Below are 72,089 nucleotides of genomic sequence, written 5' to 3'. Positions count from 1 at the left end.
TACAGAGAACTTGAATGAAGCAAACACTCTCATAGATGTCAGAAAAGGCAGAACAGGGACACTTTCAAGTTCTCTCCGAACAACTTTAGTATAATTTGTGAGACATGGGTAATATTGGCATAGGAAATTCCTAGCAAGGCATGCCTACATCAAATAAGGTAATGTGTTTCATGAACAAAGTTGAATTGCAATAACTCAAAAGAAATGTCAGATGTACAATTCCAGGACCATCTCCTTCCCAAATATTCAAGTAGACTATTTGGGTTTCATCTATAGTAGAATCTTATGAGTTGGATGCAACTGATCAGTCACAGTTGAATACATTATACTTTGGTCTCAATATCATGATATCATTGCTCCTTTTTAAGTACAAAGAATGAACATAACAATGCTAACTGGAAAAGGAACCTATACTTTTTTGGGTCTCAGTTCCCTCATTTGTAAAATGAGATAGATGATAGAATAAGTAAGATATCTACTGTGCCTAAAATTATTCAATCTGAAATTTTATGCAATTTACATGATGGTAACTGTTTTATAAAGGACATAGGTTCCCCTCTCAATATTAACCTAATGCCCCTATATTTCATTAGAGAAAACCACAGAAAAAGCATATAGCCAAGTATAGAAAACTTAAAATTTCATTACTTGTCCAATGTTTTGCTTTGGTCATTTCAGGATTTCCAGTACGAATAAGAATTATTGCAGACATTATGAGAAAGGGACAATGAATATATTAAGAATAAAAGTATTGTTCCATAAGAAACCATAAAATGTCAGACTCTAGAGAAGAATAACATATGGGATCTGATGCTGGGTGAAGGGAATAGAATCAAGAGAACAGTACACATCAACAACAACATTGTACAATGAACAACCTTGATGGAAGCAGCTCCTCTCAGCAGTCCGGAGAGCTAGGACAATTGTATTAGACCTGCTATGGACTATGTTATCCCCAACCAGAGGAAGAAAAATAAAACAAAACACACAGAAAAAACAACCATTCAGAATCTGATGAACACTGTATAAAAATGATCTCATATATCTCTTTCCCTTAATCCTAATGCTTGATACAGAAAATAACTAATCTGTTAACATGTAGATCAAATTATATATGTGCAATGCTAACCTAAGTGTTCACTTCTTAGGGGAGGGGGGTGGGAAGGGAAGGTGGAAGGAAATTTTGTAGCTTAAAAACATGCTGGTGAATATGAATGAAAATTAAAAAAAATAAAATTTTTAAAAGAATAAAAGTATTAATGATCCCCAAAATTTCAGATATTCATCAATCAGTTGAAACAAATTGGGATTAATTTTCTAATATTTAGTAAAATTAAAAGTATTTTAGCCAAAAACAAAATAAAAAATATGAAAAGACTAACAATTTCTAATTAGAAAAAAAAGAAAACTGATTTATCAATTAAAGTAGAAATTTTAATGAAAGATGAGACATGGTACTGTTTTTCTAGAGAATTTCAGTTCTATACATTGTGAAGAAATATAAACATTGCTTCAATATTTTCAGCATTTATGGGGAATACCATTCTTGACTCAAGATATTATTACTTATTATTACTTAATGAACATAAATTTTTCTTCCATAACATTCAAATGTTAAGTGATTATAATGAATCAAGTATAAAAGTAAATCCTCAGGGAGTTGCAAAAATTTACAAGAGTCCTTTTTTTCAAGAAATTTTCTGCCTGATGGGGGATTTGTCACTCTAACATTTAAGTAGAATGCAAAATAGAATATTATAAGAGCATAAAGTTCAAAATAACATAGAAAGTTAAAGGAATAAAAAAAATCACTTTCATTGTACAAATAGAGAAGTTGGGATTAAATGATGGATACAATTTCATTTGGTAGAAATGAACTAAAGACATTCCCTACATCTGGAACTACATGAAAAAAGATGTAGTCAGGAAAGAATGGGACATGTAGGGAATATGGAATTTATTTATGTAACTGCATCCAGTAAAGTTCTTTTTTTTTAAATGTAATTCTACCTGAACTTTAATTTTCAAGTTTCCATTCTCTAGGTGTATACCTATGCTTTATCTTAACTAGATTGTTAGCTCCCTATGGAAGAGGATGTACTTTATGATTCTCTGATACCTCTGACAGCATATCATATGGTAAAGAACAACATATGGAACAGCAGGGAGGTCCTAAGGGAAAACCACTGGACTCAGTGTCAAAAGACTACTTTCTTGTTAGTTATGAACTTTATGATCTTATGCAAGTTCATGAGTCCTTGATCCTTTTTTCAGTAAATCAGAATCTCTAATCCTTGTATGGTCTACTCTCCTAGAGCTGTTGGGAATAAGATGCCAATAATGAGCTATCTACATAGAGAAGTATCTTAATAAATAATTTAATCAGTCCATGCAGTCCATTAATTAGAGAATGTGTCTGTCATAGTGCTATATTGTTTTAGTTTCCTTTAGTGTGGAAGATAGGTGAGATGAAAGAGAATAGATTTAGAGAACCAGAGTATCTGAGACCCTAATTCAAGTTCCATTACTTGCCTACATAACCTTGGTCAAGCCACTTAACTTTTCAAGGCTTCAATTTCATCATCTATAAGTGAAGAGATCGAATCAGATAATCTCCAAGATGACTTCCAGCTCTAAATCTGTGATTCGAAGAATGATGAGCAAATAAAATCTAGACTCAAGATTTAAGTAACAATGTGTTTTTATCTTAATTATATTAACACATAAACAAAGTTATTTGCCAAATCTTTACTTGTATTATAAATCAATATCCAAATCAGGTAAACCTTGTGTCTTTAAAAAAATGTGTTTTACCCATTAACCTCTTTATTTTGAAGAGAACAAGAAATAGGAACAACAAAAATGGAGTGCTTAAATGATCTGATCAGTTACTCTTCATACTCAACTAGCAATTACCAAATATTTATTTTAAGGAATTAAATGAATCTCGGTCTAAAGTATATGCACTGCCATCAGTAATTGTAATATTTTTAAAATTAATATAACGAACAGATTCTCTCATCAATAATCCATGTTTTCTAACATTAGATAAGCAGATAACATTAGCTTGAGCACCTGTGCACACTGTAGCCAAGTCTTAATCTGAAGCAGCTGTTTCTGATGAGAAAGTGAGCTGAGTATTTCAGTCCTTGCTCCACCTGTTTTTAACAGACTTAGAAGCTGCAGGTGCTCCCTCTCATAAATTTCAGGAATCATATTTTGGCTCACAGACTTCCTGAAAAGGAGTTTATAATGAAGTTATAAAACGTTGGGGTCTGACAAAAGCTTTGTCTTCCACAGCTGCAAATCTTAAGCAATCGTCTCTCCCAGTCTAATGCTAGCCTTATGAGCCCCAGGAGTCCACTTTCCATGGCCACAAAAACCCGGCCCATAATCATCATCTAGTTATTTGTTTATGATAGCGATTTTAAAAACTCTAAATGTAAACACGTCAGCCCTTCCCTACTGAAAGAGACCACATTTCTTTTCCCCTAAATGCAAGAGGAAAAACAAGCCAAAATGGTTCAGCTCTATAATGTTTCATTTGATGATCCCTTGTGAATAACTGATTTTAGTTAGTTAAGGCTGGTATCTTGTTCATGCATTCCTATGAGGTCAAAACATTTTCAATTAGCTTACTTAGATTACAGTTTGCCTATGTGGCTTGTAAAAGAGCTCTTTTTTCTGTCTTTTTTTTTTGACCAGACAGCCAGAATTGATTCTCATTTCAACATATTGAAAAGAATTACAGTTAAGACATTTTTTCTAGAAACCTAGAAAGTTTTCAAAAAGACATTTTTTCTTTATCTTGATAAATACATTTAAAATATTTTATTTTAAAGGGGGGAGATGAAATGATTTTTTATAGCAAAAAGCAGGGGACTGTTTTTATCTATGTACAATTTTTTGCGCTTCTAAACATCACAGACTTTGATTTCATAGACTGATAGAATCCTTCAGTTGAAAGGGGCTGTAGGATTTTTTCTTTTAGTACAGTCTCTTATCCAAGATAGGATTTCCCCCTCTTCAAATGATTCCAGATAGAGTTTACTACTTTGAAGAAAAAAATTTTCAACTTAGATATAGAAAGGACTAAAAGATCAATTAGAAAACAAAACTGAAGTTGAAAGGTTGTTGCTATTTTTTCAGTTGTATCGTTCGTGTTTGACTTTTCATAATCCCATATGAGGTTTTCTTGGCAAAGATAATGGAGTGGTTTGCCATTTCCTTCTTCAGGCCATTTTACAGTTGAGGAAAGTGAGGCCAACAGGGTAAAATAACTTGCCCAGGGTCACACAGCTAGTAATTGTCTGAGGCCGAATTTGAACTCCGGTCTTCCTGAGTCAAGGCCTGGCACTCTATCCACTGCCCCACCTGGTATGACTTGACTACTTTCACAAATGAAGTAAGTGGAAGAATTGAGATTCAAACCTAGATTCTTTGACTCAATCCTCTTTCTACTCCCCCCCACATTCCACCGGAATCCTTCTGTTTATGAACTTATTCAACTGTTATAAAGTTCTTATTTATACTCAGTCTCCAACAGAATCCACCAAATATTTCTTCTCCTTCTACCCTCCTACATGAAGTAAGTCCAATGTGTCTTCCACCTGACACAACTTTAAATATTTGAAGTCACAATGATAACTTGTGTACAAAGAATGTCTTAAAAGATTTTATCTATGTCAGGAAATATATTATTATGCAAAAAATGTGGCTGATCATGTGGCTAAAGTTAAATGATAACCAATGGAGCATTGTTGTAGTACTTCATCAATACAAATTGTATGTTAAAAGACCTACATGGAGTTCTCCAACATATAAACTGGAGGACTTAAAGGAAGTTCTTCTGATTTCAACCTACCTTTGCAGATTCATTCCATTCATTCTTTCTTATACACTTTATGTTTCAATAAAACTGATCTATGCTCCATCCTCCCCTCTCATTCTGTCCATGCCTTTGCCCTCAAAGGTTGAAGAGGACCTTCCTCCAAGTTATAACTCAGGTGCCACTTTTTCTCATTCTAGCCTCCAGTTGAAAGTACTTTCCTTCCACTTCATCCACCCTGCCTTAAATTTCTTGTAACTTTTCTTTACACTTATCTCCCTAAACCTCATACCAAAGTTTTTATATTTATATATGCTTTCCCCTTACAAGGCTGAAAGATCCCTGAGGGCAGGGTTTGTGTTCTATGAATCTTTATATCTCCAGAGTCTTAGCTCAGACTCACAATGATATTGATTATTAAAGTGATAACTGTTTACTGAATAAATGAAAGCATAAAGGATTCTGTTAAGCATTATACCTGAATAGTTCGTCATCCATAAGGCAGATATCATCATTTTTTGGTCATCTATTCAGCTTGTGCGCATTTGGAAGCCACTTAGGGTTTAACTTGAAAATCTCCTTTACACAATTTGCTACAGCCCAGCCCTTTTTAATTGGTGAAATCTGATGAGTCCATAGCCTAAGGTGCCATGACTGCTTATAGTATGAGGAGTTACATAAGAAGCCTTCTGTATATGTTTCTGTTTCCTTGGTGCTAATTATTTGCCAGACAATATCAAGAACATCTGTTATGCTATTGGACATTTTCATATCTTCATTATCTCATCTTTCATATCGTGCAGCCGCAGAGAAAAAGGCAGGTGGACATTTTACTAAAATGGGCAGATCATAAGAAGTTGATGCACATTTACTTCAAGAACAGCTGCAAGGACATAGAAAGCAGTCAGTTTATAGCAGTTAGATTAAAAAAAGAGGCCAAACTTCCAAACAGAGATTAATCTTTCAGAGACTAAGGACAAGGAGGGGTAGGGAGGGTGGTAGTAACATTTTTGTGGGGAATGCCTATTTTTAATAGAAGAAATGTTAAAATCTTCCCGGAGGAAAAAATGGGAATATTGATTAGGTCAACATATGCTTCAGTTTTACATGACAAAAGGCATTGTTGTAGATCTTTGACACCAAGGACTGATTGAACTTGGCAAATTTCCATAACTTGAGAACTATTTGCTAGTATGAAGATATAGAGTGAAAATGGTTTCTTTTAAGAAGAGAAAACAAACTAAAAGAATGAAGGATGACATATGAATATATAAATGTCTTTATGTTTATACATGTCTTTACATGTAATGTAGAAGCACATATGACATGTGTATGCATATATGTGTATTGTGTGCTAGCAAACAATTCTCAAGTTATGTAGGTGATGTGTGTATATAGTCATATTAATAACACTTTTTTTTCTTGGACCTCACTTCAGCAATAGTATTAGTGGAAAAAATGAGTGGTCAAGTATAGCAATTCAAAAGAAAGAGAATTTCTTTATTTTTAGGTTTTTTGAAAGGCAAATGGGGTTAAGTGGCTTGCCCAAGGCCACACAGCTAGGTAATAAGTGTATGAGATCAGATTCATAATTGAGTTCACGTAGTTTCTGAGTTCATCTTGACAGGTAGAGTGTCAAGCATTTTTTTATTGCCTGTAATTATTTTAGATAGAATTTCTCTATTTCTTCCTTTTGAGTCTTGTTGGTAATAGATAGAAATGCTGATAATTTATGTGGTCCAACTCAATATCCTTTAACTTTGTCAAAATTGTTAATTTTTTCAGCTAGATTGTCAGTTCATTCGCTAGGGTTCCCTAAATATATCCATATCTTGAGATATCATAAAAAATATTCAGCAAAGTATCTTGCACATAGTAGGTCCTATAGAAATGTTTATTCAGCTTCCTTCTAAAATTATTTTTGAAGGAACTATTTACCTTGAACTTTCATGTGTGTGTGTATATAAATAAAGTTTTCATATATTTGGTAGAGGATTTAAATGCCAATTGACTTCTTTTACTGATGTTTGTACAAAAAGTTCTTTAAAAACTCACAGCTCTGATACATAGCATATTATTAACAAGTGAATTAGAGTAACAGTAAAAAGGCTAATTTGATGTTCATTGGTAAAGCTTGAGAAGAGATATTTCAGTTACCTATAGCAGGAAAATTACAAGTTTGGTTAAAAATTGCTTCGCAGATTTAAATTTATAAGCACTCTAGGACTTCTAATCAATGACTGTCATATGTATGAATGGAAAAAAAAATCTAGGGATATTTCTGGAAAAATTCCATTTGTGAAATACTATGAAACTATAATACAGAATTAAATGCTTTAGCACTTTGTCTATTATCAAACTGTCAGTAATTATATAGGTTCCAAAAAGTTCTCAATTTTTTTCTTAAATTTTTTTGTGTCCTTCCAAAGAACTTTTGTTTATGTCAGTTATATTTTAAAATAGGTATCATTTTTGAAATTCAAATATCTTAGTATTTATTATGAAAATAGAAAGCCAAGTAAAATAGTGGATTTATCTGGAATAATAGTTTCAGATATTTATTAGCTTTGTTATCTTGGTTATGTTACTAAACCTTTACCTGCCTTTCCTCAGTTATCCCTTTCATAAAATTGAGATAATCATTGTACCTGCCTCCATGTAATATTGTGAGGATCAAATGAAATATTTGTAAATAATTTAGCACTATGTCTGACACATAATAGGTACTATATAAACATTAGCTATTATTATTATTACTATTATTACTGTTATTATTTATTATTTTGATCTCATGGAACCTCTGAAAGGCTCTTAAGACCTCCCAGGATACCCAGACGATACTTTGAGAATCATTACTGTGAAGTATGATTTACCTTATGGTAAACTAAAAAATATTCTAACACAACTATTTATGTACCCATGCATGTTTGTGTGTATTCATATGTATGTGTTCATGCATGTGTGTTGTACAGATGCACACAATCCATATATATACCAGCATTTATGAATATGTATGTGTACATGCTTGAAATTTACCTTAAATGATTCACTTTATTTTGACATGATATCTGAAATTTCACTAATTAGATATTTATGGGGTAGAAAAATTCTTTCAAAGGCAAACAGCTTTTAGAAAGCTATCATCCATTCACAATTTTGTTAGATTTCTATTCTTAAAATCAAGTGCAGTTCCTTAGCTCTAAAGTCATTTTAATTCAAGGGAAGGAGTAGTGGCTCAGAGTTAGAAACACTTTTGGTCACCTGAAACTCAGGGAATATCAAGAGAGAACAATTTTAGCTTAGTGTAATAGGTGAATGCAAAGGAAAAGACAAAGGGAAGCCAAGACTTAAGAAAGGTAAAAGGAAATGAGAGAGGAATCTCCCCTTACCTTCATCAAACTTCCCTTTACTTCAAACTGTATTACCAAACATATCTTTTGTCTATTTCTACTTGATGAACCTACTATACACTGACATGTTTGAAGTCATTTTTTTTTATTAAAAAGAGAGAAACATGAAACAATGAAATTGAATTATACTTTGTAGTTTTATGTTGAAACAAGATTTTTCCATTACAGAAGAGGTCCTCTGGCAGATGATGATAAGCTTGACTTACTGATGGAAAGTAAGTCTTATCATTCACAAAAGCATTTAGGCAATTGAAATCAACATATTTATGAAAAAGATGAGAGCAAGAAAGAAGCATGATAGATATTACATCAGACATAATTACGTGTATGTGCGTCTTGATTTTAATAATAGCACTTTCCATAGCACTTTGAAGATTTACAAAGTACTTTTGCATAACAACTCTATGAGTCATAGAGTACAAATATTAATGCTTCTATTTTGCTGATTAAGAAACTGAGGTTCAGTAAGATTAAATGATTTGCATTCAACTCAAGTTTTTGGACTCCATGTCTTGATCTTTTTTATTATATCATGCTGTCTCCATTGAATATATATATATATATATATATATGTATATATATACATATATATATATTTGTGTATTCATGTTTATCATAGCAAATGTGACTAATATGAATCTAGATGGAAATTATATATATATATATATATATATATATATATACATATTGCTATTTATCAGTGTACTTTAATTAGCAATCTTTATATGAGAATTCTCCATCTAAAGTAGATGTATATGACTTAGAATTAAGAAGATGAATGGAGCTCATATCTTCTCTCTGATGTTTACTAGTTGTGTGAGTATGGTCAAGTCACTTGAATCATTCTACATTTCTGTTTCCTCATTTGGAAAATAACAATGGCAATAATAACCCTTACTAAACAGGGTTTTTATCAAAATGAAATGAGATAATGTATATAAAGATTAAAATTGTATCTGTTCAGGAATTAATTGAATACTGAATATTGAATATACTAACCTGTTTTACTGTATATTGTGTGATGGAGGGACCTCCAACCCTAAGGTATTTATTGGAGATTCCTAGAAGAAGAAGAAAAAATTTAACTGTGTAGAACTTTTTTCATCCACTTGGGGGGAAGTTAAATTAAGCCTGTCATATTCATATATTATTAACCTGAATATTTTCATGGAAATTGAAAGTCATTATACCTGTGGTGAAGACTTTGATATGAAATATATTTTTATGTTTATTGGGAAAACACTGATTAGTGGCATAATACAAAAAATTACTTTCTGAAAAACTCCAGAGGTTGAACTATATGTGAAAACCCAAAATTTGAGTTCTGGGACTTAGATTGTAATTTATACAAAACAGCTATTAAATGTATATTTATTCCACAACATGAATAAAATGATGGAAATGTTAAGTCAAAATAAGTATTTTTATGATTTTAAAGTAATAACATTTCCTAGAGTGGATTCTGATATGTTTCTTTTTTGATATCTATAGTTGGAGATACATATAAATATTATGATTTTTTTTGTCCCAAAAAATAATGTAATAGAAAAACTCTGAATTCCTATTCCATTTTTCTCTCTATGGAGTAGTAGTCGTTCTAGAATTCTTGAAGGCTATTCAAGTGAAAAGCAAGTAGGAAATAACAGGCAATATATATTTCATCCTTACAGGTTTTCAAAGTTCTTTACATACATACTTTGGTTGTCACTACAACAATTCACTATAACTATAGCTTGTTTTATCTGCATTTGACTGATAAAGAAGCTTAGCTATGGAAATTAAAGGACTTAATAGCTTCATATGGAACCAACGATAAACTATGTGGCTGTTTATAAAGTACTGTCTAATGAAGGTTAATCAGATTAAGGAATGAGTTTACTTCATTTATTCATTCATTCATGGTTTGGGGACAATAGAAATACATGGAAACATTCTCCTAAGACTTGAAATAATCATCATCTGAATTAGAGCTAAATTTTTCTCAGAAAAGAAGTGATGAATTTTTTAAGGTATAAAGATAAGTATTGGGGATTTTATCAACTTGTATTTGGGAAGAAAACTATCTATGACCTTAAATTCCAAAATTGGTTTCCACTTGCCAAATGACAAATCTCTTTGAAATCTAAATTTCCACAGTTCTAAGGTGATGTTTAATTCTTATATCCAGGGAAACTTTTAATTCAGTTATGTTCAGGAAGGTACTCATACTATAGGAAATATTGTACATACTGAAGATATTATGATGAAAAATGAAATATTCTCTGATCTCAAAGGGAGAGACCATGTTGAACATGGACACAAATCAATCTGATAAAAAAAGTAGGCTATGCCATTGAAAACTTTAGGATGGAGAAAGAATTTTCCATGAGAAAAGTTCTTATGACTTATGTGTGAATAATAATCAGTGGGTATTGTGGGATTCATTTTAGGTGAGGTGACTCCAGAAGCCATCGGTAATCACAGTGGTCCTAATAATATAGAGGTGCAAAAAATAATGATGATGGTTAAGATGAAACAACATTCTTTGACAGGTCTAAGACATGAATAGAACTGATTTCATCCATATTTTTTGTAATGATTTTGTTTTTATTTTGCAAAGCAATGGGGTTAAATGACTTGCCTAAGATCATACCACTGGGTAATTATTAAATGTCTGAGGCTGGATTTTGAACTCAGGTTCTTCTGACTCCAGGGTCAGTGCTCTATCCACTGCACCACTTAGCTGCCCCCTAAAGCTCAAATTCTTAATGTGGTTTGCTCTGGCAGGTCTTGGAGGAACTATTTGAACTTATTTGGAAAATATATCTTTATTCTCACTAACTTCTAACAGAAATTTAGAATTCTCTCCAATTATTTAAAAACATTACATTAAGAAAATGCTAAGACTTCACCAGAATGCCAGAGAAGTCTACAACATAAATTAAAAAGGTTAAGAAGCCCTATGTGAAAAGAAAATCAGAGGCCAAATCCAATACTAGAAAGTTTCTAATTAAAAAGATTAGAAGAGGAATTGGATGGTATTTAAGAGAAATAAAAGAAATCCAAGATCTGTGACTTTTTAGATGAAAAAATGTAGCTTGGACCAGCTGTACTACAAAAAAGAGAACAGGATGGTCAGTTTCCTTCTAGATTCCAAGGATAGCCATGGGACAAGGGGACATAGGATATCCTGAAGAATTCAAGGGAACTTCCACTTATTGTAACTTATGTGGGAACCAGCAAAATCATGACAAGGGCTTTGGCTGAAATCAAGGAATATGGAGAAAGCAGATTCTGCAAAGGCAATGAGAATGACCTATAAAATGACTAATGTGATCATTTTCCATTCACAAAGTCAATTCAAGAAAAGCTTTGTATAATAATCTTAATTATCTAACTGCATACAGTGCACTGAGCTATGGATTCAATTTCTTTGTTAAAATTAATTTATTTATTTTCATTCATATGCACATGTATATTTTTAAGTTACAAAATTTCCTTCTACCTCCCTTCCCACCCCACTCCCCTCAGCAGCAGCAAACAGATTAGCATTGTACATAGATATTTTGGATAAATGTGTTTCCATATTAGTCATTTTCAGTATGAGGAATTAGTATTAAGGGAAAGAGATATATGAGAAAGTTTATAAAGTGTTCATCAGAATCTGAAGGACTGGTTCTTTTTTTTTGTTTGTTTGCTTGTTTTATTTTGTTTTTCTTCCTCTGGATGGGGATACCTTTGTCTATAAACAATCAAGGTTGTCCTAGTTCTCTGAATTGCTGAGAGCTGCTGCTTCTTCAAGGTTGATCAACTCACAACATTGTTGTTAATATGTACATTGTTCTCTTGGTTCTCTGCTCCCTTTGTTCAGCATCAGATCCTATAAGTCATTCCATGGTTCTCTAGAGTACAACTATTTATGGTTTCTCATAGAACAATGGTATTCCATACTATACATGTATCATAACTTGTTTAGCCAATTCCCTAATTGGTGGCATCCCCTCAATTTCCATTTCTTTACCACTACAAAAAGAGCAGCTATGACTATTTTGGAAAATGAAGGACTTTTTCTATTTTTAATATTTTTCTGGATATAGACCTAGAATTAGAATTACTGGTCAAAGGGCATAAACAGTTTTACTGCTCTTTGGGCATAGTTCCATATTGCTGTCCATGGAATTCAGTTTCAAAATAGTCTTCTGCTCTCCAAAAGTATGTTTCTGAAGTATACCTATTACAGTAATATTAAGAGACTCAGTTCTACCCAGATTATCATTCAGTATTTAAACATTTATTAGTTGCCTCCTATATCCCACACATAGGTGCTGATGATTCAAAGAAAAACAAAGCAATATTTCCATCCAAGGGACTCATAATATACTGGGGCAAGACAGCATGAGAAAAACAATGTACCAATTCTATATTCATGAGAAGTTGGAGAAAATCAACAGAGGCAAACCACTAGAATTAGTAGGAATGAGAAATGGCTTCCCACAGAAGAAGAAGAAGATAGAACTTTGTCTGGAACTTGAAGCAGGCAGGAATAGAAAAACAGGAGATGGAAATAAGGGGGAAGAGAATTTCAGGTCAATGAAAATGCTAAGAGTCCAGAGATAGATTTCTGGATTTTAGGAGTAGTACAGAGGCCAGTATAAACAAATCACTACCCAAATTACAAGTATAAGAAGACTGAAAAAGTGGGAGGGGGATAGGTTAATGAGAGCTTTGAATGCAAGAGAGGATTTTATATTTGATCCTATAGGTAATAAGGAACCTGTGGGATTTATTGACAATGAGGATGGCATTCTCAGACTTGACTTTTAGGAAGATTAGTTTGACACTGAGTGAATGTACTCCAATGGAGAAAGACTTATATCAAACAGACCAATCAGAAAACTTTTGCAACAGTTCAGGCACAAGGTGATGAGAATCTGCTTCAGGGTGATGGCTGTATCAAAATAGAGAAGGTACATATACAAAATGACTTGAGTTGGCAGAAGCTGGAATATAGAAGGAAGGTGAGAAAAAGAGTGAAGAGTCAAGGGTGATCTTTCAGTTGTTATCCTAAGTGATTGAGAGGATAGTGCCATTTATCACAACTATCCATGAACTTATCTACTGAACATGTAACTATATTCCTTGGGAAAAGTCTTCCTTAAGACTAGGAAAGAGAAAGCAAATACAGGAGGGAAATGGAATCCTTGCCAAATTGGAATATGATTACAACTGGAAATCTTTATGTTTCCTGTGTTTATCTGCCAGATTCAGGGGGGGAAACAGGAAAAATATTATAAGAATTTAACACAATTAAAAGGTACTAATCAGAAGATGGGTTGTGTATTAAGTTCTTCAAGAAATTATGAAAAGCCTGGGACTGTGAGAAAAAGGAAATTAACTATGTATACAAAGTCTTAGGAGCCAGGATTGCAGAGAAAATCCAAGGCCTCATTTGAGATTATTCAAAACCTCTCCAAAGACATTTATATAATGCCCTAAAACAAGTTCTGGAGTCACACAACCCATAAAAGGATGGGATGAAACAATTTTTCAGCCCAAGACAGTTTAGAAGTTCAATAGGAAAGAAGTGCTGCAATGGGGTGACAATAATGTGCAGTGCAGCGCAGGTCAGCATCAGCAAATGTGGTGCAGAACTTAGGAATGACTGAAACAGGAGTGGAAGGCTACTTCCAAAATTTTCTGCCTATGCATAAATTAAGGAGGGGGTGTTTGAACAACTGGTCAGAAGAAAATTATAGGAATCTCTTTGCTGGCACTTGGGGCAGGGACTCTGTCATCTTGCCTGTACTTGGACCTGTATCAAAGTCCTGAGTGACAGTCCTAGGGAAAGGAAAGCACTAGCACAGCAGAGCTTGTGGGCACAAGGGAGTGGCATCCCTCTCACAGTTCCATGTCAGAAAAGAGTGCTTCTGGTTACTCACAGATCAGAATATTTGCTAGAAGAACAGTAAACACATATCTCCTTAGATATTACCTTAGAAGAACTGAAAACTTCTAGGCCCCTAACAGTATCTCTAAAAGCAGATTCACAAAACCCCTAAAGCTCAGGACAGTGCACCGTCCACTAAAAGTTGAAAAATAGGTGAGAAAAATGAGCAAGCAACAGAAAAAGTTCTGATTATAGAGAGTTACTTTGGTGACAAAGAAGATCAAAACACACAATCAGAAGAAAACAGCAAAGTCAAAGCTTCTGCATCCAAAACCTGAAAGGAAAAAAAAAAGAATTGATTTTAGGTTATGGAAGAGCTCAAAAAAGGATTTAAAAAAAAATGAAGCGAGGTAGGAAAAAAACTGAGGAGAGAAATGAAAATGATGATTAAATAAATCATGAAAAAGAGTCAACAGATGGATAAAAGTAAGCACAAAAAGTATTGAAGGAAATAACACCATAAGAAACATACAAGTTTAAATGATAAAGGGACAAAAAATCCAATGAGTAGAAAAATGGCTTGAAAAGCAGAAGTGGTCAAAGACGAAAAAGGGTACAAAAAATTAATTGAAAGGAAGAAATCCTTAAAAAGCAGCATTGGTCAACTAGCATAAGAGGCACAAAAAATCATTGAAAAAAAGAACTCATTAAAAATAGAGTTGACCAGGGCTGCTAGATGGTGCAGTGGATAGAGCATCAGCCCTGGAATCAGGAGGACCTGAGTCCAAATCCGACCTCAGACACTTAATAATTACCTAATAATAATTACCTAACTGTGTGGCCTTGGGCAAACCACTTAATCCCATTGCCTTGAAAAAACCTAAAAACAAAAAAACAAAACAGATAGAGTTGACCAAATTGAAAAGGAAACATAAAACCTCACTGAAGAAATTAATTCCTTCAAAATTAGAATTGAGCTAGTGGAAGCCAATGATTTTATGAGACATCAAGAAACAATAAAACAAAACTAAGAGAAAGGAAAAATAGAAAACAATGTGAACAATTTCATTGGCAAAATACCTGCTCTAGAAATAGCTCCAGGAGAGACATTTTTTTTTCAAGAAAGATTTTATTTATTTTGCATTTTACAATTTTCCCCCCTATTCTTGCTCCCCATCACAACCCCCACAGAAGACAGTCTGTTAGTCTTTACATTGTTTCCATTGTATACATTGATCTAAGTTGAATGTGATGAGAGAGAAATCATATCCTAAAGGAAGAAAAATAACATATAAGACATAGCAAAATTACATTATAAAATAATGTGTTTTATTTTCCTAAATTGAAGGTAATAGTCTTTGGTCTTTGTTCAAACTCCACAATTCTTTCTCTGGAAACAGATGGTATTCTCCAATGCAGAAAGTCCAAAATGTCCCTAATTGTTGCAAGGATGGAATGAGTAAGTTCATCAGGATTGATCATCATCCCCATGTTGCTTTTAGGGTGTACGTTTTTCTGGTTCTGTTTATCTTGTTCAGCAAGAGTTCATGCAAATCTTTCCATGCTTCTCTGAATTCCCATCCCCAGAAGAGATCATTTAAAAATTATTAGACACCCTGAAAACCATAATTTTTAAAAAAAAGAACCTAAGCTATCTTTCTAGAGCTAAAAAGAAAATCTTACTTTCAAATATAAAACTCAAAAGAACCATAAAAAGATAAACAGGAATGAGAAATCATAAGATTAATTTACATTCTTGCATAGGAAAATAGTACTTGAAACTCACAAGAACTTTCTCATTATTAGGACATCTAGGAGGACAAGGGATGAAAGGAAAATGATGGAATGATATTTTAAAAAAATAAAATTAAGGGATAAGAAAGATAGACAAAGAAGAGATAGAACAGGGTAAATTTTCTGACATAAAAGAGGCAGCAATGGAGGGGAAGATGGGAAAGATGGCAGAAAATGTTTGAATTTTACTCTCATTGGAATTCTCTCTTATCCTACAAGAAAATAGGAAGGAAAAGAAGCAAGAGAAAGGGTACTGTTGATAAAAGAGAAGGTATATTGGGGTGGAGGTAGTCAGATACAAAACATTTTTGAAGGACAGGGTAAAAAGAGAATACAATAAATAGAGAAAATAGGATGGAGAGAAATACAGTTAGTAATCATGTGAAAAATCACTGAAAAAAGTGTTCAAAAAAGTCTCTCACAAAGACCTCATCCCTCAGATATATAGAAAAATAAGTCAGATTTATGGCAATAAGAGGCATTCCACAATTGCTAAAATATCAATTTTCAGGTGAAGGCATCAAAGATGTCTATAGCCATATGAGAAAATACTCTATATCACTATTGATTGGAGAAATGCAAGTTGAAACAATCTGAAGTGCTATCTCACATGTATTGATGTAAAAGGAAAATAATAAAAGTTGAAAAGATAGGGGGGAAATTGAATACTGATGCACTGGTGGAGTTATGAGCTAATTCAACCATTGTGCAGGGCTGTTCAAAATGGGTTGCCATGTGATTTTATGCAGCCCCCTGTAGATTTACTCAATACTTTAATAAAGCTGAGTTACCACAGAACTCTCATTAAAATGGCAAATCAAAATGTGTTTTCTATTCTTTCAATAAATTCTTTTTTTTAGCTTTTTTTTTTTGCAAGGCAATGGGGTTAAGTGGTTTGCCTAAGGCCACACAGCTAGGTAATTATTAAGTGTCTGAGGTCGGATTTGAACTCAGTTACTCCTGATTCCAGGGCCAGTGCTCTATCCACTGTGTCACCTATCTGCCCTCAATAAAATCTTCTAAAAGTAAGGTTACACAGTCCTAATCAATTGGGAATTATATCAAAACATCTATAAAATCATGCAAATTAAACCAGCAATAATACTACTACTGGGTTTATGTGTCAAAAGAACTCTGTGTCTCAAAAAATAAGGAAAATGGCATATATATATATATATATATATATATATATATATATTATAGAAGCTTTTTTCTGATGGAAAATTGAAAATTGAAATGTCCATCAGTTGGGGAATACCTAAATAATTTGTGGTATAAGATCATGACAGAATACTGTTAGTTATAAGAAATGATGATGTAGATGCTCTCAGAAAAATGTGAAAAATTATAAGAACTGATGTAAAGTGAAATAAATGAGGTGAACCTGGAGATAATTGTACACAATAATGACAATATTTTAAAATGATCACTTAGGAGTGACTTAGTGGGTCTTTGCAATACAGTGATCCAGTATGCCTCTGAAGGACTAATGAAAAATGCTAACCATTCCCAGAGAAAGAAATAATAAAGTTCAAATAGAGATCAAAACATAGTTTTTGTTTTTGATTTTTTGCTTCATATTTCTTGATTTTTATTAAATTTTGGTCTGTGTTTTCTTTTAGAACCTTATTAATATACAAATATGTTTGCATGACTGAACATTTATAACCTATATCAAATCACTTCTCTTCTAAATGAAGGGGGATAGAAGAAGGAAGACTATTTAGAACTCAATTTTAAAAAGCAAAGGTTGAAAATTTTTTGCATGTAATTAAGGAAAAATGAAATATTATATCAAAAAAGAAAGTTGCAATCCCAATTTTAAAAATTTATAGGCTATTTTAAGCAAAATTTTAAGTTCAAACATGTTTCTATTATAAGCATTCAAGACAAAGGATAAAAAAATTTCTTTAATAGTTACCAAAAGTGGAAATTTTAAATAAATACCTACCATAAAATGTATATATGAAAATAGATAAACAGATCATCAAGCTATCCATTTATATAAACTTAAATCTAAAATTGAAGCAATTATAAAATATCAAATAGTTTTTGTGAACCAATTAATTAGATATTTCATGAAGATAATATTATACTGATTAGGACAGCAAGGTGTCAGGAGACCCAGACTTGGAGTCAGGAGGACAAGAGTTCAAATCCAGCCTCAATGTTTGCTACCTACTAGTTGTGTGATCTTGGGAAAGTCATCTAACCCTGATTGCTTCACATTCAAGACCTTCTTCAATTGTCCTGATTCATATCTGGCCACTCAATACAAATGGCTCTGGAGGAGAAAGTGAGGCTAGTGACTTAGCACAGTCCCCCTCACTAAAATCCAATTCATGTACTTGCCATGATATCACTTCCCTGATGTCATGTTCTTCTTCAAGAATGAAAACATGAACCAATAATGCTGATTATTATCTTAATTCCTGCATTTCCCTAAAGAATTATCTTACTACATTAACTTTTAAGTGTTGACTAGATTATGAATTTATAATAAAATGAATTTACAAAACCTTATTTATTTCATTAAGATAGCCAAGGTGTGTTGATCTACATGATGTTTTCTAATAATATCTTTCACATTCCTATCTTTGGGACTTTGTACAGTACCTCTCTCAGGTTAAAATTAACAATAATTCAAATGTCCGTTAATTCAAAATTACTACTACATCAAGCTTTGATTTATTTCATATCTTATGTAGAAAGTTTTCTTTGCTCTCAGCTAGGTGAAACAATGTATAAGGTGCTGGAACTAGAATTTAGCCTCAGACACTTACTAGCTGTTTAACCCTAGTCGAGCCATTTAACCTCTATCTTAACTTCCTCTACTCTAAAATTAAGATCTGTCTCTGAAAATTGTAACGATCAAATGGGATGTTTATTTTAAGGTTAAGTTTTTTATTATTATTAATTAATTATTTTTAATTTACATTTTTATTTATTTTCACATTACTGAAATAGTCTTGTAAGAGTAAAAAAATACCCATTCCCCCACAAAAATTATAAATCTCATGAGAAATAAAATGAAACAAAGAGAAAAAAAAATGTGTTTTGGTCTGTGTTCACATACCATCATCTCTGTCTCTGTAGTGGATCATATTCTTTATCATAAGTCCATAAGAGAAGTTAGTACCATATTTTTTCACAGTTGCTTTTTCTGGCTGTAATTCCCTCCATCCATTCCTCCTTTCTCCTATTTATTATATTTTCTCTCTCCTTTCACTCTGTCCCTCTTCAAAGATGTGCTGTGGGGTAGCCAAGTGGTGTGGTGGACAGAGCACCAGCTCTGGGGCCAGGAGGCCCCAAGCCCACATCCCACCCTAGTGACCAAGCAACCACCCAACCCTGTGGTCCCGGATAGGCCACCCAATCCCACTACCTTGCAAAAAGTGAAAAAATATGTATTGTATCTGACTTCACTCTTCCATGATATACCCTCTCCTCTATCACCTACAACCCCCCTTCCCTTCCCTTGTCCCCTTCCTCTCCCTTTTCCATTAGATTTTGGTTATTTTTTTTTTTAGGTTTTTTAGTTGTTTTTTTTGTTTTTGCAATGCAAATGGGGTTAAGTGGCTTGCCCAAGGCCACACAACTAGGTAATTATTATTAAGTGTCTGAGACTGGATTTGAATCCAGGTACTCCTGACTCCAAGGCCGGTGCTTTATCCACTACGCCACCTAGCCACCCCTCCATTAGATTTCTATACCCTATTAAGTGTGTATGTTGTTTCCTCAAGCCATTTCCAATGAGAATGAAGTCTCCCTCATTCCCGCTCACTGTACCCCCTTCCACTCCATTGCAAACGCTTTTTCTTGACACTTTTCTGTAAAATATCTTAGCCCATTCTATCTTTTCATTCCCTTTCTCCCAGTAAATTCCCCTTTTTTGGCATTGACTCCATCTTTACAATATATTATACTTTCAAATTCAGCTCCCTCCTGTGCCTTCTCTAAATATGCTCCTTCTAATTGTTCTATTAAATGAGAAAGTCAGTATGAGTATTATCAGTATCATCTTCCCATGCAGGGATACATGCAGTTCAACATCATTAAATTCCTCATAATTTACCCTTCTTGTCCACCCTTGCTGTGCTTCACTCAAGTCCTGTACTTTAAGATCAAACTTTCTCTTCAGCTCTGGCTGTTTAAACAGGAACATCTGAAATTCCCCTATTTCATTGAATGCCCATCTTTTCCCCTGAAAGAGGATGTTCAGTTTCACTGGGTAGTTGATTCTCAGTTGCATTCCAAGCACTTTTGCCATCCAGAATATTATATTCCAAGCCCTACAAGCCCTTAATATAGATGCTGCTAAATCCTGTGTAATCCTGACTATAACTTCACAATAAAGGAATTATTTCATTCTTGCTGCTTGTAATATTTTCTCTTTGACTTAAGAGATCTGGAATTTGGGCATAATATTCTTATAATATTATTTTTATATCTCTTTCTGGAGGAGATCAGTGGATTCTTTCAATTTCTATCTTACCTTCTGTTTCTAGGATATCAGGGCAATTTACCTGTAGGAAATTCTTTAAAAATAATGTCAAAGCTCTTTTCCTGATCATGACTTTCAGGTAGCCCAAATATTTTTAAATTGTCTCTTCTGGATCAGGTGAATTGTTTTCCAAAGAGATATTTTGCATTTTCTTCTAATTTTTCATTTTTTTGGTATTTTTTTGTTTGTATTTTTGATTCCTCACAAAGTCATCAGCTTCCTTTGGCTACATTTTATATCTGAAGGATTTGTTTTCTTCAGAGAACTTTCTAATCTCCTTTTCCATCTAGCCAATTCTTTTTTAAGGTATTATCTTCATTACCTTTTTTGGACTTCTTTTTCCATTTGACCTAAACTGCTTTTTACCATCATTTTCTTCAGTATTTTTTGGAGGGGCAATCTCCTTAACTAAGCTGCTGACCTGGTTTTCATGCTTTCCATATATATAATTTCGCTTCCCAATTTTTTCTCTACCTTCCTTACTTGATTTTTGAAATCTTTTTTGAGCTCTATCATAGCCTGAGCCCAACTCCTATTTTTCTTGGAGGCTTTCGATACAGAAGCTTGGACTTTGTCATCTTCTGAGTGTGTGTTTTGATATTTCAAGGGACTGAAGTAATTATCTATGGTCAGGTTCCTTTTTCTCTGTCTTCTCATTTCCCCATTCTGTGCCCTGGTTTTGGTGTGCTTCTCAAGTTTTTGAGTTGTTATTGCGGCACCCCAGTAAGGACTTCAGTTCCTTCAAGGTCTGATGAGAGGCTCTGACTGCTCTTCTGCCCTGTTTTGGCCTGTGGATGACCAAAAATGCACCCTTGTGGTCTGGAGCTGTGAGGAGGGTCCCTGCTCTGCTATGGTAGTATGGGAGACCCTAGAATGTGACCAGGGTCTGAATATGGACAAAGCACAAGAGTCCTGTCCCAGGGATAGAGGAGAGAACTCGATGGTCTCCTCCCCCCCACTTGATTACATTCCCTAGGCTGAGTGCTCTGGGAGCATCCACTGGGCAACTCCCTACTGGGCAACTCTGTGGGCCTGTTTCCATTTCTAGAATCTGAGCTGCACCAAGGGCCATGGCTGTGCTGAGTGCCATGCTGGCCTAGACTCCATTCTCATTCTGGCAGAGGTTTCCCTGATGACCTTCCAAGTTGTGTTTGGTGTTCCCTCAGTTGGCAAGTCAGGAAAGTGCTTCTGCTGACATGAGCCAGCACTCCCATGGATCCAGGTGCCCCTCAGGATGTTCCCAGAAAACTGGAGCTCCTTTGTTCCCACCTGATGATCCTGGCTGCTCTTCTTCCCCCTACAACTCTGTGAAACAGAGCCTTTCCATGATCTTCCAGGGTACCTTGGGCTGGAGAATTGCCTCATTGGATTTTTCTGCAGATTTTCTCTCTCAAAATTTTTTGTTTATAGTCATAATTTTAAGGTTTTTGAAATATTTTGAAAGAGAGCTCCTGGGAAATCCTACCTTCATGCCACTATCTTGGCTCAGTCCTAGAGGCTCCAATAAGATAATTGGAGAATTCTAAATATAGTACCTGAAATATTGTAGGTACATTAATAAATTCTTCTTCTCATTACATCCTTATATTCTGAAGTCTTTTATAATTTACTATTAATCTGATTAAAGGTAATACAGAATGGTGAAATGAACTATGTACTTCTCTTCCTTCCCTGGAAAGATGGGGGGTGGGGGTAGCTGTGAAGGTGTGGAATATTTCATATATCATCAACCATGGTAGATTTGATACGTTCCTATATTTTGCTGATTTTTTCTTTATATTTTATTCTTTGTTATAAGAGAAAGCTCATTGGTGGGAGGGATGATATTTGGACATAGAGGAAATATAAAAATAAAAGGAACTGTAAAAATGGTTAACCATTCCTGTATCTTTGCCAAAAAACCCAAAATGAAGTCACAAAGTCAATCCAAATTGAAATGACACAAGAGCAATAGCAACAGCTGCAGCAATAGTAATAAAAACAAAAGGCACCAAGGAGTTCAATTTGGAGCTCAATGACAAGTTAAAATTCTAACTCTGACACACACTATTTGATCACATGCAAATATCTCATAATCATGTAATCCAGAGTTAGTATTTGGCAAAGCATGAATGGTAATAGCACAATGGCACAAGGGAGTGGAGCACTGAAGATAATTTATAATTGAGTTGGCTACTTCCAATAGTAAGTTATTTCTAAAGATCTTTGCCCAACTCCAAATCTATGTTTCTATGGTCGAGCAACAACTTTTCCATACTATCTACCCATTTTGTAAGCCCTTGACATCTGGTTTCCATTCATACAAATCCATTAAATTCGTTCTCTCCAAGGTCACTAATGACCTCTTATTGCCAAATCCAGTGGCTTCTTTCCATTCTTCATCCTCATGGCCTTCTATGTAGCATTTTCATTGTAGATTATTCTTTCCATTTCCATATCTAGAGCTTGCTCTCCTTCCACCATCACACCCCCACCAAAAAAAAAAAAATCAAACACAACAACAAAAAAGAAAAACCTCTTATTCTTAATAACATCTAATTGTAAATCTTTGAACTAAATTACTGAGAATAGTTATCAAATATAATATGGAACCAGTTCTTGTTCAGATATGGTTCTGACCATATGGTTACTAAAATTCCTTCCAACTCCACGATTCTGCTACTGTGAAGTCATTGAACACAAGGTCAATAGAAGCAATATGATATAGTGGGTAAATCTTGGAATAAACAGAACCTGGGTCCAAAGTCCATTTTAGAAACTTACTAGTGATGTGACACTGGCAACATCACAAACTCTCTCAGCCTTAGATTTTCCATAGAATTTCAGGTACAATCCTCCTTTTTTATTTTTGCTATTCCTCATTGTTAGGGAAATACATTTTATTAAGTTCATAAAACTTTTTTTAAATTAAAAAATGTATTGAAGTAAAATGAAGTTAATCAATAGACATCTCTATCTTGGTCATTGAATGAACTTCATTATCTGTCTCCAGCTTGTCTTTCCAGGTGAATTATAAAGACCCTGCCTTTTCTCTCATACTCTGTCCAGACAAATTAACCTATTTGCTATTGTTCAAGATATCTTCCATACTTAGAATGTCTCTCTACTCACCTTTGAATCTTACAGCCAGTAGCTCTCTTTAAGACTCAACTTCAAAGCTATCTCTTAAAAGAGATCTTCCCTAATCATTCCATTTTTAAGTACAATGTATTTATTTTGATAATATCTTGTATTGACTTAAGTATATATGTTCTTTCACCCTAATAGAGTGGAAATATTTTGAGATTGGGGAATAGATTTTAGAAGTCTTTCTTTGTATCTAATATCTGGCATAAAATCCCTAATAAATACTTGTTGAAATGACTTTAATACCAGAAAGGACAGATATGTCTTAAATGAGATAATGTATATAAAGGACTTTATGTATCTAAAAAACTATATAAAAATCAGCTACTATAGTCTTACTGCAAATTATAAGCTACTCAAAATTTAAATGTATACTTTGTACAAACCTTAAACAAAGGTCATGTCATCACATATATGGGATGTCATAAAATTGCAGTGTCATATTCAAATAGAAATGGTGACTTAGTTTTAAAATGTAATGTTACCTATATGCTTTATTGTATTTTATTTACTTTGTTAAACATTTTCCAATTACATTTTTTTGTTTGTTTTTTTGGCAAGGCAAACGGGCTTAAGTGGTTTGCCCACAGCTAGGTAATTATTGAGACCAGATTTGAACCCAGGTACTTCTGTCTCCAGGGCCGGTGCTTTATCCACTGCGCCACCTAGCCGCCCCTTCCCAATTACATTTTACTCTGGTTGGGTCACATTTAGAAGTGCTAAAGTCTTTGTGCTTGACAGCACTATTGTAGAGGACTTAGCATGAGAGCTTGAATGAAATGACTTCTACATTCTACAATATGACTGGGCTTACTCAGTCCCTGCTGATGGTGCAGTTAACATACTAAGGATATGAATAGGCATAATGATTCCACTGCTCCATGAATTTTGGAACAAAAGTTATTTAATAATTTTGCTAGAATATCTAATTTTAATGCAATTACATGAATACTGTAGGCATTTATTGACTGAATGAGTGAATGAGTTTCATCAAATGAAAGAAGTCATCATACTGTTAACTTCTCATAGCAAGGAAATCATTCTGTAATTTTCTACCTTCTATTGAATTAGGCTATCAATGTACACATCTTAGATAGACACTAAAGATGAATAATACCTTTTTCTCCCAAAATGATTAGAGGGCAAAGAATAGACTTCTGTTTTGGTTCTGTTTTATACTTTCAATAATCAAAATGGTATCTTCCATAAAAATGCGTGTATATTTAAATGTATGTAAATATGAATTTATATGTGTAAATGTATCTTTACATATGTAGATATATTATGTGTGCATGTATACATAAATGTATATAAGTAAACACATATACTATATACAATGCTAAATGTCTATATGTGTGTACAAATACATAGAGGAAGGAAAAGAAAAAGAGAAAGATAGGAAGAGACAGGGAAAGAGAAATGGGTGTGGTGTTGGTGCCAGGCATTCATGTGAGAAAAGTCTCCCTATCAGAACTGGTAGGTACCTGCTCTGAAACTTGAAGTCTTAAAAAGTTGTCTGGGCATGCATCAAAGTTAAGCGATTTGCCCAGTTACATAATTTCTGGTTATCAAAGTCAGGAATTGATTCCAGGTATTCCTGAACCTCAGTCTACTTCTGTCTACTAGAACCTACTTGCCGATGACAAATGGTCTAAATATAACATTTTGAAGTTTTTAAGTTATAATACAATATCTCATTTGAATTTGGAAACATTGGTCTATGGTTGATTCTATTTTGTATAATAGCCTATTTTCCAGATGAGAAAACTAAGATTCCAAGGTAATAAGTGACTTGTATGTGGTCTACTGAGTATTAATGATGGTATTTATATTGCTTCAACTCATGGAAACCCATGATCTCAAAAGACTAAAAATTGCTGCTGATTAAAAAATAAAACAGACACATGGTAGCAATAACAAAACTGCAGTATATTACCAAAAAGTAAAAAGTCATATCAAAGACCTCCTTAAATATATGCATAATTAGAAAAGTCCATGGGTTGAAAGTGAGGGATTACAGATGGCCATCATGAGTGTCATATCTTAACCATAGAATGTTAAAAGGTAGAAGAAGACTTCCATGATTGTGGGTATAGCCAAGTAGTACTAGTGTAAAGCAAATAAGTTGTTGATTTTGGAATCAAGAAAATGGGGGTTCAAATTACAGTTTTTAAATCTTCTTATCTCCATCACTTTTTGAACTCACTATGCCAGATTTTGCTCATCTGCAAATTATAATTAATAACACAAAAGTATCTTTACTGAGTGGTAATGATGCTTAAATGAAATAATGTTTTTTTTTTTAGGTTTTTGCAAGGCAAACGGAGTTAAGTGCCTTACCCAAGGCCACACAGCTAGGTAATTATTAAGTGTCTGAGATCAGATTTGAACCCAGGTACTGACTCCAGGACAGGTGTTTATCCACTGCGCCACCTAGCCACCCTAAATGAAATAATGTTTTGAAAATTTTAGAGTGTTATGTAATGTCAGCTATCATGATCTTTACTGAAGGATGTATGAAAGGAAAGAGCAAAATTATACAGGATATCAGAAATCCTGACTCAGTTTAGATCTATTTGGCAAAGGGAGTAACCCCTTTAACAATTCTGACATATCTAAAAACTTGAACAGGAAACATTTCAAATTTGCACTTTTTTTCAAAATTTACAGACCAATAGGAAACTAAATGTCATCAGTTTTAAAAATGTATTTGAAGAAGTATAAAGTAATGCATGAATAAAATAATTGTAAATTGTGATATATACAACACTAACTTTTGAAGGGGTCTCCAATGGCTTAGATGAGCATAAACCCTTTCGCTCCAAAAGTAGACCATTCTGGTCACATACATCTATCACATAAATTGAATTACCACAAAAAAGAGCATTTTTGTGGTGTTTTGACTGAACTTGATGCCAAGCAGCCCTTTGTTGTGGTACTTTTAGCTAAAGACAAGGAGGCCGCGACAGCCGTATTCCCACAGAGCAGAACCACTATTCTTTCAAATGGCAGGCTCAAACTGTAGCATATGTCAAACATAATCAGGAAACTTATAATAGTCTAATTACTGGAGAAACAAAAAAAAAATTAAAGAAATGAGAATTTTCCACATTAACCTTTTTTGTTTCTTTGTTTAAATAACTATTTGATTTAATCCTATATCCAACTTTTAGCTTCAGCTGCCATTATCATGCTTTATCCATTTCTATGGAATCTATTTGCAGAAAGCTTGTTTCTCTTTGAATATTGATATATACACCTTTAGAGGGAATATATTAAAACAGGATTAATTATTTTATTTCATGCATTTTAAGTCATTTCTGTGATTTTATCAGGGTAGAAATGACCAGTTTAGAAATCCCCTACAACAGTATGGATTGATTATACCCTTATTAAGTGGCAATGTTACCTGGGGTACTGAGATGTTAAATGACTTACCTCAAATCACACAATTAGTATATATATAAAAGGCAGAACCAGGCCATCACATCTTAGAGACTCCAAGGTCAATATTTTTGACTCCATTCCACTTCAAGTTGCCTTTTATTTTATTCTTTTTAAGTGGTGAAAAGTAATAGAAATTATACCTTATTTGAGAATTTTCCTCCAGAGCATAGACTTAGCAATTTTTCAATATTTATCTGGCCTTCAATCTCTCCTAGAAGAAAATATCTTCCAATAATGCATATCTCAACATATCTATACTTCTCTAGAGGACTTATGAGAATAATTTGGTTAGAATTCCTAAGAAAGAGAGGATATTCTAGGGAATTTCTTTCCCTACCTATCAGAAAATCTATTCATGTCTCATGAACTCATTTTCTTCCCCTTTAAATGGGTTATATATTCAGAATCTATCTAGTTCCTTCTAATTCACAAATATTATTATTTTACTGAAAGGTAGAATAAAAAATGAACACAGAACTTGCTATTTGGTTCAGGTCTTCCGAATCCTGTAAGAAAAATGCTAAGCCAGGAAGTAAGAGAATAGAATTTTTTTTGTCCAAGGACTACCACTAACTGAAATTTTTTGTTAGTCATAAAGTAATAAACAAATATGGTATCATTAGGAAGAAAGAGAAAATATTTTTAAAAGCACTCTTCTCCCAACTTCTACAAGTTGAACATCACTTTCACATAAATTGCATCTTCTATCTCTCTTGAAGAGATCTAGTATAGATGTCCTATTCTGTGCCTTACAAGCACTGCCGGAGAGATCAACATTTCCCTATTATTCTTTTCCTCAGTATAATAACTTGTCCAAAAACACATCAAAGCATTATCAAATCTAGTTTGTTAATATTTGTGTTTACTAATACTAAACATCATATTTATACTATGAATATAAAAAAGGAAAAACAAACTAACAAACTATCCTTATGTTCAAAGATGTCACTTTAATGGGGGGAGACAACATGAGTGAGTCAGTGAAAATTCCCAGACTTGAGAGATTGACTGTCCTATATGAGGAACAGAAAAGAGGCATTGTCCCTGGATCACTAAATACAGAGGGTTGAGTAAGGCTTGAGAAAAAAGAAAGAGTCAGAAATGGCCAGCTAGTGAAGAACTTTACAATGTGCACAGTAACAACAACATTATGAGGTGATCAACCTTGATGGAAGCAGCTCCTCTCAGCAGTTCAGAGAGCTAGGACAAATATATTAGACTGGCTTTGGACAATGCTATCCCCATCTAGAGGAAGAAAAACAAAACTAAACTAAACAAAAAGAAAGAAAAATCAATCCTTCACAATCTGATGAACACTTTATAAAAATTACCTCTTATGTATCTCTTTTCCCCTAAACCTAATTCCTCATTCTGAAAATGACTAATGCATAAACATGTTTGTCAAAAATATGTATGTACAATGCTAACCTGACTGTTTGCCACTGAGGGGAGTGGGGTGGGAAAGGAGAGTGGAAGCAAATTTTGTAACTTAAAAATATACATACATACATATATGTATATGTATATGTATATATATACATATATATAGATGAAAATTAGCTAATTTAAAAAGCAAAAATTGGATTTTATATTTGATCCTGGAGGTAATAGTTTATTATCACTTTATTTCATGAGAGAGAGGAGAGAGGAAGGCTGAGGTGATTAGATCATCTGTAGGGTTTTTTAAAGCAATTTTTTTAAGAAAATGTTGAGTTTTAAATTCTATTCCTCCTTTCAACCCCTCTATCCACTGAGAAGGCAAGCGACATAATATCTATGAGAAATTATGCAAAACATAATTTTATATTATACTTGAAAAGAAAAGTTAAAAAAAGAAAGTAAAAAAATGTATGATTCAACCTGCATTCAGATTTTATGAGATCTTTCTCTCTGGAGGTGGATAAGTATTTTTTATAACCTAAATTCTCAACTTTTAACTGGAGTGAAGAATGGATTAGGGTGAATTAAGACTTGAGTTAGGGCTCCTAACCATCAGGCTCTATAAAAAGGAAAAAAGTGGTCGTTCTCTGCTGAAAGACACACACACACACACACACACACACACACACACACACACACACAAACAAACAAACAAATTAAGCACTGGGCTTATTGAATGTGCTAAATGCTGAGAATAAAAAAAAATAAACACTAGAAAAAAGGAAGTCAGTTCCTTACACTCAAAGAACTTACATTGTAATGGAAGAATAAAAAGTATCACAATGACAAGTATTTGTTTCATAACTTGGTGTGACATATATCCACAATAAAGTAATAAAAAAAGTTATCCACACAACCCTATGCAACCCTCACATGTCCTCAGATCTTTGTGAGACCAATTTTAAATCTTTATCAAATTAAATATGTTTGCCCAAGAAACATATCCTTCTGAACCATTGTTCAAAATGTTGCAGCTCAAGGTTGTTTTCACTAAAATCATATTTTATGGAAGCAATTAGAAAATTTAGGCTATTCAAATATATACTTACACATGTGTGATTACATATAAAGACTCATAGAAAGGAATAGTACTTCTTTTATATAAGGAAAACTAGAGGAAATTGGTGATCATTATATGGAATAATATTGGTGAACATAGTATGGAATCATTAAATCACTACTTTCATTTTAAAAGTGGAGACATTAAGATCCAGGTCATTTAAATGCATGTTTTTTATTTTTGTATGTCAATAGAAATCAAATCATCTTATTCCTTTTATCAAGTATTTCCAACTATAGTACAAATTCAAGTTGTCTTAGAAGTTTATACTTGATTTCTCAATTAGATTGCAAGTCCTTGAGAACAATGATCTTTCTTTGAAAGCATTTTTTAATCCATTATAAATCTGGGTTCAAAATCTGGACAAGAATGAGTCAAATTGTGACAATTATAACTATAATGTATTGATGACAACTGTGGTTTTGTATATTAACTAGTAAATTCAATTTTTTTCATGAAAACATAGAAATCTACGTCCCATAGAGGTTGGGGTTTTCTAGAATAATATAAGGTACCATTATAGATTTTAAAATTTTCAAATGAAGCTGTGATTTCATTGATAAATCTAAGTTCCCCAGCAGATTGAAGATCATAACTAATCCATCCCTGTTTTACATATACAACTCCAACCTATATAACCTCCCACTATTTCATTACAAGTAGTGCAATTATTGTGCTGGGAACAGTTTTGAATTCCTCATGACATTGGGAGGATAACAGTAATGCAAACATGTTATCTCCTGATCTCTAGGTCTTGTCATTTGACTAGTTTCTTTCTAGTCATGATTTTCATTGATATCTTTTCTATGTGCTAAAGACTTCTTCCACCACTATAAAGCTTTTAATTGCCTGCTGTAATTGTAGAGTTCTATGACTTCTAGACATATTTCAAAAACAATGTAATTATTCATATTAAAACAAAAACATGTAAGACTACATGATTATCTAAATATATATGAATACCCAACTATCAGGAGAATTGTCAACCATTAGCAATATATAAGAGAATTATATAAATTATTGAAGAAGACCATGACATTAGGGAGCAATGCCATGACAAGGAGTGAATTGGACTTGAGTGAGATGGTGTTTTACTAAGTTACCAGTCTCACTTTCTTCTCCAGAGTCATCTGGGTCCAGTGACTACATATAAATCAGGATGACTGGAGATAGCTCTGAATGGGAGGCAGTCATGGTTAAGTGACATGCCTAAGGTCACACAGCTAGTAAGAGTTGTGTCTGAGGCTGGATTTGAACCTCCATCCTCCTGATTCCATGACTAGCACTCTATCAAATGCACCTCTTAACTGCCCCTAAATTATGAATTATAAGAGAAATACAAACCAAAACCATCTTAAAAAGTCACCTCACATGCAGTAGATTTACAAAGCTGATAAAAGATAGAAAAAATGGGGATATGCATTGTTGGTGTGAACTAGTTGTGATCTAGTATAACAATTCTTTTTTTTATTTTTGATATTTATTTTGTTTTTCCAATTATTTGTTATGAAATGTTTTTCAACATTCATCCCCATGCATATTTATGTTTTGCAATTTTCTTCCACCCTCCCTTTTCACCCCCAACCCCACTTCCCAGCAGCAAACAGTCTAGTGAACATTGTACATGAACAGTTCTGTTTAACATCATATGAAATATTTTCTGTAAGAAGAATTAGGACCAAAGGGAAAAGAAAGAAATCCATGGGAAAGGGAGGAAAAAAATAAGAACAATTTTTTTTAAATATAGTGTTTATTGAGATTCTGTAGTTAATTTGTTTTGTTTTGTTTTGCTTCTTCATCTGGATGCATAATATTGTTCATAACTGCCAGGGCTACCCTAGCTCTCTGAATTGCTGAGAGGAGCTATATAATCAAAGTTATCAACTCACAATGTTGTTATTAATGTGCACAATGTTCTTCTCTTGGTTCTGATACCTTCACTCAGCATTAGTAATTCTGTCCATGCTTCTCTAGAGTCCAATAAATCATGGTTTGTTATACTACATAACATTCATTTAACATAACTTATTCAGTCATTCCACAATTAATGAGCATCCCCTCAATTTCCAAATCGTTATCTCTAAAAAAAGAGTTGCTATGGATAGTTAGGTACATGTGAAACTTTTTCCATTTTTATGATTTTTTCCTGGGTATAATAGGTCTAGTATTGTTATTAAAGGATCAAAGTATGAATAACTTTATTGCTCTTTGGGCATAGTCTCATATTGCTCTCCAGGATGGTAGAATGAGTTCATAACTCCACCAACAATATATTAATGTCCCAAATCTCCCACAATCATTCCAACATTAATCATTTTCCCTTTTTTCATCTTTGTCAGTTTGTTAGGTGTGAAGTAGACTTAATTCACATTTCTCTAATCAGTAACTATTTGGAGCATTCTTTTCATATCATTAAATATAGTATTAATTTCTTTGTTTGGAAACTGTCTGTTCAGAGGCGCATAGGTGACACAGTGAATAGAGCACCCACCCTGAAGTCAGGAGAATCTGAATTCAAATCCATTCTCAGACACTTAATTACTTAGTTATGGGACCTTGGGCAAGTTACTTAACCCTATTGCCTTGTAAAAACAAAACAAAAAAAACAATAAAAAATCTTCCTGTTCATATTCTTTGAACATTTTTTCAATTGGGGAATAACTGGTAGCCTTATAAATTTGATTTAATTCTCCATATATTTAAGAGAACCCCTAGCTGTGAAAATTGGTTCCTAGATTTCTATTTATCTTCTAATCTTTTTTATTTGTTTTTCCAACAAAATGCAAAAGTATTTTTTACCATTCATTTTTGCAAAATTTTGAGTTTTACATTTTTCTCCCTCCTTCCATCCCATTCCCCTGAAAGAAATAATCTGATATAGGTTTTTACATTTATAACCATGCTAAACATAGATACATATTGATCATGTTGTGAATTAGATACAAATGGAAGAAAATATTACAGAGAGAAAATTGATGTAATGCATTTTTTAATGTCTTACACAACTTCCAATGACAATTCTTAATTTGGGGTCATGTCAATTTGTATTTTTAATGTTTTCATAACTATATTTAAATATAATTGGTTTATTTTATCATCTACTTGTCTTACATATTTAAAAAACATTTCTCTGAAAAATGATCCATGAGCTTCAATGGACATTGCCCAAGTGGTCCAAGATACAAAAACACTTTTAAGTGATAGAGAAGGTGATGATGACTCATGTTGGTAGAGGAGGTTTCTATACTAGGAGTTCTCCATAGCAGTAAAATCATAGTCTCGATCCCTGATCCGTTATTAGAGTTTTGATGGCAACTTTTAAAAATTGAAGATAATAAGCTTTGGCCTGAAGATCAATCTCCACAGTTCCTTCTCTGGCTGTCAATGATATTTTCCATCACAAGTCCTTTAAAGTCATCTTTGAATATTATACTGCTTATATGAACAAGTTCATCTTGTTTGATCATCATCCCATGTTGTTGTTAATGTGCATAATGTTCTTCTGGTTCTGCTCATTTTACTTATCATCCACAGTTTGTTCAGTCATCCCCCAAATGATGGTTATCCCCTCAATTTCCAATTCTTTGTCATTATCAAAAAAGTTGCTGTGAATATTTTTGTGCAAATGGGATTTTTAACTTTTATCAGGATCTCTTCAGTATAAAGACTAGTAGTGGTATTGATGGATCAAATGGTATGAACAGTTTCATTGCTTTTGGGGCATAATTCCATATTGTTCTTCAGAATGGTTAGATTGATTCACTTCTCCACTAACATGCATTAATGTCCCAATCCTCCCACAACCTCTCCAACATTGATTGTTTTCTCTTTTTGTCATCTTAGGAATATAAGTGTGAGATGGTTTTAATTTGCATTTTTCTAATCAATATTTATTTGAAGCATTTTTCATAAGATTATTTATAGCTTTATTTTCTTCATTTAAAAACTACCTGTTCATATCATTTGACCATTTATCAACTGGGGAATGACTTGTAACCTTGTAAATCTGATTCAATTCTACATATATTTTAGAAACAAGACATTTATCAGAGCCCCTGATTATGAAAAAATTTTCCAACTCTGTTTTCCTTCTAATCTTGGTAGCATCGGTTTCATTAGTGCATCAACTTTTTAATTTAATGTAGATAAAAGCATCCATTTTGCATCTTATAATATACTCTAGTTCTTGTTTTGGTCATAAATTTCTCCACTTTCCAAAGATCTGACAGATCCTTTAACTGATCTATGGTTTCATCCTTTATGTCTAAATCCTGCACCCATTTTGACCTTATTTTGGTATAGGTTGTGATATGTGGGTCCAAGTCAAGTTTTTGTCATAGTATTTTCCAGTTTTCTCAACAATTTTTGTTGAATAGTGAGTTCTTATCCTAGAAACTAATGTCTTTGGGTTTGCCAAACAATAGATTACTGTAGTAATTTACTACTGTTTCTTTTATATTTGTTCTAATCCACTGGTTCATTATTCTATTTCTATTTTTTTTTAGTTTTTGCAAGGCAATGGGGTTAAGTGGCTTGCCCAAGGCCACACAGCTAGGCAACTATTAAGTGTCTGAGACTGGATTTGAACTCAGGTACTCCTGACTCCAGGGCCAGTGCTCTATCCACTGCGCCACCTAGCCACCCCCATTACTCTATTTCTTAAGACTGCTATCTTATAGTATAGCTTTCAATCTGGTAGAGCTTCCTTTGCATTTTTTTATTAGTTCCCTTGCTATTTTTGACCTTTTGTTACTGCAGATGAGTTTTGTTACTAGTTTTCCTCAGTAAAATAATTATTATAGTTTGATGAGTATGTCACTAAATAAGTAATTTAATCTGGGCAAAATTATCAGTTTTATTACATTAGCTTGACTTTACCATGAGCAAATGACATTTTTCCAACTGCTTAGATCTGAATTAATTTGTATGAAAAATGTTTTGTAATTGTGTTCATACAGTTTCTGGATTTGTCTTGGAAGGTAGATTTCCAAGTATGTAATGTTGTCTGCAGTTACTTTAAATAGAATTCCTCTTTCTATCTCTTGCCCTTGGGCTTTGTTACTCATAAATAGAAATATTGATGATTTATGTCAATTTATTTTATATCGTGCTACTTTCCTGAATTTATTATTTCAAATAGTTTTTTAAATGATTTTCTCAGGTTCTATAAGTTTGCCAGTTATCACCTGCAACAAGTGAAAACTTGCTTCCTCATTGCCAATTCAAATTCCTTCAATTTCTTTGTCTTCTATTATTTTTGGTAAAGCTAACATTTCTAATAGTATATTTAAAAGTAATGGGCAACCTTATTTCAATCTTACTGGACATGCACCTAGTTTATTCCCATTACATATAAAATTTACTGATTATTTTAGATAGATTACTGCTTATTATTTTAAGGAAAATCCATTTATTCCTGTACTCTCTAGTGTTTTTAAAGGAATGGATGCTGTATTTTGTCAAAGATTGTTCAGCATATATTGAGATGATAAATATATGATTTTTGTTGGTTTTATTATTGATATGTTCAACTATATTGAATGTTTTTTCAATATTGTAGCATCCCTGCCTACTTGGTATAAAAATTACTTAATCATGTTGTATTATCCTAGTAATAACTTAGTGCAATATCTTTGCTGAAAGCCCATTTAAGATTTTTGCATCAATGTTCATTAGGGAGATTGGTCTATATAATTATCTCTGTCTTGACTCTTCCTGGTTTAAGTATCAGCACAATCTTGTTGCCATAAAAGAAATCCATATAACTCCTTGTTCTGCTATTTTTTAAAGAATTTGTGTAGAATTGGAATTAATTGTTCCTTAACTTTTTGGTAGAAGTCACTTATGAATCCATCTGCACTTGAAGACTTTTTCTTAGAGAGTTTATTGATGTTTTCTTCAATTTCTTTTTCTTATATGGGGTTAAGTATTTTATTTCCTCTTCTGCTAATCTGAAGAGTTTGTATTTTTGTTAATATTCATCCATTTCACTCAGATTATCAAATTTATTGGCATAGTTGATCAAAATAACTATGAATTATCACTTTAATTTCCTCCTCATTGGTGGTGAGTTCACCCTTTTCATTTTTGATACTTGTAATTCATTATTCTCCTTTCTTTTTTTTAAATAGGCTAACCAAAATAGTCTGTCTATTTTATTGTGTGTTTCAAAAAAACAACTTTTAGTTTTATTTATTAGGTGAATGATTTTCATACTTCAATTTTATTAATTTCTCATTAGATTTTCAGAATTTTTAATTTGGTATTTAATTGTGGATCCTTAATTTGTTCTTTCTCTAGTTTTTTATAGTTGCATACTCAATTCATTGATATATTTTCTCTATTTTATTCATTTAAGCATTTAGAGATAAAAATTTTCCCTTAAAAACTACTTTGTATGATGCTTCATCATTATCATTTTATTGAATGAAATGGTTAGTTATTTTTATGATTTCTTGTTTTGATCCCCTCATTCATTAAAATTGTCATTTAATTTCCAATTCATTTTTGGTTTATCATTCTATGACCCTTAATTCTATAAAATTTTTATTGCATTATTATCTGATAAGTATGTATTTATTATTTCTGCCTTTCTACATTTGATTGTATAGTACAGCAATTCTGAAAAACAGTTTGAAATTTGGGAAATTCAAAGGCTAAAACATCTATTTATTTCCTTAGTTCCAGAGATTCCAGTGCAAGGTATATGCCTAAAAGAGGTGAATGACAAAAGAAAAATCCTCATATAAAAATACTTATAATATCACTTTTTGTGACAACAAAGAATGGAAATAAAGTAGATGCCTAGCATCTAGATCATGGCTATACACATTGTGTACATGAGTTTAATTGTCTATTACTGTTCTTTGAGAAAAATGAATATGATGAGTACAAAGAATCATGGAAAGACTAACCTGAATTAATGTGAAGTGATGTAAGCAGAACCTGGTGAATAATAAACATGATGACTACAGCAATAAAAACAAGATAAATCATACATACAGTTCAAAAATTAGTACTGTAAAATTACTGAATTCAAATTTAGCCTAAAGAAGGAATGAATAGCACCTATCCCCAGTCACGTGCAAAGTGAGGGGAACCATGAAATTAGCAAATATTGGATGAAATTTATTGTCCTTGGACAAAATAAAACCAACTCCACCAATTCCTTTATTTACCATCCCAAGGTACAGCTTCCTTTCTTCAGACTGTTTCTTCAGTATTTCAGTTTTAATTACAGTGAGACACTTGAGATTGCTATGATCCAGTTTCTCCATCTTCTGTTCATTTTTTAAAAAACAAAGACCATACATTTTGAGATGTAAAAGCTAAGCTAAAATTTTTAGAAGATTTAAAATTGCAAGATTCTTATCAATGGGGGCAGCTAGGTTGCTCAGTGGATAGAACACAGACCCTGGAGTCAGGAGGATTTGAGTTCAAATGTGGTCTTATACACTTAATAATTGCCTAGCTGTGTAACTTTGGGCAGGTCGCTTAACCCCACTGCCTAAAATAAAAAAAAAAAAAGATTCCTATCAATACCCATGCTCTTTTTCATCATGAGTCTGGTCATCATTGCAAAAAAAGGAAGAGGATCACAAAAAATCACAGAACATTTGGCTTTTTCATTGAAGTAGTCATCCTATTGTCATAGAGTCTTTATATTCAAAATTAGTCTGGTCTTCACAGTATGTTCAGTCTCTGATGAGACCATATTACAAGTCTTATACTATGTATAATTCTTGAATCACCTCCATGTAATAATGAGGCACTGGAACATAGACTATTGAGAAAGTTTCCTTTATTGTTTATACACTTCTACATATTTGCATCTATGTGACTGCCTGCTCTTCCTGCTATTGGATCTTGATTAAAATAAGAACTGGTTATTTAGGTAGGAAAGAAAGATTGTCTGATATGCTGAAGCTCTATCAATGTCAGTAATTTGAACATATTTGAATTTTCTGATTAGAAATTATGTTAGAGTACCATTCTGATATCTAACCATGATTTGGGAGGGATTCTGGGTTCTATAAGGAAATGCCAATGGAACATAAATTTTAGAATACCTTATCAAGTTGAAAGAGCTTTGAAAATTAAATTACAAATATAGGCCAAAAATATTCTTCTTCCACATATTTTTTCCTATATTGATACTTAGGAAATCCTTTTAAGAGTATACTATGAAATATTGACCAGATGTTGACTAAGATATTGTGATTTTCTTAGTTAAATAGGAAAGACTCATCACCAAAAAGTTGATCACTTAGAAATGATCCTTTATTTTTGGTTACAACAACTCAAAAGTATTTATGAACAAAAATGTAGAATTTTTGATAAGCAATGGCAGAATGTGAGGAAACAGACACCTGAAAGCAGTAACAATAATAGTGACTAATAAAAGGGTTTTTTTTTAAATCCTATTTGACTTGATTTTTCCTACTAACCTTTCTATTCAAAGAGCTAATCAATGTAGGGAATATATCATTGTTGAAAAGGCTGAAGAGACACTTGGAAAATTCCTTTAGCATCTGTAAGGTTAATGCCTTTTGATTATGAAATCCATGCCTGACCTAGTAACCTCAATTCAACAAGTTTTTAAAAACTTCCCTTTGAAAAAGAAAACTAAGATATGTGAGGTCTGTTGAGCCTAGTCTGTACAAAGTAATCCAGAACATATTGTACCGAACTTTTTTATGTATCTATCCACAACAGAGTTTAATCCACCCTTATGATCGGGATCAATAGTGTCAAAGTGAAAGGAAATGGATTCCTGTGGGCTACATACCAACTTAGGAAATGATAAATTAACATTATTTTTGTTTTCTTGAATTTTTTCATTATTTTGCTAAACATTTAACTATTAAATTGTATTCTGGTTTAGTTTCACTTAGGAGTTTTGTAGTTGTGAATTTGATATCTCTAGTATAGATGACTCTCTAAGCTGACCACCAGCAAACTTTATTGTTTTTTTCCATTGTAGATATAGTGGCTTAGAACATTTGCAAGGCAGCTAGTATAAGCCTTATCAAAAGAACTGTTAAAATAATCTGTCAATATTGCATGTGGTTTGCAAGTTCATTTACTTCTTAGTAAATGACGTTTTCCATTCTTCTATTGAGACAGATACCACAGGAAGTTTCATATTGTCTGCTGATCTAATGTTGGAAAAAATTTACAAGCAATTCTGAAATGTCAAAAAACTAAGAGGTAAAAAATTCATGTGCTCTATTTGCCAAAATAGACTGTGCAACCAGACAGAACATATTTGATAAAAACTGAATCATCATTGAAGGACTCTTCCTCTGGGTACAATAAATGCTGTAAAGACCAAGCTCATGAGACATTGTTGGGGATATAAGTGGAAACATTTGCATGTTTGAATGGTGTGTACTCAAAAAATGGGTGTGTAATTTTCAAGTTAGCATTAATTGTCCTGAGTTTTCTTAGAAATTCTTATTTACTAGGATACCAAATGCTGGGTAATAATTCTGCTCAAAAGATACAATGTCAATCATAGTTATGCTAAAATTACCAATACATATATAAAAACCTATATATTACACAAAATTTTGCCACAAGATATCCACTAACCAAAAATTATATCAACTTGTACTGTCTGAAGTCTTTAACAACATTAAAAGAATGGAAATATCAAAGCCTGTTTTTAAAAGTTGCATTTTAATGTCTTTGGATGGACAATTCAGATGCTAGAGTACTATCCATTAAATATTTAAAGATCCCAAGATAGCTTCTACTCTAAGAGATGGCATGGCAAAATGAATATGACATTAGAATTTTTAAAAACTCCCACTTCATCTGATCATTCACTCTATTGTCCTACATTTCTTCTACCTCTGTAGGCTAAACAATTTAAGAAAACCAAACTACATTGGGTGCCTCTGCTTTCTCTCTTCAAACCCTCTGCATGGATTCTGGATTTCAACCACATCATTCAATTGAAATTGACTTCTCTAAAATTTAGCAATGATTTAGTCATTGCAACATCTAATGTATTTTTCTCACTCCTCATCCTTCTTATCCTCTCTTCAACATTTGACTCTGTTAATCACAAACTCCTGGATAATATCACCTATCAATGTTAGGCTACTCTTCTTTCCTGGTTCTCCTCTTGATTATCCAACCAACTCTTCCTCAGTCTTTGTTGTTGGATATTCTCTGGAATTGTGCCCCCTAATTGTGGGTTCCCCTTAAGGCTCTGCCCTAAACCTTCTAGATTTGGATTTCCCATTGCCATTTCAATCTCATCTTGTGCAAATTACAAAACTTTCTTCTTAACTTTCCCCTCTCTCAATCTCTCTCTCTCTCTCTCTCTCTCTCTCTCTCTCTCTCTCTCTCTCTCACACACACACACACACACACACAAACACTTCTGGTCTGTTTCTAGTTATTTGTATATGTTACTAAATTACATTTAATATAATATAATATATTTTTCCTGCCTACTTAACTCTTGAACTATCAGTAATGCATCTGGTAATTATCGATGTGCTTGCATCATTCAGTGTTTCTTCAAAGCAACTGGTACAAATTTATCTTGGACAAACCCCATCATTGAAATTAAAGTAGACACATCTGTAGAACTACTGGTGCCAGCCTGGGTGGTAATTGAGTTAACATGTTCATTCTCACCCAATTTCAAAGATGCTTTGATGTCCATTATTGCCTCCTCTGTTGGTAAAAGGCCAAGTCATCTTGCACTGGGAGTGACTGATAAAACACAGATAGTTTTCTGACAGGGACACAGTGTCCCTACTATGGCATATGTACGCTACAGGTTATTGCATTTTGAGAATCTTAATTGCATTTTGAGAATCTTAAATTGAACAGAATATGTGTATTTTTTTCTGGAGTAGTTTAGAAGAAAGGGAGAAGGCAAAGGAAGAAGGAAAGAAAGAAGTGAAGAAGGAAGGAAAGGAGGAAATAAGGAAGGGGGAAAGGATGAAAAGAAAGGAAGGAGAGGAAGGAGGAAGAGGGGAAGAAGGAAAGAAGAACATATCAGAAAATAAAGGAATATTATTAGATGAAGTTCTAAAAATGATATTCTCTTTTCAAATTGAATTTATTTTCTGTATGAGGCTCATTGACTTGGGTTATATGTCTTGCCTACAATATCCTCTATCTGACGATCTTGTGCATTCAACCACGTGAGGATAGAATATCTGCCTTTTCTTCTCATGAACCTTATGAGACATCATAGCCCTGAGTTTCTTCAGTAATAAAACAGTGATTAGACAATACAGATATGGAAGTTCCCTTCCAGTTCTGACATTCTTCTACTCAATTATTTATGTCAAGTTAGGATGACTTTCTTCATGAATTTCCTTCTCGATTTCCCCATGAAAACTGAAGGTAATGACATAATGGTCTCATTGCAGAAACTGAAATATTGAGTAAACACTTATATGAGCCCAACACTGTACTGAACACAACAGCTAAAATAAAAAGACAAAAACTCATTTTCCCTGGGGAGTGGGGAGAGACATTCAAAACCAACAGTGAACAAACAAGGTCTACATAGAGTAAATGGTAGTTAATTTGAGAAAGGAACTATATAGAAAAGACTTCCTACAGAAGATCAAAGATGAGTTTTGAATGAGTCCAGAGAAGCCAGGAGAGCAAAGGTGAGAGAGATAACCAGTAAAGGCCCTATGCAGACTCCTGAAGAAGGATTCATGTTCATTTCAATGATTTAGCAATGATGTGTATTCAAAAAAGGGGACAGAGAATGGATTTCAGAATCAAGGGAAGAAAAAGACAAAATATTGACCCCAATTGAGTGAAAACTTAGCTAAAAATATCTTAACTAGAAAAGTATTCTACTATGAGAAATTCAAATTGGGCTTAGTGAGGCACAAGGAAGAAATTAGAAAATCAGATAGTAAACATGAATATAATGAATCAACCTTTCCAGTCTTTAAGAAAATAAGTGTACTCATAGAGAAAAAGAATATGTCTACACAACATAAATGTAATCCAGGTTTGAAGTGAATCTGGTGTGTTTTGCATGTTCCAAATTGGTAGATTCCAAATTGGTAGAAGATGCTAAAAATGATACCTAAGAAGTGCTATTGAGTTGATACAAGAGTTTTGAAAGAAAGAGATTCTTCCTTTGAGATACAGTAAGTGTAGGAGAGACATAAGAAGATAGAAAAAGACTTGTGAAATTACAGGTATATCAAGAAAGCAGACTCTTCAATATATTCCTAATTTTCATCTTGCCTCCCTAGAGAAGGCTATTTCCCTTGGGTGTGGTTGGTATTTCTCTCTTGATTAGGCTGATAGGCCCTTCTATCCCAAGAGTTCATGTGTTCCCTGTATTTTCTGGAAAATTCAAATTTTCATAACTTCTTTTTTTTGTTTGTTTTTTTTGTTGTTGTTCATCAAAGTGGCTTGATTCACTTTATTCATTGATTCTAACACTCTTGTATAATTTTAGGGAATTAAGCTGGTGGGTTTTAGCTTGAGGGAAACCTCTCTCTCTAAGAGTAACTATGAGTCATTTTTATTTTAAAGCTTGGCAAGCACTATTCAAGGGATAGGCCAGTTAAATATAATTCTACTTTGATAACTCTAGTGGAAAAAGTACCAAACCTGGCTGAGCTCTGGAGCATGCCTTCCCCTTCTCCATGTTGGCTCTCCTTCAGACCTCAGTTCATTGATAATGCCTTTCAAAAGTCATATGTGTATATCTTATATGGGAAGCACACTCACCTTATACAAGTTTTTACTTTTTCCTAATTACATTATAATTTGAGAAACTTGAGGATTCTACATACTATACCTCCCTACATAATTGTAGCATAGTACTTATAAGCATAGTTATACTACAGTTTGAGGGATAGAGGACTTGGGAAAATCTGGCTTCTAAGTCCTCCTCTAATGTTAGATCCAAAGAATTCATTTGATCTCTCTGTAGCATATTTCCCTTATCTGTAAAATGGGGATAAAAATATCTAATGTTAGATCTGAATAATTCATTTGATCTCTCTGTAGCTATTTCCCTTATCTACAAAATGGGGATAAAAATGTCTAATAGACTTCTTATGAGGCCTAGATTATAAGATAAGATTTGTAAAAGCACTTGAAAACATTAAAACACTATATATCAGAAGCATCAACAGCACCAGCACCATCAGGACCCTAGTTCTTTCCTTCATTTTTATTTTTCTCAAAAGAATGTATAATATATGAATTAAAGTTTTGTATCAAGCATCTCTAAATGGATACTTCACATAAGCCCCACATTTGAACCCACTAGAAGTCTGGAAATCAGAGATTTTGTCTATCTATTGATCTCTTTGCAGTTATAAGAATCGTACCATTCATATTGTTTCAAACCACCCAGGTCAAACAAAATTGGAGTAACTAGAGTTCTATAAGTGTATACTTTGATGATGATAAATATAAGATATCAACAATAAAAATATTCAAGATAAAGACTGGACTCTATTCTTTAGACTGTGAGCTATTTGAGAGCAGGTACTATGTTTGCCTTCTTTTTATAATCCCGGTATTTATCATAATGCCTGGCAAATGTTATAGTGCTTATTGGATAAGGAACATCAGATACAGGCATATGTCTGTTATCACTCAAGCAGTACAAATAGGCATCTTGGATGAACAATCAATGAATGAAAAAATAATTTATTGAGTGTTTTATGAGTGCCAGGCAGCATATTAAGTGTTTGGGGATAAAAATGCCAGCAAAAAAAGACAATCCTTGCCCATGAGGAGTTTACATTCTTGCATATCAGGATAAACCAAATGGAGAAGTGGTGGTCAGAAAGAAGTATTTTGGAGAAAAAGGTAAGATAAAATGGGAAACAGAATCCTAAAATAAATGATTGTTCTTAGAGATAGAGTTGTGGTGTGTGTGTGTGTGTATGTGGTGATGGTAATGATAGTGGTGATAGTCATGCTAGTGGTAATAGCAGTGGTAGTGGTAGTAGCAATGGTAATATGCCATAGAGATGATAGGTGAGCCAGACACTACAAAGAGTAGAATATTTGCCATTCAAATTTCATTATCACATGGGTAGGAACTTGATTTTGGATTAGAGTTAAAAGTTAAAGAGCAAAGAAATAGTTCAACCAGAAGCAACTGGCTTCTGGTTCTTTTAGAAGTTGCTTCTGGTTGAATTATTTCAAGTGCTGGAAAATTGATCTAATTACTTGACTCAGTTGTAACTGAAATTAATTATTACAGTTTGAGGATCTAAGCAGTAAGATATAGTGACACCATTCAGAGCCAGGATTCCTCGGTTTAATACCCACTTTGGACAGTTACCACCTTGTGGTCAAGAGTTAACCATTTAACTTCTCTGTGATCCCATTTCCTGAAATGCAAAAAGTGAATCAAAAGAGCTATAACAGCTACTTCACTGTGGAGTTCTTAAAATAAATTAAAATGAAGCATTAAAGCACATTGAAAATTTAAAAATACAAAATACTTGTAAAGGGACTTCTGATGATTTTGGAACAGGGTCTAGCACATAGTAAACATTTAATAAATACTGATTGACTTGAATTATGAATTTTAAATTGTTATGTAAAAGTGAGCCATTGATATGTTACTACTGAAATTGTGGAGTTTGAGGAAGGTCACATCAAAGGGAGAATTTTCTATATGTCCTGTATTAATATTAAGGGCCTTGCCCAAGGGTTTGGAGAGCCATGCCTAGAGCTTATTTGGAAGTTGTCCAGTCAATATTGGTTCAGGGAGCTGTTTCTGACCATGATCCAGAGAGAGCGCAAGAAAGCCTGAGAAGGATGTCTGCGAATGTATGTAGTGAGAGGGATCTAGGAATTGTCTAGACATGCTCAGGCATTTAGGGGAAGACTTTAGTGTTTAAAATTATTCTCCAGACTTAACTTACTCTTTTTCTAAGAGCATGCTCCTGAGACTTTTCTCTCACAGAGTAGTCAGCAATAGGGCCAAATTACAATTCAGTTTTGTGATTATCAAAAATTCAAGTACAATGCTACTTTCCAGAAAAGTAAGATGTAGTAGTTTTGCATGATTTCACATGTCTAATCAATAGAATAAAAAGTAAGATCTAAGTAAATAGAATTCTTTGTAGACCTAACTCAGTCGTGCAAAGTTCTCATACAAAAAAAGACAGAAAGATCTATTTTGGCAGTCCCCTTCAATCTTAAAAGCAGGGATCACTTAATTTATGTAAATTATGCCTCTACAGGGGCATCTCATTTATGATTCAACTCAAGGGCTAAGTGGGTATAGTCACAAGAAGCATCTTGAAAAATGAGGACAATTTTATAACTGCTAAAGTTTTTCAAAAGTGAGATGAAAGGTAGCTTCCCTTCACTGGACATCTTTAAGCCAAGTCTCTAAGGTCATTGGTAGTGTAGATTTTAGAAGAGATTCTTATTCAATTATGAACTGAAGCTCATCACTTCTAAACTCATCCTCACACTACAAACTCAAACCTAGATTAATTACTCTCACAGTCTCCTCTTCTTTCTATTTGAAGGGTTGGAGTGTACAGCAGCAAACTTCTCACAAAGCCTTCCTTTATGGAAGGCACAACCTGGAGACTTAGATCACTCCTGCTGCCCTGACTGGTTTCAACTCCTGGAAATAAGATGACTTGGTGCCCAGTTCCCCCTTTCTTCTTCCTTCATATACCACCATTGTACCTCTACCTGCCCGTTTCCTTTTGTCATTAATCTCCCTCTTCATATTTCAAAGTTATTTACAGTATGGAGATTTATTATATTCCCAGTTGTTTGCACACTGTCTAAGACATTAGAGATGCTTCATAAATGCTTATTGGATTGAACTGGATGATTTCTGAAATCCCTTTTTAACTTTAGCATTATGTGATTTTATATTTTAATTAATTCTTTAAGAATAATAAATTCTCAGAAATGATTCATTAATCTGACTGAAAACTTCTTTAATACTAAGATATAAATAAGAGATAGAGAGGCAGAATTCTAGAAAAGAAGAGAAATGGAACATAGAATAAAAAAAGAGAATAAGTCAGAAGATAGATAAAAGAAAGATTTAATAAGATAGAAGACAGATTTATTGTACCCTTACTATATTATATACTGTGCTAACATTGGGAATACAAATAAAAGCCCAAAAAAGTCCCATTGTTCAAGGAATATATATTCTAATGGGGAAAAAAAATAAAGAAGGGTTGGAAAAGGAAAGAGCATATAAAGGCAACAATGGAGTCAGTTGGAAGAGCATTTGCAAGATAAGGCAAAAGTTGAGATATTAGAAAAGAAAGACCTAGAGGTAGAGTCCAGCTTCCTGGTAGGTAACTGATATTCTGGGTAGATATACTTAAATCCTTTATATGTACATCATTGTGTTAGACCAAGCCTACCATCCATGTCTACTAAATTTTATAGCGTAGGAGAGAGTTGGGGGTGAGGGATGTCTCTGCTCTAGAAAGAGGTTTGGTGAATGCTATGGAAAAGATTCACACTAAAGAACAGAAATGTCAGGAATACAGAGTTATAGTCAGCATAATTATTACATTTAACAGAATAGATACCTCAAGATGTAATGAGCTCACTGTACATGCCAGAGATGTGGTAGGAAGGGTTTTGTTGCAAAGAACGTGGGTTATTTTCAATTTTAACTTCTATAATAAAACATTTTGCTTGAAAAAAATTATTATGCCCTTCTTTCCATTAATAGTATGTAACCATACTTAATTCAAGAACTAATTTAATTTAAGAATAGTCGTGTGTGTGTGTGTGTGTGTGTGTGTGTGTGTGTGTGTGTGTGTGTGATTGGAACTTATCGAATAGTGGTTGTTATTATTACTATTATTTTATTATCATTATTATTATCATTCAGTCATGGATGACTTCATGACTGTCTGGACCAGATTGTACAAAAGGTTTGCTTGACAATGATATCAGAATGGTTTGCCTTTTCCTTCTCCAGTGGATTTACACAAGCAGATTAAGCGACTTGGCCAGGGTCACAGAGTCTGGATTTGAACTCAAGTCTTCCCTACTCCCTCCAAGTCCAGGTCTATTCATTAAGCCCCTTACCTGCCTCCTAAGCAAACAACTTAAATGACTTCCTTAGGGTCACAAAAATAGCAAGTGTCTGAAACTCGGGTATTCCTGAGTCCAGCCCAGTATTATAATACAATTATAATACAAGTGGATATATCCACTTGAGTCATCTAGTTACTATTTTAATTGTTTGAATTTCACTGAATTGAATAATTAAAATAGTCCTACCTATATCTATATACAATTCTGGAATTTTGAGCTGAAAGTCTTAGAGGTCATTCAGTTAGCCCAAACTTAATTTTATACATAGAAACCTAAGAATTTTAATGACTTCTCCATAATAACAAAGGTAGAGGAGCAGAAATAGAATTTGAATACACAGAAGTAGAAACTGTTGTTTGTTTGATTGTTTTTAATTTTAATATCCACAGATAATTTTGTTGCTGGGAGGTCTTGCTTTTCCCTCATAGAGTCATATATGACAACTATGTCAGAAAGAATAGATTCTTTGTATTTGTTTTTTTTGTTTGTTTTAGGTTTTTTGCAAGGCAATGGGGTTAAGTGCCCAAGGTCACATAGCTAAGTAATTATTAAGTGTCTGAGGCTGGATCTGAACTCACGTACTCCTGACTACAGAGCTGCTGCTCTATCTACTGCACCACCTAGCTGCCCCTGATTCTTTGCATTTGTGGAGAAAATCATCTATTATAATTGTTTGTTTTTACACAGATACATTAGATAGAGTGCTATGCTGATTAATATTTCTAATCTAAGACAAATCAAAAACAAATTATTAATCAGATTTCTCCTTACTTCCAATAGATATTCTTATAGCTAAACTATAGAGAGTAACAAAATGATTATTCACAGAATCAGAAAACCATAAATGAAGTACATTTGCAACATGGAAAATATTCTACATTGTTGGGTGACAGTTGAAAGCACTTCTCCCATCACAACTCCTAATAGTCTCAGCAAATAACATTAAATAATCTAATTCATAACATATGTATCCAACATAAAGCATTATGAGTTGGTAAGTAGTTAACAGTACCCAGGGAAACTTTCCAGTGGATGATTGAAAAACATTTTAATGAAATTCTGATAACATCGTGCAATACAGCCTGGTTCAAGTTGAGGCTGGACATTTTGTCCAAAATCTATCTTGGGTAAAATATGAGTTCAGTCAACAATAATACAGTTAGCAAAAGATAGTAGGGAGAAAATATATTACACATATGAAAAACTGTCAGAGATTTTCTTTGGGACATTTCATTGTAAATTGGACAATTCCCACTTGATTGATTGATTGATTGATTGATTAGGAACTTAAGAGAGACATCATCGATTTTCAACAAAGCATTTCACAAAACCTTTCCTGCTTTCCTTGGGAAGAAATCTTTTGCTCATCACAAGTCTAACCATGTAATTTCCCTTTTCAAAAGTATTGAGGAGTTTCCTAATATTCCCGTGAATAAAATAAATGCCTTAGATTGACATTGAAAGACCTTTTAAGAAGCTATATTTTCAGACCTATTTCACAATATTTCCCCTTCTAGACAAACTGTCTTAATTACTGTTTCCCAAATTTAGAAATTATTCTCTAACCTTGGTGTATCCCACACACTGTTCTCTAATTCCTGGAATACACTTCTCATTCATCTCAGACTATCACAATAATAAAGCATCCTTCATGGCTCAATTTCATGTGACACCCCCATAAGAAGGCTATCCTGATTCACCTAGTTCTTATGACATATTTTATATACAAAATTATATATCAGTTGATTCAATTAACTTAAAAGGGTCAAAGATTTTCATAAATTTGTAGCTTTCTATATTTCAATACTGAGAAATGAAAAGAAATTACTATCAGTGTTGATGCTTCCTAATTTTAAAATTTCATTACTCTGTCATCATAACAAATTCTATCTATTTGCTTCTTCATCTACTACCATTATAAAGAATTACAATTTAGGCCAGCAGCTATCTCCTTTTTTTGTGTTCACTTGGTTGCTAAGGAGATTGATGGAATAGACCACTTTCCTATCATGTTCCTATTCAAAACAAAGCATTTTATAGGTACAAATATATTAAATTCCTAATGTCAAAGAAAATTTTTAAGTGACAGTTTCAAGAGTATATCTTACTCCAATGATAATTTCATGTTCCAAAAAATGGTTTTTAAAATTAAAGTCAAGACAAAATTCTATTTAATTCTAAAGGAAATGAAAATAAAATGATCTGAATAATCTAATTTACAACTTTCCCTGAATCCTACCATTCCCATCCCCAAATATTGCTCTTTCTCAACTTATTATCATGAATGTATGTCCCTACTAAAAGGCAATTCTCTGGAAGGAATGAACTGTTATCATTTCCATATCAATTAACTAATATGTTTCTTACTCAATAAAGATAAGTACAGAATAGTGGGGAAATATTTGGATTTGGAATCATTAGAAAATGACACAGGACAAATTTCAATTTCTCTGAGTCTCACTTTCCCTCATCTATAAAAAAGGCAAAAATACTAAAATGCATAGCATTGCTATGAAGATCAAATGAGATAATACATAGAGTGTGTATACTGCCATTGTTGAGGGATTTTTTCCCAGTGATATCTGACCCTGTGACCCCAGGTATAATTTTCTTGGTGAAGACACTGGAGTGATTTGCCATTTTCTTCTCCAGCTCATTTTATAGATGGAGAAACTGAGGCAAACTTGGTTAAGTGACTTATCCAAGGTAGCACAACTAGTAAGTTTCTGATGCTAGATTTGAGCTCAGGAAGACGAGTTGTCCTCACTTCAGACCTAATAGCCTATTCACTGCATCATGTACATAGGAACACATATAAAAACACATATAAACATGTATACACATTTAGTACTTTGCAAATGTTAATATGCTGTATAAATGTTAATTATCATTAAATGTCTATTGTTGTACCTGAGCAGTAGAGTAAATAAGTACTTTAAATCAACACATCTCCTAACCTTCAGATCAGATCACAAATAACCCATGATACCATTTCAGTTTTTATTGAGGGCCAATATCTCACACTTAATAACAGCATATGAATATTCCGGTCTCAAAAATCAGCATTTTCATTATGCTCAACCCAATACAAGTGTGTTACTTCATGGCTAGCATCTTTATTTCAGGTCCAAATAAGCATGTTATCCATTTTTTAAGAGTTAAATACTGCCATTTTTAAGGAGCAATTACAAGATTGCAGAGTAGAGATAGCACTCAGCTAAGTTCTCCCTACATTCCCCTAATAAACAAAGATCCTTTAAAATAATATCACAAATCAAACTCTGGAGGAGATGGGCCAACAAAGGGTCATAGTGAGACATGCTTCCAACTAGTTAAGGACAGAGAGGAGCACTTCTGGTCACGAGGGAGTGAAAGCACTGAGGAGCAGTATCACTTCCAGTCCCAAGAGACCAGTACCCCTTCTTGAATACAGCTCAGAAAACAGGATAAAGGAAAAATACACAATTAGTAATTGTAATTGTGAATGTTCATGTGATTAACTTATTCATAAAAAAGGAAGAGAAAAGAATGGATTAGAAACCAGAATTCAATAATATATTATTTATAAGAAACACACTTGAAATATAAAGAGTTAAAATAAAGGGTTAGAGCAGAATCTATTACACTTCAGCTGAAGCTTAAACAAAACAAAACAAAAAACAAGTAGCAATCATGATCTCAGACAACGCAAAAACAAAACCAGAACTAATTTACATAGAATAGTGAGAGGATTCTGGAAAGGTAGGTAGGTCAGAAAGTAGGTCCATATTTCCTCCACAAACAAGTGAAAGAAACAACTCAGGGTGAGTGCTCCAAAAGTAAACAAAAGTTGGGGCAGAACTTTGGTCTTCCTGGGACAACCAGAGAAAATCCAAAGAAAGATTTCAGGACCAAGATGCCACCTGAGTGAAGTGTACAAACCTCCATGCTAATCCCCTAAAATAGCAAGAGACAAGTCCTAAAGGCAGCTGGAATGGGAAATAACCTCTGCCTTGATTACAGGAATTCTCACCTCTGGGAGAGTGGACAGTGGGGATAGTAAGCTGTCTGAGCCTAGAGAAGGGAAGGAACTTGTGCTGATAAGGTCACCAGATTCAGCTCTGTTGCGAGACTTGGATCAGAAGGACGCAGCCCAAGGCTGGTGAGTGCAGGAGAAGTGGTAAGAGGACACTTACAGGAGAATTTAGTTATTGATCTTGGCTCCAAGCTAGAGGGAATATCAGAAGATTATAGCCAATGGAGAGTTCTCAAAGAGTGATATCATTTCCAACACAGTGTGTTGAGGGGCCCCAGATGTTATTAAGAGGAGAAAAGGAGTTCAAAGATTGGGTCCAGGACAAAGCCTCTGAGGTCAGAGGCACCATCCCTGACACCTGTGACTGGAAGTGAATATAATGAAAAGCTGATAAAAATTTTAAAAAATTACAAATGAGTAGACAAAAGAGAAAGAGTCTAAATTATGAGAATAGAGAAGAGGGAACAATACATACATGTGTGTGCATATATATATGTAAATACACATACATGTACATATAAAAACCTTTTAAAATCAGAAAAGAAATAAAAGGACAGAGAGAATTAAGTTGGACTGTAAGAGAATAGAATAAGGAAGGTATAGAAAAGGGTGAGTAAATAAGTGGGGAGGTGGGATAAAGAAGGTTGTGTGAAGGAGGAAGCCTTGAAAGGGTTAAGGAACAGGAGGGCAAAGTAGCAAGAGAAAGCAAAGGAGAAGAATTAAGGAGGGGTTGTTGCTTTCAGGATAAGTTATTAAAATGGAAGAAAGAAACTAAAAATATAGATATTTATAAATATGTATATATATATGGATAGATATGTATGTAAATGGGTTATATGTATATAAGTATTGTGTGAGCACATATATGCAAACTGTGTGTATACATACATATATATGAATATGTAAAAAGATAAAAGAATAAACAGGAACACTACATACTGCTAAAAGGAAACCTAGAGAATGAAATCATATAAATATTAAATACACATGCACTAATTGATAGAGTATTCAAAATTTTAAAAGAAAATGATAAAATTATATATACATATATGCGTATACACATATATACATATATATGTGTATATATATATATATATATATATATATATATATATATATATATATATATATATGATGTTGTTGAATTCTGAAACTTGATGGAATAGGTTAGAAATTTTCCAGGCTTTCCAGATTTCATCACAGAGACAGAAAATCACCATTAAATGAACACAGAGCAGCAAAAATAAAGGGGTAAAGCCACTGTCCTCCTAAGACTTCTTGAGAAGATCTTATAGAAAAATCCAGAGCCTGAGGTTTGATCTGAATGAGGTATAAACACTCAACAAACAGGAGGTACTGAAGAAAGCAGACTATATATCTCAAGAAATTTCATCTTAGGTTTTTCCTCACAAACTTTCCTCAAAGGAACAGAAAATGACTGAGTGAGGGAAAATTGAAGGACCCCCTATCATTTCCAGATAGGCCTAGCATTGCTGATTAGACATGCTCCCTGCCTGTAGTAGTAGTAGTTATGGGTTAGGAGAGGCAAGCACTACCCAGGCAATTCAATACCAGTAAATCAGGAAGGAAGAACATTTTGGAGACAGTATGGCTAAGGCTTAGGGGAGAAAGAAAAGAGTCCTTGAAGCTGAATTCCTGGAAAGAATTTAGAAAACAACAGTAAGAAGGATCTCAGACCTAGGGGAGCATTATCCACAGCTCAGTATTGAAGCTGTAATAATAATAATGATAATAATAATAAGTTCTTTAAATAAGATAAATTAAAAATAAAAAATGAGTAACAAAGGGAAAAAATTCCCTCTATTTCACAAATTATTCCCCTAACATCCCCTCCCCCAATTTCCCAAAAATTATAGCTAGCTATGTGGAAAAGGAAGATAGTCAAATTTTAAAAAAATCACTCCTATCCTAAAAAGTAATGTCAAAATTAAAGCCCAAGAAAGAAATCCTGGAAGAACTGAAGAAGAAACTTAAAAATCAAATAAGAGAATACAAAGATAAATTAGAAAAAAATTTAAAAACCAGTTTAAGAAAATGAAAAAAAAAGTTAAAGAACAAGAAAAACTTAAGAAAAAATGAAAGCAGTTCAAGAAAATTATGAAAAAGAAAGTTAATCAGAAAAAAGAAACAAAATTTAAAAAGCCAGAATTGAGCAAATGGAATCAAATGACATTATAGGACACCAAGACATCATAAAATTAGAAAAAAATAGGAGAGATTCTAAAATGTCTTATTTGAAAAACAACTGATCTGGTAAACAAATTAAGGAGAGACAACATAAGTATTGTCAAATTACCTGAGAATGAAAATAATAATAAAAATTAATCTATATTCAATATTATGAAAATTATTAAGAAAAATTTCCCTGAAGGTATATAACAAGAAAATAAAATAGAAATAAAAAGAATCCACCAATTATCACCTGAAAGAGTCCCTAGGAATAAAACTTACAGTAATTTCATAGACAAGTTTCAAAATTCCCAGGTTAAAGAGAAACTATGGCAAACAACAAGAAAATATTAAATATTGCATGAAAGCAATCAGGTTCTCACAGAGACTAGCAGCTTCTAACTAAAGGAAAATAGATCTCGAAACAGAAGAGTTAAGAAACTGAGGTTGCATACAAGAATAAAATCCTTTTTTGAAAAAAAACAGAATATTTGATGAACTAAAAGAGTTTCAGGTATTTATAACAAAACAATGGGAAATTCAATATAAAAAAATCTAGAAAAAATATGAGGTAATCATTAAAGACCAATTATAGTATGATGATTAAGGTCATACTGTTTACTTATGATACGTGAAAATTTTATTATCACTAATTAATAATAATAATATTCATAAAATTGATATAATTATTATTAGATCACCATGATCAGGTAAGATTTATGACAGGTTAGGCAGGGATGGTTAAATATTAGAAAAATATTCAACATAATTGAACATATCCATAACAAAACCAACAGAAATTATGTGATTATGTCAATAGATACTCAAAAAGCCTTTGACAAAATACATTATTCCTATTAAAAATGGTAGAGAAAATAAGACTAAATGGAGATTTCCTTAAAATAATGAATAGCATTGAAGTGGGGGAAGGGGCAGAGCTAAGATGGCAGCATGAGGGCAGGAATTCTCAGAAACTTGTTCCCCAAAAAAGCTCCAAAAGACATCAAATTATAACTCTAACCAAAATTTAGACTGTGATACAATTTCCCAGTCCAAGACATCTTAGAAGATCTTCAGGAGCTCTTTGCTCCTTTCAGGGATCTCCCGGGACAACTGGCACAAGCACAACAAGACCAGGGGCAAGCGCAAACCCTACCAGAAGAAGAGCAAGTACGAGCTGGGCCGGGCACCCGCCAACACCAAGATTGGCCCCGCCACATCCACACCGTGCGAGTCCGAGGAGGCAACAAGAACTACCGGGCGCTTGAGGCTGGACGTGGACAACTTCTCGGGGCTCTGAGTGCTGTACCCGAAAAACAAGGATTATTGATGCAGTCTGCAATGTGTCCAACAATGAGCTGGTCAGGACCAAGACACTGCTGAAGAATTGCATTGTGCTCATCGACAGCACCCCATACCGCCCGTGGTATGAGTCCCACTAATGCCCTGCCACTGGGCCGGAAGAATGGAGCAAAACTGACTCCTGAGGAGGAAATTTTAAATAAAAAGCGTTCAAAGAAGATCCAGAAGAAATATGAGGAGAGGAAGAAGAATGTAAAGATCAGCTCACTTCTAGAAGAACAGTTCCAACAGGGCAAGCTCCTTGCCTGCATCACATCGAGGCCAGGCCAGTGTGGCCGAGCAGATGGCTATGTGCTCGAGGGCAAAAAGCTTGAATTCAACCTAAGGAAGATGAAAGCCGAAAAGGGCAAATAAGCTCTTGGACATTTCACTAAATAAATCCCCAGATTATTTGATTGTTAAAAAAAAAAATCTTCAGGAAAGGTCTTTTTCACCAGGACTGCAGGGTTGGAAAGAACCACAGCACAACCACACCATAGTGCAGCCAGACCAGAGAAAACCTGCTCCAGTCTTTCAGGAAAGCTGGTGGGGTGCCTGGATTCCTAGGAACACCTGAGTCCTTGGCAGAGGATGCGGTTTCCAAACCTCTTGGCCCAGGGATAACCTGGGGCAGCTTGAAGTGAGCACAGGGATCCTGCCCAACAGCATCCCTGAGTTGAGAACGTGCTGCTGGAATAGGTGGAGCCACCCAACACCTTCTAGAGCTCATACCCCACAGATGGAAGAGGGGTTGTGGGAGACTGCAGAGGTCTCTCTGCTCTCCCTAGGGCAAGACTCTGCTTTTTGTCCCACTCAGATACATGTCTATCATAAAGGAACAAGAACCACTCCCCCAATAACTCTAGGTCAGATAAAGGGCCTTTGGCTATCCACATATCAGACCACAGGCAAGACAGCACACAGAGCCTCTCATAAGTCCATGGAGGAATTCAGGTGCCTGTAGGGTTTCCCAAAAACCTTCCAAAGCCTTGGAAGTGTGGCAAATCAGTCATAGGCTGAGGAGATGAGCAAACAACAGAAAAAAAAAAAAGAAGAATCTGACCATAGATAAGATAATTACTTTGGTCCCATGGAGGATCAAAATACTCAGAGAATGATAAAGTCAGAGCTTATGTATGTATCCAAAGCCTCCAAGAGAAATAGGAATGGACTCAGGCAATAGAAGAACTCAAAAAAGACTTTAAAAAATAAGTAAGGGAAGTAGAGGAAAAACTGGGAAGAGAAATGAGACCAATGCAAGTAAATCATGAAAACTAAATCAGTAACTTGGTGAAAAAAATACAAAAAAATACTGAAGAAAATGAGACGTTAAAAACTAGTTTAGGCCAAATTGAAAAAAAAAAAGCCAAAAGGCAAAAGAAGAGAAAAGTGCCTTAAAAAAGCAGAATTGGCCAGTTGGAAAAGGAGATAAAAAAGCTCTCTAAAGAAAATAACTCATTCAAATGTAGAATGGACCTAAAGGAAGATGATGACTTTGCAAGAAATCAAGAAACAATGAAACAATACCAAAAGAATGAAAAATCAGAAGAAAATGTGAAATATCTCATTGAAAAAAACAACTTACCTGGGAAACAGATCCTCAAAAGATAATCTAAAAATTATTGGGCTACCAGAAGAGAATGACCAGGAAAAGAGCTTAGACTTCATTTTTCAAAAAATAATGCAGCAAAATTGCGATGAGATTCTAGAAGCAGAGGGTAAAATAGAAATTGAGGGTATTCAACAATCACCTCCTGAAAGATATACCAAAAGAAAAACTCTCAGGAACATTATAGCCAAATTTGCAAAGTCCCTAGTCAAAAAAAAAATATACCACTGCCAGAAGCAAACAATTCAGTTACTGGCTCTATATTCAGGATTACATAGGATTTGGCGGCCTCTATAATAAGAGGTCATAGGTCTAGGAATATGATATTCCAGAAGGCAAAAAAGAACTGGGTTTATAATGGAGAATCAATGACCCAGAAAAACTGAACATCCTCTTTCAGGGGAAAAGATGAACTTTCAAAGAAACAACGAATTTTCAGACTTTTCTGTTGAAATAACCAGAACTGAACAAAACATTTTATCTCCAAGTGTAGGGCTGAGCTGAAGCCTAGAGAGGGTGGATGAGAAGGACTAATTATAAGGAACTTAATGATGCTGAACTGCATGTATTTCTGCACAGGAAGAAAGTCATGATAATTCATATGAACCTTCACATTAAAAGAGCAGTAAGAAGGAGCATATGTATGGCACGGGAGGGAAGTGAATATAATGTTATAAGACAGTATAAAGATGGAATCAATGGGTGAAAAAGGAAAGTACTGGGAGGAAGGGAAAGGAGAGGAAGAATTGACAAAGATATTTCATATAAAAGAGTCAAGAAAAAGCTTTTGTGATAGAGTGGAATAGGGGAAGGTGGGGAGGAATGAGTGAGCCTTCATTCTCATCAGAAATGGCTCAGAAAAGAAATACCATACACACTTACTAGGGCATAGAAATCTATCTTACCCTAGAGAACAAAAAATGAAAGGAAAGGGGACAGGGAAAAGGGAGAGAGGGAGTTGGTGATAGAAGAAAGGGAAGATCATAGGAGAGGGTAATCAGATGCCACACACTTCTGAGCAGAGATAGGGTTAAAGGAGAGAAAGAATAGAATAAATGAAAATGAGGAGGAATAGAATGGAGAAAATATGTCTAGAAATAGTGATTGTGGGAAAAGATAAAGAAGCAATTCATCCTAGAGACAAAATTGATGGAATCTAAACACAGAATGAAGTACACTTTTTTTTCCTCTCTCATAATTCTTGAGGATTCTCCTTCTTTGGGGGGGGGTTACGTCTCCTTTCACAACAATATTGTTGTAATAAAATAAACCATAAAAATAATAAACAGTACTGTCTAAAACCAACAAATATTATTTGTAATTGAGATAAACTTGGAGCATTTCCAGTAAGATCTGGGGTGAAACAAGCATGCCCAATATTATCATTACTATGTAATACAGTCTTAGAAATGTTAGCTTTAGCAAGAAGAGAAGAAAAAGAAGTTAAAGGAATCAGAATTGGCAATAAGAAAGTGAAATTTTCATTCTTTTCAGAAGTCATGATGATAAACTTAGAGAAGCCTAGAAAATCATCTAAAAAGAAAGAATAGTAAATGACTACAGTAATCTATTGTTTAACAAACCAAAAGCCATTAACTCCTATGATAATAACTCACTATTCAACAAGAATTATTGGGAAATCAAAAATAGAATGGCGAAAATTGGGCATGGACTCACATTCACAACCTAAAACAAAATAAGGTCAAAATGGGTACAGGATAGAGTGAAGGAGAATTGCTTTGATATCATGGAACCTGAGGGCAAGCATTTATTGAAAGAATACAATTATCTCCTCCTGAAATGGATCCCAAAATGAAAGTACCAAGGAATATTTTGACCAAACTCCAAAACTATCAGATAAAGGAAAAAATAATGCAAACAGCCAGAAAGAAACAACATAAACACCAAGGAGCCACAGTAAGGATTACATAGGACCTGGCTACATTAACATTAAGGGATCAAAGGGCCTGGAATATGACATTCCAAAGAGCAAAGAAGTTTAGAATGCAGCCAGGAATTCACTCCCCAGCAAAACTGAGCCTTCCCTTCCAGGGGAAAAGTTTAACATTTAACAAAATAGGAGACTTTTAACTTTTCCTGAAGAAAAGACCAGAACTAAAAAGAAAATTTGGACTTCAAACAGGAGACACAAAAGATACATGAAAAGGTAAAAAGGGAAAATTAAAAAAAAAACAGTAATCCATCCAGTAACTTGAAACTGGCTATATTCTCACCCGGGAGAAAGAATTGTAGTAACTTTAGAATTATACCTCTACTAGAGGTAACATACATAGCCAGAAGTAATGGACACTCATGAGTTCTCCATGACTCTGATAGAATGATTTAAAAATAATATCTCCTTTGAAAGGGGGAACAATAAATAGATGGGAGGATGGAGGAGATTGAATGGGGATAAATCACATCACATGAAGAGATACAAAGGACCTAATGCAATAATGGGGAAGAAGAAGGGAAGAGGTGAAAACTGCCTGAATCTTACTTTCATCATATTTGGCTCAAAGAAGGATTAAAACACACACACACACACACACACACACACACACACACCCAGTTGAGTTCAGAAACTCATCTTACCTTTCAAGTACTAGGAGGGAAAAGGGGAGAGGGAGGAAAAGGGGAACTGACAGAAGGAAAGGAAGGAAGAAGGGACAAAAGGAAAGGGAAAAGAAAGGGGAGGGGGTTGAATATAAGGGGGCAAACACAATGAAGGAAGTGTTATTCAGAAGCAAAATGGGAGAAAAGAATAAGGTAAAAATAGGGGGAAATACAAACAGAGGAAAGAAAGTTTGGAGGGCAATAAAGAGTAATTGTAATTTAAATGTGAATGGGATGAATTCTCTGATAAAACATCAACAGATAGCAGAATGGATTAAAAAACAGAATTCTACATTTATGCTGCTTACAAGAAACTCATTTGAAGCAGATAGATACATACAGAATAAAGGTAAAAAGTTGGAGCAGAATATATTATGCTTCAGCTGATGTGAAAAAGACAGGGGTAGCAATCCTTATCTCAGACAAATCTCTATTAAAATAGATAAGAAAGGAAACTATATTCTCCTAAAAAGTACTATAGTCAATGAAACAATTTCAGTACTAAATATGTATGCAACAAGCAGTATAGCATCCATATTCTTAGAGGAGAAGCTGAATGAGTTACAGTAAAACATAGACAACAAAACTCTATTGATGAGAGACCTCAACCTCCCTTTCTCAGTATTAGATAAATCTAAACAATTAAGAAGTTAAGTATATAAATAGAGTGTTAGAAAACCTAGATATGATAGACCTTTGGACAAAACTGAATGAGGTCAAAAAGGAATATACCTCTTTTCTTTTTTTGCAGTACATGGTACCTATACAAAAATTGACCATGCACTAGGACATAAAAACCTCATAATCAAATGCAGAAAGGCAGAAATAGTGAATACTTCCTTTTCAGACCATAATGCCATAAAAATCATGTGCAATATAAGGCAATGGAGATATAGATATATATATATATATACTTAAAACTAATTGGAAACTAAATAACCTCATTTTAAAGAATGAGTGGATCAAACAACAAATTATAGAAAGAATTAATGATTCCATCCCAGACAGTGACCATAATGAGACAACATACCAAAACTTATGGGATACAACCAAAGAAGTTATAAGGAAATACATTGTTTCTATAAATTCTTACATTAATAAAAAAGAGAAAGAGAAAATCAATGAACTAAGCATGCAACCAAAAAAACTAGAGAAAGAACATTTTTTAAAAATTCCTATAAATACCAAATAAGAAATTCTAAAAATTAAAGGAGAAATTAATAAGATCAAAACTATTGAACTAATAAGGAAAACTGAGATAGTTTTATGAAAAAAAAAACAATAAAATAGATAAACATTTGGTTAATTTTATTCAAAAAAGAAAGAAAACCAAATTACTAATATCAACAATGAAAATGTGAATCACCACCAATAAGGAGGAAATTAAAGTAATAATTCCAACCTATTTTGCCCAATTGTATGCCAATAAATTTGATAATCTAAGTGAAATGGATGAATGTTCACAAAAATATAAATTGCTCAGATTGAATGAAGAGGAAATTAAATACCTAAATAATCCTGTCTCTGAAAAAGAAATTCAAGCTATCAATGAACTCACTATGAAAAAAATCTCCAGGGCCAGATGGATTCATAAGTGAATTCTATCAAATATTTAAGGCAAAATTGGTTCCAATTCTACATAAATTATTTGGAAAAATAGGTGAAGATAGAACTCTGCCTAATTCCTTCTATGACCCTAATATAGCACTGATACCTAAATCAGGAAGAGTCAAAACAGAGAAGGAAAATTATAGACCAATTTCCCAAATAAATATGGATGCAAAAATCTTAAATGAAATCTTTTAAAGTGATAACAGCAAGTTATCACTAGGATAATTCACTATGACCAAGCAAGGTTTATTTCAGGAATACAGGGTTGGTTCAATATTAGAAAACTCAGAATAATTGATTATATCAATAACAAATCTATCAGAAATCATATGATTATCTCAATAGATTCTAAAAAAGCCTTTGACAAAATATATCACCAATTCCTATTAAAATATTAGAGAGTGTAGGAATAAGTGAATTATTGCTTAGAATAATCAATATCTATCTGAAATCATCAACAAGCTTTATATGTAATGGGGAATAAGCTAAAGGCATTCCCAATAAGATCAGGGGAGAAATAAGGATGTGCATTGTCACCAATACAATTCAGTATTTTATTAGAAATGCTGGCTTCAGCAATAAGAGAAGAAAAAGAAATTGAACCAATTAGAATTGGAAAGGAAGAAACAAACTCTCACGTTTTGCAGATGGCATAATGGTAAACCTAGAGAATCCTTAAAAATCATCTTAAAAAACTATTAGAAACAATTAGCAACTTTAGCAAAGCCACAGGATATAAAATAAATCCACATAAATCCTCAGCATTTCTATATATCATTATCAAGATAAAGCAGCAAGAGTTAGAATGAGAAATCCCAACACAAAATATTTCGGAGTCTATCTATCTGCCAAGGCAGTCTCAGAAACTCTATGAAAACAACTTTAAAACACTTTTCATACAAATAAAATCAGATCTAAATAACAGGGCAAATATCAACTGCTCATGGATACATCAAGATAATGTAATGAAAGTGATAATTCCACTTAAATTAAACTATTTATTTGATGCCATAGCAAACTTCCAAAATATTACTTTATTGAGCTAGAAAAAAATTGTAACCAAATTCATGACAAAGAGTCAAGAATATCAAGGAATTTAATTGAAAAAATGCAAAACTAGGTGGGTTAGCTTTACCAGATCTAAAATTATATTATAAAACATCATTCATCAAAATTGCCTGGTACTGGCTTGGGAATAGAGTGGTGAATCAATGGAATACACTGGATACAAAAGAGACAGTAGGAAATGATTATAGTAATCTGCTGATTGAGAAATCCAAAGAGTCCAGCTTCTGGGATAAGACCTCTCTCTTTGATAAAGCTGCTGGGAAAACTGCAAGATAGTATGGTAGACAATTGGATTAGAACAACATCTCACACCCTTTACCAAGATAAGACCAAAATTGATGCAAGATTTGGACATAAAAGATAATATTATAAGCAAACTAGGAGAGAACAAGGAATAGTTTACTTATCAGATCTATGGAAAGGGAAGAAAAGTTTATGACCAAGGAAGAGATGGAGAACATCATCAAAAATAAACTGGATAATTTTGATTATGTTAAATTCAAAAGATTTTGCACAAATAACACTCCTCTAACCAAGATCAAAAGACTTATGGTTAATTAGGAAACACCTTTTATAACTAGTGTTTCTGACAATGCACTCATCTCTAAAATATATAGAGAGAGATCTGAATCAAATTTATAAAAAAAAAAAAACAAGCCATTCCCCAATTGACAAATGTTCAAAGGATATGTAACGGCAAAGTTATCTATATTCATATGAAAACTTGCTGTAAATCATTACTGATTAGAGAAATGCAAATTAAAGCATCTCTGGGGTACCTCCTCACACCTCTCATATTGGCCAATTTTTTAAAAACTAGAAAAAGAACAAATTGAAAATTCCCAGTTAAACATTATATTGGAAATAATAAAAATGAATTTAAAAAACTACTGAATTAATAAAAAGCTAGGAGTTGGTTTTAAAAAAATAAGAAGAAAGATATGCAATTGGTTGATTTGATTTTAAAAAGATAGCAAACAAAATCACTAGTATGAAAAATGAAAAAGGTGACACTATCACCAATGAAGATGAAATTAAAGCAAATATAAACAGTTATTTTGTCCAATTAAATCTCTATCAATTTAACAATTTAAATAGGAAATAGAATCTCTAAGTAGATCTAGTTTAAAAGTTGAATAGGCCATAAATGAGCTTTCTAATAGGGAAGCACCAGGAACAGATGGATTTGCAAGTAAATTCTTTCAAAATTTAAATAGCAACTAATTCCAAAATTAAATAAAAGCAGATATATTACTGATACATAACTAGAATAGGTAAAAATAAGAAAAAATAAGAAAAGATGCTAAATTGTGAATGAATATGACTGTAAAAAATCATAAATAAATTACTGGCTAAAAGATTACAATAATAAATTACAAAGATTTTACATTATGATCAAATGGGGTTTAACCCAGAATTGCATAATTAACATAACTCATCACACCAATAATAAATGTTTTTAAAAGCATAAGATTATATAGATGTTGAAAAAGCTTTTGATGAAGTTCAACACACATTTCTATTAAAAACACTTGCTGGTATTAGTAGAAATGATTGTTTCTTTAAATTAATTTAAAATTATTTTAAAGCCATCAGTAAGCATTATTTATTATGGGAATTAGCTAGAGGTCTTCCTAATAAGGGGAACAAAGATGAGAGCAAAGGTTGTCCACTGTCACTAATATTATTCAATATTTTACTGGAAATACTAGAAATAACTATAAGGGAAGAAAAAGAAATTAAATGAATCAGAATATGAAATAAGGTGATAAAACTATCTCTTTTTGCAGACAATATGATGATATTCTTTGAAAATTCCAAAAACTCAAGTAAAATGTTAGTTTAAATAATAATTTCAGCAAAGTTGAAGGATATAAAGTAAAAGTACAGAAATCATCACCATTCCTAATAGTTCACAAACAAAATTTACACAGATATATTTTAAAAATTCCATTTAAAATAACTAGTGTGTATTAACAAGACAATTTTCAGAAGAATAAGTTAAAGTTATTAATAGTCACATGAAAAAAATACTCTAAATTCCTACTAACTACAGAAATGAAAATTAAAACAACTCTTAGCTACTATTTCACTCCTACATAACAGACTAATGTGACTCAAAAGAAAAATAACAAATGCTGGACTGCATGTAGAAAAATTGGGACACTAATTCACTATAGGTGGAGTGGTGAACTATTTCAACAGTTCTAAAGAATAGTTTGAAACTTTGCCCAAAGGACTATAAAACAATATGTATCATTTTACCAATCAATACCACTGTTAGTTCTGTAACCCAAGGAGATAAAAGAAAAGGAAAATTGTATAAAAATATTTATAGCAGGTATTTTGTGGTATCAAAGAATTGGAAATCAAGGGGATGATAATTAACTGGTGAATAGTTGAACAATGTGGCGGAATAATATTATGCTATTAAAAAAAGACAAAAACAATGAACAGGATGGTTTCAGAAAGCCTGGGAAGACAAACCGAAATGAGCAGAACTAGGAGAACATTGTATGCTGTAACAGATACATTGTATGGATGATCAATTTTGGAGAAACATAGATATTCTGATCAGAGATCCAAGATAATCCCCAAAATCCCAGTATGAAAAATACTATCTCCCTTCAGACAGAAAACTAATTAACTCTGAGTACAGATTGATGCATACCTAAAAATACAGCAACTTTATTCATTTTTATTATTTTATTTGGTTTGTATTTTCTTTTCCAACATGACTATTATAGAAGTATTTTTGCATGACTTCACAAGTATAATCAATGTTAAATTGTTTGTCTTTTCAAGAAGAAAGGAGGGGGGAAGAGGGAGGGAGAGAATTTGAACTCAAAATTTTAAAAATTGATTTTTTGCATGTAATTGGGAAATATTTAATGAAATAAAAATACTTTTAAAAAGTTATTTACTCAGAAATTATTCCACAAATTTCTTGTGTCATTTTTATTTTCAACTACATGTCAAGATTTATTATTTCTAAGAAACTGAGGAAGTCTACTAATCAATGAGTAATTTAATTGTAACCATATGTGTATCTCAACTGACTCAACAATAGTGCTCATAAAATAACCTTAGAAAGGGGCTTTAAACAATATTCACTTTTAGAAAATAAGATTCTTTCATTGAACATTGGTTGAGTAAGAGAGAGAGAGAGAATGTTTTCTTGGCAAAGATACTGGAGTAAATTGTTATTTCCTTCTTCAGCTCATTTTGCAGATGAGGAAACTGAGCTAAAAGGACTGTTCTTGCATATGATCATACATGTAGGAAGTGTTGTGAGTTCAGATTTCATAAACATGAGTCTTTCTAACTCCAAAACTGAGACTCTATCTACTGCCCCACTTAGCCACTCCTCACTATGTCAACTATTCTCTCAAAATCATTCTCATCTCCTCCTTACCTCACTAATATCTGATTTGGTTTCCCAGGATACTAGGCTCTTATAGGGAAACTTGTTTCTTTATCGTGCCAAATTTCAGGCCTCCAGAATAAATCCAAGGTATTTTCACACCATGTTACTGTACATATTTTCCACACTTTTAACCTGCCCTACATGTTGTCTTTTCCAATTAGAATGTAAGTTTTTGATAAATGACACAGATAATATAGTTAGATAATATGGACAAAAATTACATAAATATATAGAATGATGATATAGAGTTATATGAATATATTCTTTAATTAGAGAGAGAGAGAGAGAGAGTGAGAGGAGAGAGAGAAATGCATTAGCAGTTGAGAAGATTGGGGGGAAACCTCTTATCAAAGCTAGGATTTGAACCGAATCTCAAAGTAAGTCAAGAAAACCAAAAGATAGAGGAGAAACTGCCAAGCATGTGACACAGTCAGTTCAAAGACATGGAAATAGGCCATGGAATTTCATGTTGGAGGAATAGAGAATAGGTTAGTGTGGTAGAGTAATAGAGAAGGTAGAAGAGAAAATTATAAGTTTAGAAAGGTAGGATTGATTACCTAATGTTGTGAAGGGCTCTGATTGCCAAAAGACTTTGTTTTTGATTCTGAAGGTAATGGTTCCATTTACTAAAGAAGGGTTAGGTTAAGGTAAAGTACATTGACAAGTCAGGAGAAAATGAATTTGAGTACGGATCAATTGAAAAAACTATGCCTAAGAGATTACAAGTACCTAAGTCAAGTTCAAGGAATTATCTGAAATTAGAAATCAGGTTCCTCAATTCTTAGTTAAGTGTTCTTTACAATAAACTACACTGTTAGTCATGATAATAATGACAGAGATGATAGCTCCAATTTTGTTAAGGTTTACATAAATGTTTCTTCTCAGCAATCCCATGAGTTAAGGATGTTACCTATAACTGACCATAATAACCTGTACTAAGAGTGAGCAGTTTTGTGTTGTGTTGTTTATTGTTTTTTGGACTTGGAGTTAATAACTAAAAAGATTTAGGGCTTACTTCCCTTTTTATTGACATAGAAGACATCCCTCAACATTGTTTTATAGGACTTGGAGAAATGATCTAAGATACCATAAAGTTCTAACATCTCACTTTACATGTCAGAAAATTGAAGCCTAGGGAGATAAAATAACTTTCTCATTTCATAATTTGTTTTTTCTTTATATAGCTCCTCTCTTTTATCACCTCTGCTAAATCCCCACTTGAAAGCTCCATTGTTGCATGAAGGTGAGCCTATGTTCTCAAACCTATGCCAGATGAACATAAGTTTCAGCAAATCCTACTGAGTTGGAATGATTTTGAGTAAGGTCCAGCAACAGATGCTTCATTTGACCTCCAAAGATCAGCCTGGCAAAGGTTGGAAATGTTTACCTCCAGAAGGCTGGCCTCTAGGTGGTAATTTTCTTGGTTGTTACTGTTGTTGCTATGCCCATAAAGATCATTAACTAAGAACATTGAGGAATTTCATTCTGTATTAGTGAATAAAAAATATAACAATGACACAGTTCTTCAACATACTAAAATATGTCCCCTTGATGTAAATATACCAAATAAAATTCTTTAAAGGAAAATCTAAACAGAATTGTATTTAATTCAAGAAGCAAGAGAAAAGAAAATGGAGAAATGTCCTATATCACTCTCTGCAATGCAATGGAAAGAGTCTTGGTTTGAGGCACCGGGATGAAACAAAAGTTTTGCTTTGAAAAATAAGCCATCTGACCTGTTGTTAATACACATGCTGAGGAATTCTCTAGAATATTATGAACAGTTGGTAGCAGCAAAACTATAACTAGACACAATCCAATCAGAGCAAGAAGCATGGACTTTGGAAGACAATGACATAAATCTTGCTGATGAGATTCTAGGAGATTAGGAGAAATAAGATTCTGAAAGTTGTCTGATGAAGAGCTCACTAGCATGGACTCTCTGGTAGCTTCTTATTTTAACTAATATTTTTTTTAAAAAGTGGAAAAATATGGTGCCAAGATTTTCCATGGTATTGTGATGATATTCATCTACATTCATAAAATAGTTTGTTCATAAAATCTACTAAGTGTCAACTATGTATCAGTCACTTTTGAGTTAAGCACTGAGGATAAATTTATATAAAAGACTGTTCCTACTTTCAAAAAGTTTACAGTCTATTGAAGGAAAACAACACACAAAAGAAAACTAAAAGAGGAGGAATAAAGGTACTCTTCTCAAGGGCATGATGAAAAAGTCCAAAGGAGTACTGTTAGGTGAGAAATGAAGAAACAACTGACCCAGAAACTGCCTTAAAAATGAATATTTGGGAAGTTCTCCACTCCACTCTCCATTCATAAGGGTCTCATGGTACAAAGGGAATTGATGACTTACCAATATTAAAATTGAAGTGATCTTGAAAACCTATCTATTTCTGGTGGCATCTTAAGTCCAAAGGAGTGTAATCAAATATGATTAAGATTATATTAGAATCATAGAATCAGAGGAAGTGCTTCAATTACTTTATCTTACTGCCCCAAACCAAAATTCCTTCCAAAAGACTCAGAGAAATCTCCCCTCATTACATAGCTAGTAGATGTGTTCTACATAATTTCATAACATTAATTTTTGCTGGTTTTGATTAATGTTCTTTATATTAAAATTATTAGACCATTTTCTACATTGTTTCCCTGAGTCTTAATTCTAGGAGACATCTTTACATGTAAGTCTTTCAATGCATCTCTATACTTACATTATAATTATGTAGTGCATATCATTATGTACTTCAATAATTAAAATTAAGTACTGTAATTTGTTTAGCCATTCCCCCATCTCTTTTGATTCTAATTATTTACAGCAGTGATGATCAACCTTGATGGACTTGCTCATTCCATTAGTGCAACAATCAGGGACAATTTGGGGCTCTCGGAAATGGAGAATACCATCTGTAGCCAGAGAAAGAATTGTGAAGTTTGAACAAAGAACAAGGACTATTACCTTTAATTTAGAAAAAAATGATAACTTATTATATAATCTTGCTATCTCTTATACTTTATTTTTCTTCCTTAAGGATGTGATTTTTCTCTCATCATATTCAATTTGGATCAATGTATACCATGGAAACAATGTAAAGACTGGTAAATTGCTTTCTCTGGGGGGTGGGGGGAGGGAAGTAAGACTGGGGAAAAATTATAAAACTCAAAATAAATCAAATCTTTAAAATGAAAAAAAGATAAGTGCACTATAAGCAGAGATTGTTTCATTCTTTGTATTAACATTCCTAATATCTAGTACTGTGATTGCCACATAGTATTTCATAAATATTTATTGATTGATTAAATATGCAGACTTGTCTGCATAATTCAAACCTTCTTTTCAGAATGGTTATATGTCAGAATTCTACAAATAATACATGAGGGTCATGCAGAGTTACCTAACTATTCTAGTGGAGACAAAAAGTGGAGACAAATTGTGGAGACAAAAAGTGATAAAACTGTCCATACCTTTTAACCTAGCAATACCACAACTAGGTCTATATCCCAAAAAGAACAAAAGAAAAGAAAAAGGACCCCTAAGTGCAAAACTATTAATTTCTGTTCTTTATTGTGGAAATTGAAGGAATGCTTATTACTTGCAGAATGGATGAACAGGTTGCAGTGGATTGCTTTGTGCTGTGAAAAATGATGAGGATGGGGCAACCAGGTGGATAGAGTGGATAGAGTACCAACCCTGGAGTGAGGAGGATCTGAGTTCAAATCTGTACCCACACACTTGCAAATAACCTAGTTGTATGACCTTGGGCAAGTCACTTTACTCCATTGCCTTTCCAAAAAAAAGAAAAAGAAAGAATGAAAAAGGATGAGGAGAAAAGTTGATAAGATCTATATGAATTAATATAGAATGAAGTGAGCAGATCTAGAGTATCATTCTACACAGTAACAGCAATATTGTAATGATGCTCAACTGTGAAAGTTTTTGCTACTCTAATTAATAAAATGATCCAAGACAGTCCTAAAGGGCTCATGATTAAAAATACTATCTATCTCCAGAGGGAGAATTGACAATCTGAGTGCAAAGTGAATATAATATTTTTATTTTATTTTTTTAACAACATGGCTAATATGGAAACATGGTTTGAATAATGTCACATGTATAATGGATAACATATTGCTTGCCTTCTCAATGAGGAGGGAAGGGATTGAATGGAGAGAGATAATTTTGAACTCAATTTTTAAAAAAATCTTTAAAATAAATAATGTTTTAAAATAAAAATAAACCAGGAAATTAGTTGCTCATCATTCTTTTATCCCTTCATGATAAAATATTTCTATCTCTTTCATCTTTGTCAATTTGGTAGATATGAGGTGAGAAGTCAGAGTTATTTTGATTTTCTTCTCTTTTTGCCAAAAGAAGCCTTTTAAAAATATGGTTGCTTTTCTTTTTTAGAGAACCATTTTGCTCTTATACTTAATCACTCTTCTATTGAAGATTGGTTTCAATCATTTACATCTATTAATTTTCTATAAATCATGGATATCAAACTCTGTTTTTTAAAATATTTTATTTATTTTTCCAACTACATGCAATGGTAGCCTTACCAGTCATTTTTTGCAAAGCTTTGAGTTTCATATTTTTCTCCCTTCTTCCCTCCCCTCACTTCTCTCCCCAAAAGAAAGTAATTAGATATAGGCTTTACCTTTATAATCTTGCTAAACAGTAAGTCCATATTGATAATGTTGTGAGAGAAGAATCAAATCTGAATGGAATAAAGAAAACATTAGAGAGGTAAAAAAATCATAATACCTAACAACTTTTAAAAATTGAAGACAATAAACTTTGGTATTCATTTAAACCTCACAGTTCCTTTTCCAAATATGAATGGTATTTTCCATCATAAGTCTTTTAAAGTTGTCTTTGATTGATTATTGTACTGCTGAAAAGAACAAATCCATCATAGTGGATCATCATCCCATGTTGTTAGTGTGCATATCTTTCTTTTGATTCTACTCATTGCAATCCACATCAATTCATTCTAGGCTTTTCTGAAATCCCATCTCTCATGATTTCTTATAGAACAACAGTGTTCCATCACACAGGTATACCACAATTTGTTTATTTATTCCCCAATTTATGGGCATCCCTTCATCCTCCAATTCCCTGACACCTCCAAGAGAGCTACCATGAATATCTCTGTACATGTGGTATTTTAAAAATTTTTCATGATCCCTTCAGGATGCAGACCCAGCCAGTGGCTCTTCTGTATCAAAGGACATGCACAGTTTCAATTTCCCTCATTGTACCTAATCTATTCCACTGATCCACTGCTCTGTTTCTTGTGTAGCACCAAATTGCTCTCCAGAAAGACTGGATCAGTTCACAGCTTCACCAACAATACACCACTGTCCCAATTTTACCACATCCCCTCCAGTACTGATCATTATTCTTTCTTGTCATATTGGTCAATCTGATAGGCATGACTTGGCACCCAAGAGATGTCCCAATTTGCATGTCTCAAATCAATAATGATGTGGAGCAATTTTTTTCTTATGACTATAAATTTGATTTCATCATCTGAGAATTGACTTAACATATCCTTTGGTCATTTATAAGTTGGAAAATGTATTTTTTTTTTGCAAATTTGACTCAGTTATCTACACATACAGAAATGAGTTCCCCATCAAAACATCAGTTTCAAAGACTGCTTCCCAACTTACTATATTTCTTCCAATCCTGGTTGCAGTAATTTTGTTGTGCAATAACTTTGAAATTCAATGTAATCAAAATCATCCAGTTTGTTTTCTTCAATATTCTCTATCTCTTCTTTGGTTCATAAACTACTCCCTTTTCCATAGATCTGGAAGGTATACTATTCCATGTTCTCCTAATTGACTTATAATATTTTTGTGTCTAAATTATACAACCATTTTGACCTTATCTTAGTATAGTGCGTGAGATATTGGTCTATGCATAGTTTCTGCTATACTGTCTTCCAGTTTTTCCAGTAGTTTTTATCAGAGTGAATTCTTATCCCAGAAGCTAAACTCTTTGGATTCATCAAATGGTAGATTACTATAGTCATTTATTGCTGTTTCTTTTGCCCTAATCTATTCCACTGATCCATTATTATTTATTCAGAGCTAAACAGTTTTGATAATGATGTTTTATAATATAATTTTAAATCTAGTATGACTAGGCCATTTCCTTTGCATTTTTCATTAATTTCCTTGATATTCTTAATATTTTTGCCCCTTATATGAATTTAGTTATCATTTTTCTAGCTCAGTAAATAATTTTTTTAGGAAATTTGATTGGTAGAACACTTAATAAGTAATTTGATTTAGGATTGTCATTTGTATTATGTTAGTCCAGGCTACCTATGATCAATTGACATTTGCCCAAGTTAATTAGACCTGATTTTATTTGTATGAAAAGTACTTTATAGTTGTTTTCATATAATTTCTGACTCTGCCTTGGTAGGTAGATTCCCAAGTACTTTATGATGTCCATAGTTATTTTAAATGGTATTTCTTTTTCTATCCCTTATTACTGTATATTGTTAGTTATATATAGAAAATATAAATATATATAAATGTTGAGGGTTTAGGTGGATTTATTTTATTTCCTGAAAGTTTACTAAAGTTAATTGTTTCCAGGAATCTTTTGGAAGATTTTCTAGGGTTCTCTAGGTATACCATCATATCATCTGCAAAAAGTAAGAGTTTTGTTTCTTCTTTATCAATTCTAATTCTTTCAATTTATTTTTCTTCTCATTACTAAAGCTAAAATTGCTAATACAGCATTGAATAACAGTAGTGATAATGGCTATCCTTGTTTTATCCCTGTTCTTATTGCGAATGCATCTAGTTTATCTCCATTACATATAAGATCTGTTGATGGTTTTAAATAGATATTGCTTATCATTTTAAGGAACATTACATTTATTCCTATGCTATCTAGTGTTTTTACTAGAAATGGGTTCTGTATTTTATCAAAAACTTTTTCAACAACTATTGAGATAATTATATGATTTCTGATAGGTTTGTTATTGATATTATCAATCATGTTGATAGTTTTCCTAATATTAAATCAATCCTGCATTTCTGATATAAATCTTGTTTGATTATGGTGTATTATCCTAGTGATAACTTGCTGTAATCACTTGTTAATATTTTATTTAAAATGTTTACATCTATATTCATTAGGGAAATTGGTCTATAATTTTCTTTTTCTATTGTGACTCTTCCTGTTTAGGTATTAGCACCATATTGGTGTCATAAAAGGAATTTAGCAGAACTCCTTTTATGTAGAATTTATTTTTTTAATTTTCTTTAATTTATTTACACATTAATAAAATATTCTTGTTTAAAAGTAAATATATAAAACCTCATGAGAAATAAAATGAAAGAAAGAAAAAAATGTGTTTCAGTCTGTGTTCTAATACCATCAGCTCTGTCTTGGGTGGATCACATTCTTTATCATAAGTCCTTCATAGAAGATACTTCCATATTTTTCCATAGTTGCTGTTGCTGATTGTAATTCCCTCCATCTATTCCTCTCCACTACAATCTATTATATTTCCTCTCTCTTTTCACTCTATCCCTCTTCAAAAATTTACTGTGGGGCAGCCGAGTGGTACAGTGGTCAGAGCTTTGGCCCTGGGACCAAGAGGCCCCAAGCCCACATTCCA

At 33.3% G+C, this 72,089-nt stretch overlaps 1 pseudogene; it reads left to right on the top strand.

Moving 5' to 3' along the window:
- Positions 1-21,598: 21,598 nt before the first annotated feature.
- LOC141496529 (small ribosomal subunit protein eS8-like) lies at positions 21,599-54,523 on the top strand (annotated as a pseudogene).
- The last annotated feature ends 17,566 nt before the right edge of the window (positions 54,524-72,089 follow it).

This window comes from Macrotis lagotis, chromosome 8, assembly GCF_037893015.1.
Source record: "Macrotis lagotis isolate mMagLag1 chromosome 8, bilby.v1.9.chrom.fasta, whole genome shotgun sequence".
Taxonomy (NCBI): domain Eukaryota; kingdom Metazoa; phylum Chordata; class Mammalia; order Peramelemorphia; family Peramelidae; genus Macrotis; species Macrotis lagotis.
Note: the sequence above shows the minus strand (reverse complement) of the source record. Positions and strands in the feature narration are given on the sequence as shown.